This window comes from Manihot esculenta, chromosome 12 (genome assembly GCF_001659605.2).
Source record: "Manihot esculenta cultivar AM560-2 chromosome 12, M.esculenta_v8, whole genome shotgun sequence".
Lineage (NCBI taxonomy): Eukaryota > Viridiplantae > Streptophyta > Magnoliopsida > Malpighiales > Euphorbiaceae > Manihot > Manihot esculenta.
Window position 1 is genome coordinate 12,477,420 of NC_035172.2, and position 72,089 is coordinate 12,549,508.

The 72,089-nt window shown below is 37.4% G+C and overlaps 2 protein-coding genes across 3 annotated transcripts; one reads left to right on the forward strand and one right to left on the reverse strand.

Moving 5' to 3' along the window:
* Positions 1 to 397: 397 nt before the first annotated feature.
* On the reverse strand, positions 398 to 4,231 carry LOC110628662. The gene is made up of 6 exons (XM_021775450.2): positions 3,081 to 4,231; positions 2,754 to 2,974; positions 2,220 to 2,442; positions 1,623 to 1,708; positions 1,234 to 1,325; positions 398 to 1,087 (listed from the first exon to the last, which is right to left on the reverse strand). Exons 1-6 carry the CDS (start codon positions 3,168 to 3,170, stop codon positions 846 to 848), a joined length of 954 nt encoding a protein of 317 aa, XP_021631142.1. The 5' UTR covers positions 3,171 to 4,231; the 3' UTR covers positions 398 to 845.
* An 18,664-nt stretch (positions 4,232 to 22,895) lies between these two features.
* LOC110628921 (pentatricopeptide repeat-containing protein At2g20710, mitochondrial) lies at positions 22,896 to 25,286 on the forward strand. 2 transcript variants are annotated; one of them, XM_021775756.2, is made up of 3 exons: positions 22,896 to 23,345; positions 23,867 to 25,097; positions 25,189 to 25,286. In XM_021775756.2, exons 1-2 carry the CDS (start codon positions 23,064 to 23,066, stop codon positions 25,076 to 25,078), a joined length of 1,494 nt encoding a protein of 497 aa, XP_021631448.1. In that variant the 5' UTR covers positions 22,896 to 23,063; the 3' UTR covers positions 25,079 to 25,097; positions 25,189 to 25,286. The 2 variants fall into 2 exon arrangements, with proteins under 2 accessions (XP_021631448.1, XP_021631447.1); XM_021775755.2 differs by having other exon boundaries at positions 23,867 to 25,286.
* Positions 25,287 to 72,089: the final 46,803 nt, after the last annotated feature.

Below are 72,089 nucleotides of genomic sequence, written 5' to 3' on the forward strand. Positions count from 1 at the left end.
TTATTTATTTAAAAAATAAAATTTATTAAAAAATTTATATATAAAAGTGCCATAAAAATTTTAAAATACAGAAAAAAGAAATTTATTTTCTTTTACATTAACTTGAATTTTTTTTTCAATTGAGCAAATATTTTATATTAACTAAAAAAATAATTCAAATAATTAAAAAATATGAAATATTTTTATACAAATAGAGCCTAAATTTAAGATTTTCAAAACTCAGCTCTAACTCGATTTATTTACAGCCCTATTGGAAGATGCAATTAGCAAAGTCAAAAACTGGAGTACGATTTTAATTGTATGATGATCCCAGTCTTCAAAAAGAGAAACCAGAAATAGAGGCCATAGTTAATGCAAGCAAACCCAGTGGCATTACGAGCAACATCAAGGACCCACATTAGGCAACTACAGAAAGGGAATCACATTAAAAACATAAGACAACATGCAACAGTTTCCCCATTTCCTATGGTTCCATTATAGTCAAAAGAGAATGTTACACAACCCTGAAAAGGTTAAAACTTGAAGAGCTACCATTTTCTCTAATGTCTATTATCTCTTCCATAACTCTACACAAAGGAAAGCTCCATCAACCACTTCAAAGATCAGCAGGAAAAAAAAAAAAAAAGAAAAAAAAAGACAAACAGATGGTCAGCTCTATCTCACAGGCCCTCTTTGATGATCAAACCTCATACAAGGATTAGCTGTATGGGCAATGCTTGATAGCATGCTACAATCCTCACAGATAAGGCCCTTAAGCACCATGTTAAAATTCCAATAAAATGGAGATTTTTAGTGATTAGTTCTTCTCATGGGTTTTAGAATTTGCAATGTTGAAACTAGCGATTTTAGCCACGCCTAATCCCCGTGAAGTAGTTGAAATCATGGTGCTGGACCCTTAGTTGCTTTAACCAAGAGTCTGCCACGCTCAAAAGTGACACCAGTCTTTCTTGGTCCTGCCCACAATTGCCTGAGATCCACACATTTCCCTGCATCTTGTAAGTGGCCAAACCAAATGGGGGCAGGGAGATGCTTTCCCCTTCCTTTTGCTTCTTTTCTGGACTCTCAATGTCATCATCTAGGTCCATATCTGCATAGCCAGAAGTATCAAGCAAAAATATTCTATACAAGTAAATAACGTTCATAGATGAAGCTGTCTGAGTATATAAATTAGCAAAAGGTGAAAAAGAAAGCGAATATAAAATAAAGTTACGCAATTTGGATAAATAAGTGCACCTTGAAAAGATGAAGAAAGGGTGTGGTACGTGAGAAAGCATGTGGATAAATCCTTTATGGTTCTCCCCATGGGAATGTGATAAATAGGGTACCTGAATACAACAATAAATATCTTTTGTTAGTATGCTTCGTTTCTAAATTAATATGAAGATGAACATGTCGGTGAAAGCGGGCAATTGTTTGTTGTTAGTATAAACGGTAAGAGCTTGCATCCAAGATAGAAATCATCTGCCACGGAATTGAATAGACAAATCAACATACACCAAATATTATGGAAAGCATGCTTTTTTTTAAAAAACAATACTATGATCCCAATTGATTTCTTGCCATGTGTGTGCATTTGTATGCATATATGAGTGAGAAAGAAAGAAAGAAAGAGAATGCGATACCAAGCAACAGCCATCCAACTCGCTGGTGAAAGATCCACACTTCGCAATGACATCAAACCTGGGTATCTTTGAGCCAATCCATTAATCTGAAAGCAAAATGCCCAGAAGGTGTCAACGGAATCATATTACTTTAATACTGTGAAAGGAACATGAAGAATTTGCTGTACAAATGGTCCAAATCAAACCAAAATTTTAAAAAGCCTCATATTGTTGAATGGTATCAAGGATTCTTCTTGCAAACAACAGATAAAGTTAAAAGACAATATCAGATTAAAGGCATGAAAATATGCTGGCTTTATAATGAATTCCAAAATTGAAAAAAAAAAATTGATCTAATGTGTTTTATATAAAGTAAAATATGCACTTTCTTTTTGGGAAGTCAAAATTTTCATTCATCTCTTTATCAGATGCCTATAATTACAAGGATGTCTAAGATGTTATCTTCAATATCATCGGTCCATTACTTTTTCTAATTGGCCGTAGACTTGGGAAAGCAAGGCAGATTAAAAGCTGATTAAAGAAAAGAATATCAAATCAAAAAGCTCCCAGTAAAGTTTGAACAGGAGAAAATTACTAAATGAACAAGCCAAAAAGTACCTTATCCATCAAAGGTACTCTTCCATAAGGAGTTGATCTCTCAAAATACTGAAAGTATAGGTAACCCAATCTATCATTGAGACGCCAAAGATTGTCTTGCTCGAATCCTCCTTCCTCTGAAGAGCATCCATCCCACCTCCATAACTTGTCACTCCCACTCTCATCACTACATGAATCGCTAAATGAATCCCTCGTCTCACCGTCACCTGACTCGATCTCTTCCCTAATAAAACCAACCCAAAGCGTTCCAAAAAGGTTACTTTCTTGGATATGTCATCTAGAAATGAACCATCAAAATAATATATACAAACAATCATTCAGATTTGCATTTTGCAGAGTTTGAATGATTCATAGCCTAAACTGCAAAAGAATACCAGTGGAATGCAATTCATAGCAAAGGTCAAAAGATTAAAGAACTATTTTTTCTGGGTTTTCAAAACAATTCAATCGTCCAATACTATCAACAACAATTATAAATAAAAAAAAAATAAAGCTAAAAGGAATATTACAAAGAAAAACTGAAAAAAGTGGCACCTGAAACCGCTCAAAGAGGCATTGCTAGTGAAAATTTGGATTGCAGAGAGATAAGGCACATAGTACTGGACCAATGTTTCACCACTGTTCAAGATAATAGGAACTCCAGCCCCATATGCACTCCATTCATCAAAACAATTCCACAGGTCACCCAAGGTAAAATAGTCAACTGTGTCTCTCTCCCATGGGTGCCATAGACGGTTTAAGTTTCTAATCTCTGTCTGCAAACAAGAAACAGAATATGATACAACAAATCAACACAAAAGTTAGGATAAATAACAGAAAGCATATAAGAAATGAGAAAGAAAGAGAGATAAAGGAAGAAACCTTGGGGAGGAATTGGGATGGAACTACAGGTGTTGTGCAATGAAGGAAACAGTCGAGGTTTGATTGTGTTGACCCCTTTTCAAAAATCATGGTTTCGAGGACAGAGAAGGAGAGAGAGATATGGAGAAAAAGAAAGAAAGGAGAGAAATTCAGTTTCCCTCCCAACCCAGAAAAGAAAAAACAGAGGAAGCGCAAGAAAAAGAGGCGAAACGAAACGAAAAGGGGCAGAGAGAGGGAGAGAGAGGGAGAGGGAGAGAGAGAGAGAGAGATTGACGGGATTTGATTTCCTCTTTAGATAGAAATAGTGACGAGGAGAAACAGAAATGCAAGAGAATTATATTTTTTGACGTTTGGACAGCTAAATAAAAACAAAAAACAAAAAAAAAAAACAAAAAATATGTCTCTCTCTCTTCCTCTGTTACAAGAAGAAGTCCTGGCTGATAAATGGCAACGTTGTCAAAAAGCAAAGCCACCGGAAAAACAAATTTCCGGCATCATTTTCGACTGGGAAAGTCAAAAAAGAAACCTTTAAGAGAAAGTGATTGTTTAAATTTGGGATGTTTTGTTTCTGTGTTTGCTTTGCTCTAAACTTAACGAAAACTCAATACCCTCCTCCTTCTGCTATGACTACGTTGTTCAAAATCAAAGAAACCACTTCCCTTAAGACACCACAAAATACAACGTTAATTTCAAGTTAAATCAAAAAACCCACAACGAAAAACGCGTTCAATCAAGGGCAAAAGAAAAATACCCCAGAGAGAACCTTCCTAGTTTAACGCAAATTTTCAAAGGAAAGAAAAAGCTGAGAGAGAAAATGAGGAAATGATGAGAGAAAGTCTGAGAAAAATCAGATTCTTGGTTTTCAACAGAAATCCATATTTGCAGATTAATGGAATTGATAGCGTGTGAATCTAGATCATAAATTTTCTTTTCTAACGGAAAATGATAAACGGAATCGAGTTTCCGGGGAAAGAAAAGTAGTGCTAAATCCAAGAAAGAAACAACAGAACACCACAAAGAAGCAGAGCAAGGAGAAAAATATTATGAGATTATCCGATTGTAACAGAAACAGAGCTTTTGGCATCTAGAAAGAAACTGAGACACAGAGAGAGAAACTGAGTGGGAAAAAATATTGATAAGCCACGCTAATTAATTAAAGCTTGGCTGTACATAATTTATGGGGCTGCCTCATCAGAGGTGCAATTAATATAAATTCCACTCCTATAAATACGATATAAATTAAATATTTATATTAAAATTTATTATAATATAAACACTTAATTTCTTCTAAAAAACACTTAATTTTTTTTTATTATAAGGTCTTACTAATGTAAGATCCCACCCTTTACAGTCTTACTTAAATAACCCTTTTTATTATTATTATTTTTGCAAATATTTGAAATTGGAATCAGAATTTGGTCCATGGAGGGTATCACCAAAAATGCTCTTATAAATTTTTTTAGAAAAAAAATTTAATTTTTAGTCTCCTTTGTTACTTTTATTGTATACCAACCTTAACATAGAATTGATATTTATATAATGAATTTAAAATATAACAACAGCATATGAAGAGAGAGAAAAGGAAATGGAGAGGGAAGAGTTTTAGTTTCTGGATTTGTTGTGTCTATTCATTCTTATTGGCTTGTGATTTTGAGGATTTTTTTTAGGAGGGATCTAGTCATCGTATTTTATGATGGGATCGTTAGTAGGAATCTAGTCATCTACATGAACATTTCAGATTAAAAGCATAAATTTGGAAAATTTTCTGAAAATTTTGGTAGTGATCGTCAAGATGATTTACGTCCCTTTTGATAGGCATGGATGGGATGTCGTTTATCAGCCGAGTGCCAACATCTGGATTTGTTGTGTCTATTCATTTTTATTGGCTTGTGATTTTAAGGATTTCTTTAGCAGGGATTTGGTCCTTGAATATTATGATGGCATCATTAATAGGGATTTGATCATCTATATGAACATTTCATATTAGAAGCACAGATTTGGAAAGGTTTTTGGAAAATTTGGTAGTGGTCATGAAGATGGTTTACGTCCCTTTCAATAAGCATAGCTCGTTTATTGGCTCAGTATCATTATCATGGACTGCCCTTAATGAGATTATGAGAGTCGGAGCATGGATGGAACTACTAAGGAAGAGATGGAATTTGAGCTACCACTAGAAGAAGACAAAGATGACCTATTCATCTTTTAAGGCAGAGAAGATTAGAAGAAGGAATTACCTTTGGAAATGTGAAAGAGATAATCGAGTTACCGATTTTAGAGAAGAAGAGAGTAATTGAGAGCAAAAATGGTAATAGTAGGAGAAAGGAAGATTTTATACTGTAGTTTTGATGGCTGGTTTAAATGCGGCTCGAGAATCAAAACGAACATCATTTATTACCAGAGCAGGAGAAGAAGAGACATGAGTTTGGAGAACCAATTCAGGCATGTCACGTGTCCAAATCATGAAAAATAGTTATAAATGTGAAAGAGATAATCGAGTTATCGATTTCAGAGAAGAAGAGAGTAATTGAGAGCAAAAATAGTAATTATAGGAGAAAGGAAGATTTTGTACTGTAGTTTTGATGGCTGGTTTAAATGCAGCTCGAGAATCAAAACGAACATCATTTATCAGCAGAGTAAGAGAAGAGACGTGAGTTTGGAGAACCAATTCGGCATGCCATGTGTCCAAATCATGAAAAACAGTTATAAACTTCGAATCTAGCTGGTTTAAATGCGGCTCGAGAATCAAAACGAACATCATTTATCACTAGAGCAGGAGAAGAGACATGAGTTTGGAGAACCAATTCGGGCATGCCACGTGTCCAAATCATGAAAAACAGTTATAAACTTTGAATCTAAAGAATCAAATACCAAGAGGGAACTTTTGATATAACCACAATATTCGCCCAAAGTATGTCATGAGTTGTCACCATATGACAGAGTCACATGGCGAGATCCTAATGAGTCGTAACTCTCAGTCACACAAATCTCATACATAAAAAAGAAGACCCGGTCAACATGATGATCAATACTCAGGACAATAGAAGACTCACCCTCTTATGTCTGGTCGAGCCTTTTATATCGTTTAAGTTACCGTTAAATGATATTATATAGTAGATCTCCATTACATCTACAAACACAGAATTCCTTATCCACTAGCCGTTACTAGTCGAACTTCCTGAAAAATCACTAACTTACCTTATCTTCATACAATATAAAAGCAAAGCATAGGCATTCTTACACACTCTTCTTAAACTCAAGAAATATATTCACACTCACCTCTCTAATAAATTACTAACTTAAGCATCGGAGTAGCTGTCCATAAGCGCCAACTACTTTACTTTCTCTCTTATGCAGAATGAAATATTATTTTCAGTTTCTTTTTTGCCACATTAATTTCATTGCATTTATTTATTGGTATATAGATACAAAATTTATTTATTATGTTTAATTTATTTAATTGTCTTTTTAGTAATAGAATTCTCATAGAATTTCTACTAAATATTCATTTTGCGATAAATTTTATCAGTAAAGTTGTTAGGCTATTATACACTTTTTTATCTCATTATTATTCTAATCTTGTATAGCACTTATCAGCTTGATTTTAGCAGAATTCAATGATATATAAACTCAATCAGTTGATGCTCACCTATAATTCTGAATTATTAATCTTATTTCATTTCCAAAATTTCGGAGTTTGAAGATGAAAATTGTGGAGTTGAGTAGCACTTATTATGGTCATATTCTTGCTACTTGTGATGATATTATTTTCTCAATCTCACTTCCAAGCACATTGAGATCATGTACCCTTATTTCATTTTCTAAAACTTCAAAGTTCCAAGATGAAGATTGTGGAGTTTTTTTTTTTTAATAAGAAAAGATCGCGGACTTGAGCGGTACTTAATCTGGTTATGTTTTTGCTACATGTGATGATATTATTATTTTTTTAAATCTTACTTTCAAGCACATAAAGAAAGAGGTGATACACTTGTCTCAACTATTTGTGATTGGCATATAGATATGAAAAGGCTTGCTTGAAGATTATGTAACTGATGATTTAATTATAAATGTGAAAAATCTATTGTATATATGGGAAAAGATCAAATATAAATTATAATTTTCTTAAAATATATAAAAATAATTTTATGCATATATATATATAATTAATATTAAACAAAAAAAATTATAAAAGTTCACATTAATTTCAGTTTTGAAACTCATTAATATTGCACAATAATCGCTTAAAATAGGCTATGTGCCGGCACTCGGAGACAAGGCCACGTGATAAGAGTCTGATCAGATGATATTCGATCCCACCGAGGGAAAAGAAGACTCGGATACTTCAGGTCTCAACAAGACTCGCCCCTCAACTACGGAGCAAGGCTCCATAGAAAGTTATCGTTAGAGAGCGCTAATCCAGTAGATTCTCATTATGCCTATGATCATAGGATCCCCTATTAATTAGCCGGGATCAACCAGATTTTCAGGAGTTGCAATAATTAACTTCATCTTCTTACAGTATAAAAGTTAATAATCGTAGAGACCAAGGTATGTAATTGTTACATAACTACTCTTAAGTTCTAAGCAATTACATTACATTCGCCCTTCTCTTTAGTTTACTAACTTAAGCGTCGTAGTGGCTGTCATAGGTGCCAATCACCTCACATTCTTGACCAATCACAACACAACTTTATTTCAGCAATATCATTTGGTTTCGTTCCTGGGAATTTCATTGAATTCTCTATGTTCATTTGGATTAAAACCGGTCTCTTATCCCTTTTCTCTTAAAAAGAAATCTTTCTTTTCTCTCTCTCAAAATGAGCGAAAATTCACGAGTTACTACTAAGGCTGCTATTAATGAAGGCGCTATCATTTCTTTCGCTCCTAGGAGTGGATAAAACACACCCTCTATGGTCAATGAAGCAAATCTCAATAATATGAAAAATGAGCAAATGCTCTAATACATCAAAAGGTTGCAGGCTACTCTCAAGCAATATAAAGCTCAGGAGGAGGCATCTTCATGGCTCCCAGAGGAAGGGAGGAAGCCTCCGTTAATACCCTAAGGATTCAGACAGAGGCGATCCAGGCATAGTCCAAAAGGAAGGCCAAACTGGAGGATGAATAATCATTAGATGAGGCTCCGAAGAACATGGATTGGAAGCTGGTTTGGGGCCTGTAAAGGTACTAGAAAGAGCAGGAGGAGGGCTATGGCCTAGACGATGTCTCACTCCTACCAAAAGAGATCTTAGCAGAAGCTTTCCTACCCAAGTTCAAGCTGCCAAGCTTGGACAAATATGATGGAACAGGAGATCCCAGAAGTCACCTAGCGATCTTTAGGACAACCGTGTAACTTTAGGATGTCAATGAATTCGTGTTGTGCTGAGTGTTTCTATCAACACTTACAGGTTTGGCTCAGAAATGGTACCAATACCTGAGCCCATACTTAATTTAGAATTTTACACAATTCGCTATATTATTTAAATCCAGGTTTATTACTTGTATACCTCCTAAAAAGCTCTCCTCCAAATGGCAGAAGATCCACTAAGAAGAGAGCGAGTTTTTAAGGAGTTTTATCTCACGGTTTAATGCAGAAGCAATACAGGTGGAGGAATTAAATCATGAGATAGCATGTGAAATATTGAAGAAAGGAACACACAACGTCAAGTTCATGGATTCCCTAATCAAGAACCCAACCACTACGTTCCAATATCTAATAGACAAAGCCCAAAAGTACATCAGACTGGATGAAAAAGTCCAAGCGTTGAGAGGACAAAAGGATGGGTTAAAAGTAAAATCAAAAGCCAGAAAGGCAAGGATATAAAAGAGACCATAGAATTTACCCAGTCTCTTGAAGAGGGGATGACCAAAGTATAAGAATTATACACCATTGAATGACTCACAAACACATATTCTATATGTGGATTAGAAAAAATGACAAGGAGATCAGGTGGCCTCCTAGGCTTAACCTTAGGAGAGTCAAAAGGCGAGACAGGACCAAGTATTACCACTTTCACGAAGACCACAGTCATGCAACAGAGGAATGCGGCAACTAAAAGACGAGATTGAGAGGTTAATAAGGGATGACATACTTTGAAAGTTCGCTAGAAAGAGTAGGAAAGAGAGAAGACTTGAACTTGAGGCAACAACTCACAAACCAACCTTGACAGTGAACCTTTAGGGGTTATTCATGTAATTGCAGAAGGACCCAGCGATGGTAAGGGAAAAGTAAATGAGTTGCAGAAGATGTCCTGAATATTCAACAGAAGAGTCAGGTCACGTGTCTTTAATGTAGGAGACTTAGTCCTTAAAAGAACAGAGGCAACGGGCGGTAATGTCAGGTCTAGTAAGTTTAGCGAAAACTAGAAAGGACCATTTAGGGTCTCGAAGGTTATTCGTCTAAGGTCTTATAAGCTAGCCAAATTAGATGGCCGATTCATTCTCCACTCCTGGAATATTTGTAATATGAGAAAATTTTATCAATAATAGTTAGCGATACATTTTTATGTAATGTGTTATTCAGTAATAAGGAACGATAGGTTGCCTTTTTCAAAAAGATTAAAAGAGCATTCATTAAAGGCCAAAAGGCGAGTTTCACTAGGTTATCTAATTCAGGTGTTAGTCCTGCTAAGTAAGGCATCTGATACTAGACCACAAGGCAGTTTTTGCCAGACCACCTAATCCGGATATTAGTCCTGCAAAACAAAGCATCTAATTCCAGGCCATAAGGCGATTTTCGCCAGGCCACCTAATCCGAGTGTTAGTCTTGCTAAACAAGATATCTAATACCAGGCCATAAGGCGGTTTCTACCAGGCCACCTAATATAGGTGTTAATCCCGCTAAACAAGGCATCTGATATCAGGCCACAAGGCGATTTCCACCAGGCCACCTAATCTAGGGGTTAGTCCCGTTAAATAAGGCATCTGATGCTAGGCCACAACGCAGTTTCTATCAGGCCACCTAATCCAGGTGTTAGTCCTGCTAAATAAGGTATTTGATGTCAAGGCCACAAGGCACGTTCCACTAGGTTATAATTTATGTGTTAGTCCCACTAAACAAGGCATTTGATACCAAGCTGCAAGGCGGGTTCCACCATACTATAATCCGAGTGTTAGTCCTACTAAACAAGGCAATTGATGCCAAGGCTATAAGGCAGGTATTAGCCAAACCACGTGATCGGGTATTAGTCCCATTTCACAAAATGTTTTCAAGGCATTTTATGCCAAGGCCATAAGCTGGGTGTTAGCAATACCACGTGAACAGGTGTTAGTCCCGTTTCACAAAAAGTTTCCAAGACATTTTATGCTAAGGCCATAAGGCAGGTGTTAGCCAGGCCATATGAGTAGGTGTTAGTTTTACTTCACAAAAAGTTTTTAAGGCATTTTACGCTATGCCACAATGCGGGTAACCGCCAGGCGAGTCTTCGGGTGATAGTCCCAAAAAACAAATGTAAGTTTCTACCGAAAATCACTACAAGGCGGGTAACTGTTAGGCGATCTTCTGGTGTTAGTCACAAAAGACTAAGATAAATTTTTGCCGAAAAATTCCACAAGGCGAATAAACGCTAGGTGAGTCTTTGGGTGATAGTCCTAAAAGACAAAAATAAGTTTCTGCCGAAAATCTCCACAAGGCGGATAACCACTAGACGAGTCTTTAGATGTTAGTTCCAAAAGACTAAGATAAATTTTTGTCAAAAAGTGACACAAGGTAGATAACCGCTAAGCGAGTCTTTGGGTGTTAGTCCCAAAATACATAGGCAAGTTTCTATTAAAAAATGCTACAAAGCGGGTAACCGTCAGTAGAATCTTCCAGTGTTTGTCTCAAAACACAAAGTATCTGCCAAAAAGCGCCACAAGACTGGTGACTGCCAAGCGAGTATTCAGGATATTAGTCTCAAAAGACAAAGGCAAGTTTCTACTGAAAAGGGCCACAATGTGAGTACTCGTTAGACCACATGGCCGAGTGTTTTTCCCACTTATAATTTTCCAAGGCGTTTCATGCTGAGGTCACTAGGCAAGTATCTGTCAGGCCACATGTCCGGGTGTTGGACTCGTTTTGTAAATTTTTCACGTTATTTATTAAGCTAGTAACCGAGTGTTATGGTCAGGTATTAACCCCTTAACCATCTTTTAAGGAGACTATTTAAGTCTTGTTAACGATAATTGAACGAGAGTTATGGTCGAGTACTGAGCGTATAAATACTTGGCAAAAATAATGACAAAGAATATAGAAGGAAAGATTTCTCATTAAAAATGAAAATTACAAAACAAGGCAATTGTCATTCATGGGCAGGAGCAGGTAAAGCAACACGAGCATGAAAGGCCAATCTATACAGGCTATGTGCCCCAGATCATAAAGACAATGTTCATATTCAAACTAGTAGGGGGACTTGTGATATTCCACAATAATTGTCCAAAATCGGCCATGTACTGGCACTCGGAGATAGGGCCACGTGTCAATAGTCTGATCAGATGATACATAGTTCCATTGAGGAAAAAGAAGACCTGGACACTTTAGGTCTCAGCAAGACTCACCCCCTCACCTACGGGGCAAGGCTCCACAAGAAATTTCTGTTAAAGAGTGCTAATTCAACATATTTCTATTACACTTATGATCATGTGATCTCCTATTAATTAGCCGAAACCAATCAGATTTTTAGAAATTACTATAATTAACTTTATTTTTTTACAATATAAATGTTAATGATCACAGAAATTAAAGTACATAATTATTGCATAATTACTCTTAAATTTTAAGTAATTACATTACACTTGCCCTCTCTTTAGTTTACTAACTTGAGCATTAGAGTGATTGTCGTAGTCGCCAACCACCTTATATTCTCTTTCTTGCAGATTGACCAATCGCAACACAATTTTGTTTCAGCAATATCACTTATTTAATTATTTTAATTTAATTTTATCATAAATAAAATAGCATGTATATATATTATATATTAAAATTTTGATAAATATATTTAGTACGAGAAATAAAAATAAACATATCACATAAATTAATTAGAAACTTTTTAATTCAAAGGGGATTTTTTTGTTGTTTGAATAATTTATCATATTTTTAAAAATTTATATCAATTTAATTCGTTTAAATCTAATTTAATAAGATAGCGTTAAATATTTATTTTATTTTTAATAAGTAATATTCAAAAATAAATGGTGGAGTTAAATATAAAGAAAATATTTTATGAAAGGAAAAAATTGATAAGAGTAGGAAAATATTTTTTTATTATTTAAGTTAATAATATGACCATTTGATTAAAATAATAAAAATATATAAATATTTTAAAATGGTATTATAAATATTAAAAAAGAAAAAATATAATAAAGAAAATTTTAATTATATTTAAACTAAGAATACATAGAACGAATATGATACGTGCAAAGTACATATTATAATTATTAATAATAATTTATTTTATATTAAATTATATGAAAATAATAAAATAATTTATTATATATAAACAAATTTATTATTATTTAAAATTTTACTATTACATTTTTATTAATTATTTTTTTAAGGGTTAAGATGAAAATATAATTTTTTTTCTCTATTTTAATTTATATTTTTTTTCTGAAATTCACTATTATAAATTAATATATATATATATAATTAATAAATTAAAGATTAATTAAATTAATTATATATTTAATTTTACTATATATAATTTTAATATCTTATCATAAAATTAAATTATAAGATATATATTATAATTTATAATGAAAATATAAACGTTAAAATGTTTTCCGTAATATAATTTTATATTATATTTGAAATATTTTTCTTTATTTTAAATTATTTTTTTCTAAATTTCATTATAAATTAATTTTTATATATGTGAATAATAAATTTTTCATAAGTAATTATAATATCATAATTTTTACAAAATATGTTATGATATTTATAGTAAAAATATAAATAATAATAATATAATTTTTATATTAAAAATAATATAAAAAATATAAAAATGTGCATATATTAATTTAATATTTATTTAACAGATGTCACATCAGTGGCAGTGCTATGCCATCAAAATGCCAATAATGAAAATGTTGAGTATTTTTTTTTAAATTAAATTTGAAATAATTTGATTTATTTTCTACATATGATATTATATTGTAAAAGATTACATTAGTGCTATCTTTTGTTGGGTTGTTTAGTGGATAAAAGGAGAAGTTGTCCGTCCCATGTGGCGAAACCGCGTAAATGCAACATGTTGGCGTAGAATTGACGATGTCTCAACAACTTATGACAGTAAATCCCAGACTTGATCACGGCAGCAGGTTCTGAGTTTCATGCTAAATTTACACTCCGCTGTTTTCATTTGGATTTAGTTTGCTTACGATTTTATCAAATTGAAAAAATTTAATTAGTTAGAGTAAATTTTTTAACCCATATCAAATTAAATTGTTAGATCGAATTGATTTTTTTTTATATTTTAGTTAAAATTTAAAAATTAATATTAATCTTAAAATGATTTGAGTTTCGAATGTTATATCCAATGTGGTATCATCAATAAATCTTTTTTTTTTTTTTTTTGAAAAGGAGGGATAGAGCCCTTTAATTTATTATACGATCATGAAAAATATTCATACAGTCAGCATCCAAAAGGAGCTTAATACTAGATGAAGGCAAATCAATAAGACTCATACCAAAAACTCCACCATGCGCACTATTCGAAACTCCACCATGCGCACTATTCGCAAGATAATCAGCTACCATACATCAATAATTCTTTGAGTTATTGATTTAGTGAATTATATATAAACAAAAAAATTAAAACAGAAAATAACTATTTCCACATTCAAATTAATGATTATAATTTTTTATTTTATAAAGTAAGAAGATGATATTTATTATATATTTTCTATAAAATTTTGTTAGTAATATGCTATTTATTGTTGTAATTGAATATTATTTTTTATATATTTTAAATATTTAAATATATTATATATAAAAATTTTAATTGATTTTCGAATAAAAATAAAGTTTACGAGATTATATTATTGTATAAAAAAATTATAATATAATTATAATTGTGAGATTTACAGTTAAATAATATTTCCAAATAATTTGGTCGGTGTTCTTATTATGATTAAATAATGATTAAAATTTTTAAAATTAATACATATTATATTATTTTATTTTAAAAGAAGCAACTTATTTCATAGATTTAGATATGTAAGATAATTAAAACTAATATACAGGTGTTTATAAAGGTGAATAATATTCGATTTGAAAAAAAAAACAGAATGAACTGAATTAATTAAAAAATTTAGTTTGATTTTTTATTTATTTTGATTTAGTTCAGTTTTAATTTCAAAAATTTCAGTTATTTCGGTTCGATTCGGTTTTAATAAAAAAAATTGAAAAAACTGAACTGATTAGTGATTATAATATATTATTTTTGATAGTATAGAGATTAGACCATAATTAAAATTGAAATATTTCAATTAAATTTCAGAATACTAAAAATATTTCAATTAAATTTCAGAATACTAAAAATAAGGTGAAAAAAGCCCAATCGATCAAACTGAATCGAATCAGATCGATTTGATTCAGTTTGATTTTTGCTCAAAATTGATTCAATTTTTATAAATACTAAAATTTTAATTTTCAGTTTATTCAGTTCAGTTCGATTTTGAATCAAACCGACTGAATACTCACCCCTAGGTGCTTATTTTATAAATAAGCACATTGAACTGATCCGCATGAGAAATTCATATGGAAAATAACCTGTGTCTATGAATTATTCAAGTGATAGTTGTATAAGTGATTTTTTTACTTGAAATCAATAAATAATCTTATATGGAAACTTTTATTTTTTTATTCATCTTACACGTTACTTAGTTCATGAGTAACGAGTGGTGATAAATTGGATACATTAGGAAGTGTATGAAGGTGTTTATGTCATTGAGATAGAATTTATTACTCTAGTTTAAATTAGAAAATATTTTATTTGTTCTTTGCTAGTATTGATCATGAAATCCTTGTGCAAGGTAGAATGGAATTAGAAAACAAGATTTGAAATTCTATTCAATAAATCAATGGCTAATACATGAGAACTAATATGATTTAACATAATAGAAAAAATATTAATTACACTGAGAAATCATGCACTGAAAATTTAAGTCAAACCACTCTTGACATTCCAAATATTTGGGTAGTCTTGACATATTGCTAAATAATGTTTTTAACCTTCAAATTAAAAAATTAGTTAATTATATTTATTACCAATATATTTAAAATCTAATGGATCACACACATAAGGAATAATATGAGAAAATAAAACGAGAAATTAAATCAAGCAGGATTTGATTACATATAAGTTTTACGACATTAGGATAAAATTGTAAGTTGAAAAATATTATGATTTTGACTTAATTAATTAAGTAGGGACTTAATTAAAATTGTCCAAGACTTATGTGACTGAGTATTAAAGTTAATTTATTTATTTAATTGATTAAATAAATAAATAAATATTATTATATTGAAACTCTAAGGTTTTAGTATAAAAGGGCATTTTATGAGAGTCTGTTGTCTCCCTGAGAGAAACTTTTAGTGAGCCTATTGATCTCTTGAGTGTATTATTTGTATTAGCTTATATGAATTAACATAGTTACTCATGAGATTGGATGGTCGAGATAGTATGAAAAAAAAAGAATCATAATTATTGATTGTATGAGATACATGTTTAGGTATGATAAGATTTTTGAACAATCGGTTATGGATTTGCATTCAACTGTAGGTTAATGTGTTGAGCTATGTTGTGATTGGGTTGAGACTTGATTTTTTTATGTTTAGATTATTAATATATTGATGGTTGCAACCCTTTCATGAGTTGTATTATCTCAAGTGTTGCACTTTTGGAATAGCCCTATTCAATCTTTTTCATTTTATTTTTGTTTGAGAATAAGTAAAAAGTTAGGTTTGGGGATATTTGATGTGATAAATCTTTATATTTATTTTTAGCATATTTAAATGTAACTTTATAGTTATTTTCTATGTTTTTATGTCAATTTCTATTTGATTGATATTAATTTCTAAATTTTCTAGCTTTTATTAATTTTCTTTTTTTCTAGATAAATTAGGGTCTATTTTGAAGATTTTGTAGATTTTAAAGTTAAAGAAACAGAATGTCTCATGGCTAGGCCATAAGAATTAACCAAAACTCACACTCAGGCCATGAAGAATAAAGAAGAGAGGAGAAAAAGGAGACTAGAATGTCTCACGGCCTGGCAATGAGAAATGGGCATCACGCTTGGTCGGGCCATGAGGTACGATTTAATCTGCTTTCTGGTAGTAGCTCTCATCGCCTGGCTGTGAGAAATGAGTCTCATGCATGGCCTGGCCGTGAGACACACTAAACACCCGATTTCCATTCGCTTGGCTCAGAAATCTAGATCAAAAGTGAAGAGAATTAACTCTTTAGCCCTTAAGAGTATATAAGCATCATTTTCCTCATTTTAGAGGAGAGCTAACCTTTGGAGAGACCCAAAATTCCCATATTCAGCCACCATTGTGATAACAAGGGAAGAAAAGTTGAAGATCTTAGATTAGAGCAATATTTCAAAGTCAAATATTATCTCCATCATCAAGAGTTTATCTCTATTACCTTAACTTACTTTGGTTGTATTGTTGTTATATTTTGTAATGGTGGTTGGGTTAGTTTTTAGGAATTTTATTGGAGTTTTTAAACTATGTGTAACTAAACTCTAATCTAGAGTGCTTGATGTAGCTTAAGCATTTAGATACTCCTCATTTATATTTTAATTTTTTTTATTAATGCAATTACCTACTATTTGAGCTTAATACTTTTGAGTGTTTTTATGTTCTTGAATTATGAAATTTATGATGATTCCCGAAAGGGAAAATTGTAATTTTTATGAAAAATAATAGGTAACATAGGAATAATAATCTGAGTGGGAGCAATATGATTTGCCCTATGAGGTTTTGTACTACAACTTAATTTGAATAAGTTAACTGAAATTTGTTCCACTATTGGAAGATAGGGTTCATGTCTTAATTAATATTTTCATTGAATCTGGAAGAGAACTTGAAAAGTTTTAGAGTTGTAAGCCCTTGCATTAGTAATTAAATTTGGATTATTAGACATAAGTGAAGGAGTTGATTTTTATTCAAGTGAAATCAAGTGCCCTAGAATTTCCTTTTTATCAAGTTAAATCTCTAATTGCTTGTGGTTTAGGACTCTCCTAGGTTTAGTGTAGTTAGATTATTTTTATTTTAATTGCTTTACACATTACATTTATCGATAGTCTAAATATTCATAGAATTAGTATAAGTTTTTGGTACTCAATCACAATCCTTATAGGAACGATATCTTATTCATCATTGTATTACTTGTGATTCCGTGCACTTGCAGATTTTGCACATCAAAGGAAAGGCAAGAAAGTATTACCTTGAAGCAAAGAAATGTGAATAAGAAAAATGGTCGAGACTTTTCTAAAGTAAAGATGTTAGTTATGAGCAAAAGTGATATTTGGAGGAGAAGAAGGATTCTTATATAGTAGCTTCACCAGCAAATTTCAAATGCAGCTCGAAAAATAAGACAATCATCATTTATGATCAGGGGTAGGCAGTGCAATACGAGGGTGGAAAGCCAATCTAGATATGTCATGTGCCCAAGATCGTGAAACTAACTATCACCTTCGAATTTGAAGAATTGAAGACTAGCGGAGGACTTCTGATGTAACACAATAATCGCCCAAAGTAAGCAACGAGTTGTCACCATAAGACAGGGTCACGTGGCAAGGGTTTGATAAGCCAATACGCGGGGTCCCACCCATGGAAAGGAAGATCCGGATACCATAGCACCTAGTTTTTCATTAAAATTCGTCATCTCCTGAATAAATCGAGTATACACATAAAGGTATCATTAGTAGGTACAATCCAGATCCCCATTACACCTATAATCATGGAATCCCCTATCAATTAGTTTGTATTAACCTGATTTTCAGGAGATACTATAATTAATTCCATTCTTTTATAGTATAAAAATTAATGATCACAGAGACCAAGATGCGCTTTCTTATAGAACTACTCTTGAGTTTTAAACAATTCCTTATATTCGCTATTTCTTTCAGTTTTCTGATTTGAGTGTAATTTTCATCAAGACTTGCCCTCTCATGGATAAGTCGAATATTCACATAAAAGTACCATTAGCAGGTACAATCCAGATCTCTATTACACCTATAATCACGAAATCTTTTATCAATTAGCCGGTATTAACCTGATTTTCAGGAGATAGCTATAATTAATTCATTTGCTTACAATATAAAAGTTAATGATCGTAGAGATCAAGGTGCACTTTCTTATAGAACTATTATTGAATTTTAAACAATTCATTATATTCGGTAATTTTTTTCAATTTTTTAATTTGAATATAAAAATAGTTGCCACAGACTCCAACCACCTCGTGTTTTCTTTTTTTGCAAAGTGAATAATCGTGGTATAATTTTATTTCAGCCACACTAAATAAAAAAAATTAAATTAAATTAAATTATTATGAAATTTTTTATTACAAATAAGAAAAATATATTATTACATCCTTAGTAAGAGAACAATAAAATTTTATTTCTTTTCACATCATATCAATATACATAAATATTGAGTTGATGACAACCCATCTTATATTCATGAACAACTGTTGACCAAATCAATGGATAAGTTTAGAATCTTTGAAGCAAATAAAAAAATATTTTTATTCTCAATAAGTCTTTAAAATTTAATATCTAAATAAAACAATTCATAGAAATGACAGTTGGTAAAAAGTGAATTTATATTCATTCTATCAAAATTAGCCGAGCATAAGTAGGGCTGAGCATAAATCGGTTTAAATTGAAAAATCGAACCGAACCAATCGATTTCGGTTTAATGGTTCGGTTAATCGAAAAGTTCGGTTCGATTCGGTTAATATTTTTCAACGTATTCGATTTTCAGTTTGGTTCGGTTTAAACATGTTAAATAACTGAAAAACCGAAAAACTGATTTTTAATATATTTTTATTATTTAAAACACTGGTTTGATTTATATTTTTAAATTTTATATGGATTTATATGAATTTTTTAAATATTATCCTTATATATTCAGATAATTTTTATTGATAAATTTATGTGAAACATTTATTGAATTATTTTACTGAACTTAGAAGAAAAAAATTTAAAAAAATACAGATTTTGGTTTGAATCGAATCGAATCGAACCGAACCGATTTTATCGGTTCGATTCAGTTCGGTTATATTTTTATAATCAATTTTTTCGATTTTTAATATTTTTACAATTCGATTTTTGGTTTTTTCAGTTCAATTCGATTCGAAACCGAACCTACCGATTGCACAGTCCTAAGCATAAGAGAAATTTTAAGTCACAAAAACCTGTCCTTTCATGATAATATCATAAGAAATCTAAATAAATTTTTACTAATAAATATAAAAGTTTAGCTATAAAAGTTAAAGACAAACAAAAATTACCAAACACTCCCTTTTTCTCTCTCATCCTTTCATGTCCCTTTTCGATTTCTTCATTTTCTTCTGTTCTTTTTGTTTTTCTCTCTCTCCTGTGAGGAAGATGAAAGCCACGTGGGTAGCAGTTGGCACCTTCCTTTTCTTTTCTTTTTTCTTTTTGAAGTAAAATACCTTTTGATCCTGTAATCTTTTTCATATTTCCATTTTAACCCTTTCAAATAATTCAAACTTTTATTTTTCACTCAAAACTCTAAGATATTAACTTTTAAATCCAAATTTAATTTAAATTTCATCCTAAATTTTATAATTTTATTTTATCTCTAATTATAATAATAAATATTATTTATCTAAAAATTAATGTTATATTTTAACTTATTTTATCGCCAACAAAATCATAACTAAATAGCAATGTGTTAGAAATTTTATAAAATTATAACTAATTATTTAATTTACATATTAAAAAAATCTTTGAAATTGAAAAGGGAAAATAAATTTTTAAAAAATATTTTTTTATTGATGACTTAAGTTCTAAATAAATTAAAATTCAATACCAAAGCAACTATAAAATAGTTTAATATTTTTTTTTAAATTATTAAATTCCAAAATATATCACAATTAAACTATATTCACAAGTTTGGTCTAATAGTAAGTGTATTTGAATAAATTTGAGAGATCTTAATCTACTCCCTAATTTATATTTTAAAGAAAAAAAATTGCAATTATTGTTAACTGAATCCACTTAACTAATTTATTACCTAACATATGAAAATTATTTTAATATGATTATATTAATATTTTCTTTTTAATAAGTTTTTCATTATTAAGATTTATATACATCGTAACATATACAATTTAATATTTTTGTAAAAAAAGTAATTTTATTATTTTAAATTGATTTAACTAATAATAATGAAACTTTAAAGTAGTAATGATGACAATAATAAAAATTAAATAAAAATTAATTTTTTAATAATAATAATTTATATTATTTAAAGTTAAAATTATTTGAAAATGAAATTTAATTTATAACAAAGAGTTATATGCAAAATAAATACAAATTATACTTACATGAACATTGCCCTATAATTAATAGATTTGTTAAAATTTTAACTACTTTTTAATGTATTTTTAAAATTAAAGAGTTAATAATAAATTTTTTTAAAATATAAGATGTAAATAGTAATATTTTATAATAATAAAATAAAAATATATTTTATAAATTAACGATGAATATATATTTAAAAAATGAAATTTAATTGATAAAGTTAAAATTTTAAAATTATTAATAATAATCCATAAAAATTATAAGGAAATATAAATATTTGATAAAATTTGTAATAAGAAAATCAATATTTATGATTTTAGATTTTTAATTTCAAAAATATTTTCTACTAGTAATAAAAATGAAACGCCAAAACGGTAATAACTGAACAATTTTTAAATTTTATATCAAATAAAAAAATATAAAATTACAACAAAAATGACAACACTCTTAAATTTTTAATGAAAATTGAAAACCGCACTGTCATAATTATTTTAAAAACTGATTGTATTAATAAAATTTTATTAAATAAAGAGAATTTCATCACAAATAGAGAGACGATTATGTCTGATAGATTCTCTAGCCAAAATATGAGCAGTTCGAGTAGCATTACGACGAATCCATCTAACAGAAATATCACTTCTAGAGTCTTACAAAAATTTACAATCATTCAAAATCAAACCCCTTCATAAGATAATTTGGCAAAAATACTTCTTAAGTGCCTATCTAAATTCCTACATAAAATAATTTGGCAAAGATACTCCTTCCTTTTTCTCAACTCTCGAGCATAAATAATTAAAGTCTCCCGAACAAAACCACGGAAGAGAGTTTCTACGAGATAAAACTCGAATAAGGTTTCAAGGCTGACGTCGTCTTTGCGATTTCGGAAACCTATAATAACCAGTAAACCTCCATTGAACATTACCATCCGTAACAACCGAATCAATCAAATTTGAAGAAAAGCCAACTAGAGAAACAAACCCATGACTCTTCCATATTAACGAAAGGTCTCCTCCTAATTCTTGTTTATTAACCATCAAAATGTAAAAAACTACGAAAAAATTTCATACGAGAACTAATAGCTTTTGTTTTCATCAAAAATAAAATGTCCAGCTTGTAATTAGAAACTAAATCCTTCAACGCAATAACTGTCCGATAATTGCTGTCATAAATCTGCTAAAGGGGTCTGCATATTCTGAAAATTGATTGAATTGTATGTGAGAAATATTCCCACCATACAGAAATCATAAGTGACGATCGGAATATCTCTAGAGCTCTTAATAGGAACAACAACATCTTATTTCTCATTATAGTCAATTGACGCAGATCGTCTTCTATGAGGAAGGGGAAAGAAGAAGTTAGATTTAAGAAAGAGAAAAAGACGAGAGTATCGAGTCACAGAGGGGCTATAGAGGGAAACTTGCGTCGAAAGTGGCACACTCATAATTATAAATAGAGTAAATAAAATTTTAATTTTTAAATTTTAGTGTAATTAATGAATTAATCTCTCTATTTTTAAAATTTAATATTTAAATTTTATATATTTACTCCGTCTAACAAGTGGTTCTTTCATCTATTTTTTTTTAAATTGTTAAGTGATATAAAAATATTTATTTTATCTTTATATAATTGTGAGATTATAAAATTAAACATGAAATTACAATATAATATTCAATAAATTTTAAACACCTTAATCCTTTAATATTAAAGAAATTGTTAAGTGATATAAAAATATCTATTTTACCCTTATATAATTATGAGATTATTAAAATTAAATATGAAATTACAATTTAACATTTAACAAATTTTAAACATTTTAATTCAGTAATTATTAATTATTAATACATTTTAGTTCCTAAAAATTAAAACCACATAATAAAACTAGAACCAAAACCCACCATCTTCCTCACTAGAGCCAATCAAAAGCACTTTTAAATAGGAACCAACAGAGACAACTTAAAACCATAGAATTTGCAACTCAGCAAGTAGAAGACCAAACAATTGCTCAATTTCAATCCCAACTGTGTAAGCCTAACTAGGTTCCATTCACCCTCAACATACTAGCCCACGGTGGTGAGGTCCCAAATCAAGCCCACGGCCATGTCTCTTGGGTCCTGCTTATTCAATCCTAATTGAGCCAAGTGTCGGGCTTTGCGCTCTCATTGCAAGCCAAGCAAGTGAGAGGTCCACAGATAACGAGTTGAGGAGTTCTTTTTTTTTTTTTTAATCAATCTGCGGGGAGTTGAAGGAATAAAACTTGAAGGGTTGAAGGAATAAATACTATTTGAACTGAATGCACTCTAGCTGAGAGTCTCCCTTATTAAACCCTTTCCTTGCCCATCCAAACAGGGTGTAAACTTACGGGCAGGGTTTAATGTCGCTGTTTTTTTGAACCTCTAATCCACCTTTCCCTCTGTTGCTGCTTCAAGTTTTTATTCTCTCTTAGCCTCCATGAAGTTTCTTCTGCGATCAAATCCTAACTTATGGCGTCGTGGTCATCTAGTTTTACGGGCTCAGTTGTTTTCTACTGATGCTCTAACTTCTTCATCATACTCATCTTCGGCGCCAATTGGCACTCTGTATGGTAGGATCTCGAGGTCGGGAAATGCAGAGCTCTCCATTATTCCGGTTCTCGAGAAATGGTTTGAAGAAGGCAAAGACGTCAAACAATCTGAGCTGCTAAGAATAATCAAGCAACTTCGCAAGTACCGCCGCTTCAAACACGCCCTTCAGGTGTCTTGTTTTTCTATCTTTTGTGTGTCTATCAACTTACCCATATCTTTTAGTCGTTGTATCATTACATGTGTGCTTAATATTTGACATTTTGGGTTTGATTGGGCATTTATTCGTATGTAAAATTGTTATAATTTGTGCCAAAAGATTTGTACTTTTGTGTGGACACTCGATTAAGTATGATGTGGGTTGAAGTGGTGAAAATTTATTTAATTTGTGTAAGTTCCTGGGAAATTTGTCCTGAACCAGAGAAATGGAGACAAAGGATTCGTGTTGCTGACTCAACATTCGGCACTAAGGTTTTAGTGGGGTTGTATGAGGAAGCTTTGTAATTGATTGGCTACTATGTTATGAGGCATTTTCCCCCTCTTTTTATAATAAACTGCTTGATTAATGCTTTTGAATTTTTGTTTATCATTATAAAAAGTTGTCTGAATTCTATTTGTGAAGCGAAGGGGAAGTTTTTTTACTTCATGATACTATGTGTCAAACCCCTGAACTGTGTCTCATTTTTATAATAGATTTCACAATGGATGAGTGACCAAAGGAGCTATAATATATCACCCGGAGATGTTGCAATTCGGCTGGATTTGATCTCCAAAGTTCATGGATTAGATGATGCAGAGAAATATTTTAACAGCATCCCTGATGCTTCAAGAGGCTACGAGATTTATGGTTCTCTTTTAAATTGCTATGCGCATAACAAATGTTTGGAAAAGGCAGAGGGCATCATGCAAAAGATGAAGGAATTGCAGTTTGTAAAAAGTGCACTGTCATACAATGTAATGTTGAATCTTTATTCTCAGATGGGTAAATATGAGAAACTAGACATTCTAATGCAAGAGATGGAAGAAAATGGTATTGATTGCGACTTGTTCACATTTAACATCAGGTTGAATGCTTATGCAGTCTCTTCTGACATTGAGGGAATGGAGAAACTTCTAATGAAGATGGAAGCTGATCCTTGCATCAAGGTGGACTACCACGCTTATGTTGTTGCAGCAAAAGCTTATTTGAAAGCTGGCCTAATTGAAAAAGCATTAACGATGTTGAAAAGGTCAGAAAAATTAATTCAAGGTTTCTCAAAATGGTTGGCCTTGGAAATGCTCATCACTTTATATGCTGCTGCTGGGAATAAAGCTGAAGTCTATCGTGTTTGGAATTGGTATAAGGATATTGGGAGGTTTTTAAATTCAGGCTATATGTGTATGATAAGTTCACTGGTGAAGTTTGATGATATGGATGGTGCTGAGAAGATCTGGGAGGAGTGGGATTCTGGGAAGAAGATGTTTGATATTCGCATTCCAAATTTGATGATTGGTGCCTATTCCAGAAGAGGTCTTTGGGAAAAGGCAGAAGCATGCATTAACAGGATTATAGATAGTGGGATGGAGCCTGATGCAACCTCATGGGATCATTTGGCAGCTGGATATCGTGTAGGTAAGCAGATGGAGAAAGCAGTAGAAGCAATAAAGAAAGCAATCTCAACAAGTAAACACGGATGGAAACCCAGCCTCAATACTTTGAACACATGTCTTAAGTATTTGGAAAGTCAGGGAGATATGGAAGCAGTAGAAGAGCTTTTGAAGATGGTCAAGGAGCAATGTCATTTCTCACCAGGTGCTACTGATAAATTATCAAAATTTAGCAGCCAAAAAAACCCAACAACCAGCCTTGATCAGATGGAAGATGATAAAATTTCTGGAGGAGAAGACGAGTTCAAAGACAAGTGAAGCCCCTGAATTTTTCCAGGTTAATTATGGCTGTTTGATGGTGAATTAATGTTATTATTATTATTAGTTTAATTATTAGCTTATTGCAATGTTTGTTTTCTATAGAACAGCCTATTGGCATTGAAACCACTGTTAGCTGATATGAGGTAGTGCTTCCATCTGACATTGTGGTGATCCCTTTCCATTGAATATTTTTTATTTGGCTTCATTGTGCATTCTTTTCTCTTGAAGTAAGTTTGCAAGATAATGATAAAATGGTAGAACTGCTGATCTATTAAGGTGAGCTGATTGGTAATTTAACGTAAATTTTTTATAATCATTGATGCATTTTGTGTAGGAAGACATGCATGCAAAAGAGGACAGGTTGTAAATGTGGAAATTCATATTTATATTGCCAAGTGGATGATTTAGTCCCTCTCCTAGAGAAGCAAAAGTAAAATGAACGATTCATTTATGAGTTTTCTCCAAGACTTTGTTTTTATAACTTGGGTTGCGCTTGTGATGAGGATAGTGCCTTTACCTTTGGTGGGTAAATTATTTAAAAAAAATTATCATAAATAAAGCCTCTGAGATTGATGGTTTCAATAATTTATTTTTCAAGACGACTTGGAATATAGTGACAAGAGATGCTATAGTCAAGACAATGCACAATTTTTTAAGATTTTGAATCAAATTGATTATGCCGAATCACATTAGAATTTAAAAAAAAAAATATTTTAAGAATTCAACTATACTGAATTTAACTCATTTAGTTATTTAATATATATATATTTTTTATTTTTAATAAGAATCATGCCATAATCAAATTAAAAATATATTAATTATAAATAAACTAAGCTGAGATATTTAAAGTTCAACCTGGTAAAAATTTCATATATATATATATATGCATATATATTATTTTTATATTTAATATTATTTACCTATTTTTAAATTAAATTATTCATATAATTTAGTTAGGGACAAGTTCTCAATTAATTATTAAATAGTTATTAATAATATAAAATAACCATATATTTTAGTTATTAAAAATTTTTTATTATAAAATTTTGAAATTTTAATTAGTTAGTTATAATTTGTTGTATTCAAATGGATGGTATATATAATACTTCCATATTAGTAGAATATATATTAATAGAATATAAATTATATTTATATATATTATTTTATCCATATAAATATATTAAATTACTTTATAATTTTTAATCGTATGATTAATAACATACTAGTTATATAATATACTTTTATATATTAATTATAAATACATCTTTTAATTAAAAATTAAATTATATATATATATATATATATATATTAATATTAATATTTTTATTATTTAAATGTTGGTATTATTATTTTGTTGTTGTTTTAATTTTAAGTAACCGATTAGGATATTATCTTTTCATAACGCTATCACAAGATCAAGATATTTTAGTGTTAAGTGAAAAGCGAAGAAAAAGAGTCGCTACTCTGATGCAAGTAGGAAACAAATAAAAGGATGTGATTGTGCGACCTACCCTTAATATGGATTCAATATCCTTTTAATCTATAAGCCAATGCTCTAGTTTCAAGATAAAGGGTACGAGAGAAGGAAGGTGTTAGATACCCTTTTTGTTTGGACTTTACTTGAGAACTAATGTCAGCCCTCTATATTAATTCTTATATACTGTTTTTAAGTATTTATTGAAAAATCTATTTCAGGCAATATGCAATCTATATATTCGATGCCCATTTCATACGCATCCATTTGTCTAAACATCGCCAAGTTTCTACTTTAAATTAATGCAAAAGAGTGTACTAAGTTGCCCTAATTAATTATGTTCATATGCTCATTTCATGCTATTTGATCAATTTGCACCAAAGAGGGGAACCTAATATTGCATAATTTTATATTAATATTTAGCACATAGTAAAAAGGTCTCAATAAGTTTCTAGCATGCATCCTTGAACTCCAATTTATGGTCATCTTACCTTATAGTCATTAACACTTAGTCATTTTCATGCTAAAAGTATAAATCACTCCCTAAGTATGCATAACCATGTCTCTATCACTTTTAATGATGTCTAAGATTCAAGAATGGATATAGGCTCAGGTGTATTTATGTAAACTTGGTCTTCTATTTTTTCCTTTGTTCCCTTTTATTTCTATTCTATTTTGTCTTTTCTTGGGCGTGTAACTGCCATTCTGTGCCCGTACCCCTCTGCCACATTTACGCTGGCGATATGTACGGATGTATTGTGTCATTTTCTCTTGTCAGATGACCATTTAATTTCATCCAGTGCCACTTGGACACAATCTGAGACATCACAGGGTCTATTTTTCTATGGGGTTAACGAGTATCTGGGGCCAAAATGCCTCGAGCGGGTTCAGGTCCAGTTCGACTTGCGTGGACAGGCTCTAAACTGGTATGAGGCTTTAAGCCGCGTACGAGGCCTTCATTAGGCTATGGCTTGGTTCTTTTTGCTTGGACTGTCTCAGGCACAGGCATCCGGAGCTCGATGGTTATCAAGTGCCCCTTTACCCGCTCATTAATTATTCCATGATATATAAGGGGGTAGATTTTGAGATCCCAATAATTATCCCACTACTCTAGGAGGGTTCTGTCAAAACGTCCTCTTTCTTCCTTTCCCAATTTCAAATTTTTACTTTCGCTTGTTGCTCTGTCTCTTGCGCTGCTTTTGCTATTTCACCTCCTCTTTTCCCTGTTATCTCGATTCTCTGATCCGAGGTATATTTTGCTCCTCTCATGGCTTCTACTAGGATTCTTGAAGTGGGCGGTGTGGCCTCTTCTATTACCCCTTCTTCCTTTTTTCATTATTTCTATCACGACCTTGCCGATACCTCAATCTTTAGGATTAGGGCTCCCCTGCCTAATGAGAGCATCGTTCTCCCTAACCCACCACTGATGGGCCTAATAGATGCTCAGCAAGGTGCAATTTGGTCTTTTTTGTCAAACAACACAAATTTGAGCTAACATTTCCTTTTACTCCTTTTTTCATCAAGGTCTTTCGACATTTTAGGGTGACTTCTTAAATGTTTTCCCCTAAATCCATCTTGTTCATGTGTTGTTTTGAGTCCATCTACTTATGTTGGGGTTTTGCCCCTTCTGTTGATTTATTTTCCATATTCTTCTGTTTAGTTAGGTCTAACTATGGGTTTTATTACTTTGATCCCTTAGCCAGGTTATCTATATTTGCGAGGTATAAGGACTCAATCAAGGGTTGAGTAGAGAATTTTATTTTTATTGAGCTAAAGGAGAGCTCAAGAATTAGCTGGGTGCCTCAGAACTGTAATGAATTCTCTAGGTTAAGCCTCATAGATCAGAACTGCCTTCTTCGACTGATCTCTGTAAAGAAAAAATATGATGTCGAGAAGTGCATATTCATATCCCACTTAAGGGATTGTTAGCAAGCTGGTATCTTTAATTTTTCCTCTTGTGTTTTTTTTTTTGCCATTTTGAGTTTTGATTGGATTGGTTCTTCTTTTTTAGCCTCCGACATGCCAATGAGCAACATCAAGCTCCCCAAGAACTTTACCCTGTCCAGGGAGAGCATGAAAGACACATTGGCCACTTTCAAGGCTAACAAGTTCGTCGCTAATGTGGCTAAGGAGGTTTTACAGGCTGTGACTCCAACGTCATCAACTTGCCCTTCTGCTCATGCTGCCACATCTTCATTAGCTTTGGTGCCCATGTTAGGGGGTTCTCGTATTGCGGCTTTCAGATCCCTCCTAAGACTCTGACCTCCTCTAAAGCTCCATTTGCCCCAAAAAAAGTTCCTAAGGAGCTTATCGTTGTTATTGAGTCACTAGAGAGCAGTTTGGAGGAGGGCACTAGGTCTCCCACCTTAAGCATTTCTCCCATTAGGAGTGTGGATGATATCGTCATTGGGGGCAGGGCTGCTAAGCGCGCTAGAACTTTAGAATTCGTGGAGACAGTACCTTCCCCTCCTATTGATAAATGGAAAAAGGTGGTGGAGAACCTATCTTTTGCCCCTGACAATGAATTGTTGAATTCTGTAGATGTAATACCCGGCTAGACTCCGGTATCGGAATTCCTACCGTCCGGTGGAATTTCGGATGTCGGGAACTTCTAGAAGGGTAAAGACATGTTTTATAAAATGTTTTCATGAATTTTAATGGTTTTAAAGTATGAAACTAAATGAGTTTTTGCATGAAAATAGCATGAAAGGAAAACCCAGGTTCGGCCGCCGAAAGTCAAGTTCGGCCGCCGAAAGTCAAGTTCGGCCGCCGAACATTTGCATGGATGCGGAGGCACATTCGGCCCCCGAACGTGGCCTGGCCAGCCACCTATAAAAGGGTCCCTTAGCCGAAAATGGGCGAGCTTTTTCTCCCCATTTCGGCCAAGGTGAGCATTCCGCCATCCTTCCCCAATCTTGAGTCTTTCCTTCCTTTTTCCATGATCTTTACAAGTTTATAACTTCGGTTTTGAAGATCTTTGAGCTTAGAACGAGTTTTGGAGCTTGAAGACCAAAAGTTGGAACTTCTTCCATCTCCAAGTGTAGATCTCCTCAACCCTCGATCTTCAAGAGGTAAGAGCCGATCTTAAGCTCAATGTATGATTTAAACAAGTTTTATGAAGTTTTAAGAGGGTAGAATGGCATGTATAGGGTTGTGTGAGTTTTTAAGCAAATGTTAGGTTTTATGTGATTTATGAACAATGTGGCATGTTTGAGTATGTTTGAAGTGTTGTAGTTGGGGTATTTGATGTTTTGAGGCCCCTAGGAGCTTGTATGCATGTTTTGGTTGAGTGGTATGCATGGTTTGTGAGTTTGGAGGCGAGAATGCACAAAGGAGCCAAGTTTCTGCCCTTTGGCAGAAACCAGGTTCGGCAGCCGAAGGCACTTTCGGCCGCCGAACATGGCTGGGGAGGCAGGCCTTTCAGCTGCCGAAGTTGCCCCCGAAAAGAGACTTTCGTCTCTGTCTGGGACTTTCGGCCGCCGAAGGTGCCGCCGAACCTACCTGAGTTTCGTCTCTGTCCAGGACTTTCGGCCGCCGAAGGTGCCGCCGAAAGTGCCCTGTTCAGCCACTTCATGCATATCTCTATGTGATATTTTCAGGATATTTTAGGGGGTTTTTGGGGAATATATTAGAGTTATGTTTATGTATGTTTGGTCCCTCATTGGAGTCCACCTGTGTAGGTTCGGACCCGAGGAACCAAGGACCCCAGCAGTGAGCCAGCTGCTACAGAGTTTGTCAGAGTCAGCCAGAGGTGAGTGGAACTAAACTTAACCTTTTAAATTAAGAAATGAAATGCTTTTATCATGCTTCATGCATCATGATCATATTATAGGTTGTTTGCATTAGAATTCACGACTATGCCGCATTGTATTGCTGTGATAGATGATAGTGGATGGACATTAGGATGATTCATTAGCCTTCTATATACGAAGTCCTGTGGTGCCCATAATAGGGCCGGGCAATACGAAGACCTGTGGTGCCCATAATAGGGCCGGGCAATAACTCCGAGTACGAAGTCCTGTGGTGCCCATAATAGGGCCGGGCAATACGAAGTCCTGTGGTGCCCATAATAGGGCCGGGCATGGAGTTGAGGGATTTTTGAATCAGTCCATCCGTGGTGTGATTTGTTTGTGCAGTGACGCATTTCATGATGGCATGTTTTAAATATTCCTTTTTACAGTTCTACTCACTGGGCATCTAGCTCACCCCTCTCCCCTAACCCCAGGTTTGCAGGTTCGGGATAGATAGAGAAGGCAAGAAGAAAAAGTCCTATGTATGTAATAGTTAGATTGTGGACATGACAAATGTATTATGATGTAATGTAAAAATGTTCAGGATGTTATGTAATGAGGTTATTGAGGATAGAGTTGTGCTTGACCATAATATATTGTTAATCCCTTTTGTATATACATGATCTTATGTTATAATGTTTATGTAAACTAACTCAACACAGGTTGTTTTGCCTTTAAGGCTTGATGAGATCCCACAGAGGGACTATGTTATGTATATGTTCAGAGTATGCACAGGTTGAGTTAGTTGATGACAGTATGTATGAAGAAAAGTTTTAACTTTTATGCATGTTGTTGATCATGTATGGGATTATACAGGTTTACAGGTTATATGTCAGGCTTGCTACGGGTCCCGGCGGCCTTAAGTCGACCCGGATCCTAGCGCCGGTAGCGGTCCGGATTTCCGGGGCGTTACAGTAGAGGTCGGTACTGACTCAACACGGGCCTTTGTAATTGAGATGCTATGCAGCAGGATGTTTGGGGAAGTTTCACATGCCTCTGACCCTCGTTTTCTAGCCCTTGTTAGCCATTTGACTTGCGTCACTATGCAGCAGGCAACTTTTAGCTCTCGCTCCATAGAAGCTCTTGGAGATGGTTTGAGAGAGATGCTCCTTATAGTAAGTTGCTTGTATTTCTCATCAATACTTCTGAATTTAAGGTTTTCATAACGTTATTTCCTTTTCGTAGTAGTCTTTGGGCATGTACATAGAGATTGATGCTTAGAATTGATCTCTTCAGGCTCAATGGACCGCCGTGTTAAGGAGGCATGCTGGGATCAGAATCTACTTGCTACGGCTGTGGCCTGTGAACATATTATTGTTCTCAAAGGGCAAGTCGCAGACCTCACTAGGTAGCTGGGAGAGTTAGGAGAGGAGGTTGCCAAGTCGTCTCAGCAGGCCTTGGTGGGTCTTATAATTTAAAAGTTCTAAAAGTTATGTCTGCTGATTTATACAGATATTCTAAAAATGAATAAAGCAGGTTAAAAAAACTTTGCAAAATAAGATCAATATGATGCGTCACTGACTAGATCATTATCACCTTTAATATTTTCCATTTAGATGTGTATTTATAAGTCAACAAACAAATCAATGAATGGAAGAAGTTGAAGTTGAAAATATATATCATAGCTTTAATGATAGTGAAGAAAGTGATTTTATAAAATATCTTCCTCGATGGCTACCAAAATATTATTAACGATAATAGTAAAATTTAATTTTTATGTGTGAATTATTCTGTATTGTGGTAATTAAATATATTTATATATTTTTTTTGCATATTTATGTTTTAATTATCGATTATAAGAAAATGTCAGTAACATATACATCAAAGGACATATTTCGTATGACGGGTTGATATTAAGTATTTGTTATGATTTCATTTATCCTTTAAATCTAAGCATGCATGAAAATAATGAAATTTATAATATTATATTGTGTGAGTGGAACTACAGATTAGATCAAGTTATCTCCTTATATGAAGAGATTGTCTAATATAATATAAAAGTATCAAAAGCAAAAACATTTGATATGCAATATTAAATGTAAATGCACTACCTACAACATTATATCATATAAAAGAAGAAAATAATTAAATTAAAATATATTTAGATTATTTTTATTTCATTTCAGGGCTCAACAGTTTTGTGATGATAGAGATATTAATCAATATAATTTTTTTTAATTTAGGAAATGCGTTTGAATATCAGCTAGATGTTGAAATGTTAAACGAGAATACTAATATATTAAAATATGTATAACGTATTATGTATTTATGTTATAATTTATTTGAAGATAATATTATATACAAAAGATTTTATTATTTCATTGAACACTACAAATAACCCTTCAATAACTATGGCAAGGACTCAATAATTATCACTTACAATAGTGGAAAGTAGGGAAAAAATACCATAGATTCTCATTGATACTAAATTGTGTTTATCCAAATCTTGAATCCAACTGCCTTATCTGTGGAACCTAAAATTAATACATATTTACAATATTAAATTAGTATCTATTTATAATTTAACTATGATATTCAAAAGATGAATTATACCAACTATTCAACAATAGGAGTTTGCATTAGTAACATTCAAAATCCACTATTAAAATTATCTTGAAATAATTAAATCTACTGAAATTTCTCTGAATGAAATTTTAATAAGTTATAGTTGAGCATCAAAATTACCTCAAATGATAAGATGAATTAATTCAACTATATTAATTCCAAACTTAATAGGTTCCAAAATTTCAATAGCAATCGGCAAAAGTGACTGTCTTCCAAATTTATTAATTAAGAATACAATGCAAATATTCATCACTATCTTCAATGATAATATGAAGTGAAAATGAAATGTACACTGTAATAATCCCAAATTATAACTGCTATTAGCGTTAGGGTTTGATGTGAGCATGAGAATGATAAGATTTTTCAACAAGTTGTTCATAAAAGTCTTCACACTCTTCAAAAATTCAATATGAGAAGCTTTTCGAATCATGAGAAATAAAGTTATCTTCGATTAGTTCGAGGTGTTCGGGATAAGAATTATGTTTACAAAATATAGGAGCAATCATGGAATGATATTTACAGTATGATTTCACAAAATGCATCAAAATCACTTATAGTAGCAAACGGCCTGAACTCATGTTTCTTTATGTTGGCCCATATAGTTTATTCTGGTGATTTTGGATTTTGAATTATTTTGGGCTTTAATGTTGCATAGGACTTATTTAGGTCTATTAGTATTATTTTGATTAAGCTTATATTTATTTTAGTTAGTTTTTTCAAGTTAAATTAGGATTTTCCAATTTAAATTCTTTCTAATTCAAGTATTATTTCCTTTTATTAGAAAGATTAGATTAAGTTTTTTTTTATTCAAATAGGATTAACTTATATTTTTCTATTTCAACTAAAATTTATTTTATTTTCCTATTTCAATTAGAATTTGTTTTATTTTTCTATTCCAATTAGGGTTAGAAGAGCTTTAACTATAAATAGCTTTCATTATGTATATAAGTAGAAAAAGTTAAAGTTGATATTTTTTTGATATTTTTTCTCCATTATGAGATTCTTTTTTTCATGGATAAACATATGTTCTTCTTTGATTCTTTGCAAAAATGTTTCTTATTTGTATTTCTCAATACTTAGTTAACTTATTAAAAATTCCTTATGGCGTTTTCTAGCTTGATTATTTTTATTTTTAGTCAGATTATTTTTATTTTTAGTCACATTATTTTGAGAGTGTAGTAGAGCAACTCCTAGAAATTATTTTTGTCTCATTCATTATCAAGTTGTGTAACGAGATTTTTTATTATAGGTTGGTCCTAGATTCCGCATCAAGGTTCATGTCGACTTAATGTCGTCAAAACTTATGACAATTGTAATACCCAGCTAGAGTCCGGCACCGGAATTCTTGTCGTCCGGTGGACTCCGGGATGTCGGAATCCTCTAGAGGGTTGTTGTGTGGTTTACTGTGTTACAGGTAAATGGAACCAAGTTTTGAGTTGAAATGAACCAAGGCAGAGGAGCCAAGTTCGACCGCCGAAGGTAAGTTCGACCGCCGAAAGTGCCCAATGTTCGGCTTCCACAGTTCAGGTTCGGCCCCCGAAGGTTGCATGGTTTTGCATGCGATTCGGCAGCCGAAGCTGAGTTGGCTAGCCAACAATTGAGCATTCCTTAGTCAGCATTTTTGGACAGGTGTTGGCTCCAAACCCTGTCCAGAAGCTTGGCCACATCTCCTTTTGTTGGTTTTCACAAGGTGGTGAAGGTTTTGAAGCAAAAAGCTTAGGTTTGAGAGTTTATGAGTTTGAAGAGAGTTGATCCATTTTCTTTGTTCAGATCGTTCATCTTCTTGACTACAGGAGGTAAGTGAAGATCTTGAACATGTTTTACTGTTTTACAGATGTTTTATGAAAGTTTGGGTAGAGATGCATGCTTAGGTGACAAAGGGTGTTTTTGATGGTTTAGCTTGTAAGCATGATTATGTGTTTTGTTTGATGTGTTTGTTGGGGTTTTTAGGTAGTTTTGGACCCCTTTGTACATATACATGAGTATATGTGTGTTGAGGAGTTGCAGTTTGCATGTTTGGCGAGATTGAAGGGATGGAGGAGCTTGTTTGCCGTCGGGGCTGAGTTCTGGATGAACTCAGGTTCGGCAGCCGAAGGTTCATTCGGCCGCCGAACCTCTTGCATGGTGGCTTAGGCTGCCACAGCTTGCCCCCGCGAGTTTTGCATGTTCGGCTCTGTTTGGGGGATTCGGCCGCCGAAGGTGCCGCCGAAGGTTAGAGACTTTCGTCTCTGGAGTGCCTTTTGGCCCCCGAAACTTGCCCCCGAAAGGGTTCGGCCGCCGAAGCTTGAGATTCGGCCGCTGAAGGTGCTTGAGTTTCGTCTCTGGAGAGGACTTTCGGCCGCCGAACCTGCCGCCGAAAGTGTCATGTCCAGCTTTCTTTTGCATGCTTTGCATGGATAGTTGAGTGAGTTTAAGGGGATTCTTGGGGAGTTTAAGAGAGTTATTCATACGCTTGTTTGGTCCCTCATTTGAGTCCATCTGTATAGGTACAGACCAGAGGAACCAGAGAGAGCAGCAGTGAGTACTGCTCCAGAGGTTCAGAGCCTGCAGAGTCAGTCAGTCCAGATAGCCAGAGGTGAGTGGAACTAAACTTAACTCTTTTACTTGCACACAATGGAATGTTTTAGCATATCTCATGCATCATGATTATGCCTTAGGTTGAGTGCATTAGTAACCACGAATATGGTGCATTGCATAGTTCTTTGTTGATGTGGGTAAATGCTGCATGATCCAATAGTCTCAGACAGGAAGTCCAGGAGTCTTTGACTACGCCCTGGCAGGTATAGAGAAGTCCAGGAGCCTTTGACTACGCCCTGGCAGGTATATAGTAAAGTCCAGGAGCCTTTGACTACGCCCTGGCAATGGTAAGTACAGAGGTGTTATATACACATATACATATATGACAGGAAGACCAGGTGCTCGATTCTACGCCCTGGCACAGAGTTACTGGGACTATGTGGTGACAGGTTTACTCTTGATGTGGCTTGTCTGTGCTATGGTGCATTCCATGAGATCATATTTTACTGAGATGTTTTACTGTTCTACTCACTGGGCTATAAAGCTCATCCCACTCCCTTAACCCCAGTTTTGCAGGTTCAGTGTACTGTGTACAGGGACAGTCCAGCAGAGTACAGAAAGAGTAAAGAGATTTGTAATAGCTTAGAGTGGACATGTAATATTAAAGAGATGTAATAGTTGTGTGTAAAGTTAAAAATGTGCTTGACCTAGTGATGTATGTTTTGTACATGATCTGTATATGTATATATGTTTTCTTGTATGTGAAAACTAGGCTTAACAGGTATGAGTTAACCCATCTAGAGCAAGCTCTAGCCAGGGGTACAGAGTACAGAGTACAGAGTACAGTGATAGTGCATGCACAGGTTAAGCCTTGGTTCAGAAAAGAGTTGTTATTTTCACAGAAAATGTATGATCATGTATGAGACGTACAGGTACACAGAGAGTATAGCAGGCTTGCTACGGGTTCTGGCGGCCTTAAGCCGACCTGAATCCTAGCGCCGATGACGGTCCATTTTTGGGGTCGTTACAGATTGGTATCAGAGCCCTAGGTTCACATGATCGGACCTATAGAGACAGTGTCGGGCTCATACAGGGTAGAAGTGGTCAAGCACAATAGGAAATCATGTCCACTAGGATAGGGTCTTGAGTCCTATCTGCTATGATATGCCATGAGTGTTGCATGTGTATTATTGATATGTGATGTTTATGTGCTAAAGTGGTATGTTATATGTTGTGTTTCCAGAGTAAAGATGAGAGGAACTCGTCGATCAGCTCGATTGACTGGAGTCCCACCAGAGAATGAGAGACCAGCTGCTCATCCTCCTGCATTGCCAAGGGTAAGGTCTCAGAGATCTAGCAGGGAAGGTATGTCAATAGACCCTCGAAGGTCTGTTGACGAGAGCAGAAGAGGAACAGCTAGGGGAGGAGGATCAGAGGAAAGGAGGGAAGCTATGGAGATTGATCAGTCTAGAGATGACAGCATGGGTATTGGCAGCTTTGAGGAAGGTATGGGAGAGTCGCAGGGAGGTGCTCAGACCTTAGGTTTTGGCTATCCAGAGTATCCGATGGGAGGTATGTCGGAGTACTCGAGTTTTGTGCCATATCCTCCTTACATGCCTTATATGCCTTATCCTTACTATCCACCATATCCTATGTATCCCTCTTCCCCTACCCATCCAAGTGCAGCACACCTAGAGCCAAATGAACCAGTACTACCACCAGAACCAGTAGCCCCTGTTGTTGACAGACATGAACCTAGCTCATCTGGAGGTAAAGTCCAAATGACGGAGTACTTGAAATTGGATGCTCCGAAATACAACACGGGAGATGATCCATTTGATTACCTCAGAGCAGTTAGGATGATAACCAGTGAATTGGGAGCAGATGATAGGAGAGCCATTGAGATGGCAGGTTTCACATTAAAATGCAAGAAAGCCAGAGAATGGTTTAAGAATTATGTGGAGCCTAGAATGGACAGTATGTCATGGGGAGAGTTCGCCAATGAGTTTGCAGAGTGGGCTTTTCCTGATAGTTCCAGAGAGATGAAAGTCATTGAATTTGAACAGTTGAGACAGACAGATGAGATGAGTGTTGATGAATTCACAGATAAGTTCCTGGATCTGCTTCAGTACGTGGGTCAAGCCTATGATACTGATCAGAAGAAAGCAAGGAGATATACTATGAGACTGCATCCCAGGTATGCTTCCTTGATTCTTCCAGCAGAAAAGGAGAGTTTCCATACCATAGTAGACGCAGCCAGGAAAATGGAAGCTAGTGCCAATATTCAGAAACAGTCAAAGGCACAGGCTTCGGGTTCTAAAGCCCCCACTCCAAGCAGTAAAAGATGGGATAGAGCAAAAGGAACAAAGAGTAAGTTCTGGAGTCAAGTCAAGTCAGGTCTGGGAATAGGTAGTGGCTCAAGCTCTGGCACAGCTCCAGTATGCAGACGATGCAGAAAACCACATGGAGGAGTTTGTCAGTTGGGATCTACAGCTTGTTTTCGCTGTGGACAGGAAGGGCATATCGTTCGAAATTGTCCGCAGGTGACATTTGCACCATCCCAGCAGATGAGTTCAGGCAGTGTGGTACAGCCAGTTGTACGGCCAGCAGCTCCAGTCATGCCTCAGAGTAGTGGCAGAGGTAGAGGGAGAGGGGCAGCCTCTACGTCAGCAGCAGGTTCCCGAGGTGGAAATCCGGTAGCCCCAGCACGGATTTTCACAGTGACACAGGAGGAGGCGAACACATCTAACATAGTGGTGTCAGGTAATCTCATCATTGGGTGTTCCGATGTGTATTCTTTGATGGACCCCGGTGCTTCTCATTCCTTTATTGCTTCGAGAGCCATCGAGAGATTGGGTTTGATCAGTTCTGAGTTAGAGTATCCTCTCTGGGTCAGTGGACCTAAGTGTGACCCATCAGTGGCAGTGTCAGTCTGTCGGTTCAGTCCAGTGTTTATAGAAGGTAGATACCTTCCAGCTGACCTGGTGGTTCTAGATTTGACAGATTTTGATGTCATTCTAGGGATGGATTGGTTATCTACATATAGTGCTACTTTGGACTGTAGAGAGAAGATAGTGAGTCTCAGAGACCAGGATGGGTCAGAGTGTGTCTTCAGAGGAGACAGGAGAGGTACACCCAGAGGTCTGATTTCAGCCCTTCAGGCTCGTCGTTTGCTTAAGAGGGGTTGTCAGGGGTTTCTAGCTCATGTGAGAGAGCTAGACAGTCAGGTTAGGGAACCAGCCACAGTACCAGTTGTCCGAGAGTTTATCGATGTGTTCCCAGACGATTTACCAGGACTCCCAGCTGATAGGGAGATAGGGTTTGAAATTGAATTGCTGCCAGGGACCAGATCTATCTCTATTCCTCCCTACAGGATGGCACCAGCAGAGTTAAAAGAGTTAAAAGAGCAGTTGCAGGACTTGGTAGATAAGGGTTTCATCCGCCCTAGTACCTCACCTTGGGGTGCTCCAGTGCTCTTTATTAGAAAGAAAGATGGATCCCTCAGACTTTGTATCGACTACAGACAGTTGAACAAGGTCACTATCAAGAATAGGTATCCTCTACCTAGGATTGATGATCTATTTGACCAGCTAGCTGGAGCAGGTTGTTTCTCGAAAATAGATCTGAGATCCGGGTATCATCAGTTGAGAGTCAGAGAGGCAGATGTGCCTAAGACAGCTTTCAGGACCAGATATGGGCATTATGAGTTCTTAGTGATGCCGTTCGGGTTGACTAATGCCCCTGCAGCATTTATGGATCTCATGAACAGGGTATTCAGTGAGTTTCTGGATCACTTTGTCATTGTGTTCATCGATGATATCTTAGTGTATTGCAGAGATGCAGAGGAGCATGCCCAGCATCTGAGGATCGTTCTGCAGACACTGAGAGAGCACGGTTTGTATGCCAAGTTCTCAAAGTGTGAGTTTTGGTTGAGGAGCATTGCTTTCTTGGGACATGTGGTATCAGCAGAGGGTATTGAGGTAGACCCCAAGAAGATAGAAGCTGTAGCTAACTGGCCCAGACCCACAACAATGACTGAGATTAAAAGCTTTCTGGGACTGGCAGGTTACTACAGGAGGTTCGTTCAGAACTTCTCAAAGATAGCAGCTCCTATGACCAAATTGACTCAGAAGAACCAGAAGTTTATCTGGTCAGATCAGTGTGAAGAGAGCTTTAAGGAGCTCAAGAGGAGATTGACAACAGCACCAGTGTTAGCTCTGCCTGTCAGTAATGAAGAGTTCACAGTGTTCTGTGATGCATCTCAAGTGGGATTGGGTTGTGTATTGATGCAGAGTGATAGAGTGATAGCTTATGCTTCTAGACAGTTGAAGAAGCACGAGTTGAATTACCCTACCCATGACCTAGAGATGGCAGCAGTTATCTTTGCACTTAAGATGTGGCGGCATTACCTCTACGGGGTTAAATGCGAAATCTTCACTGATCACAAGAGTTTACAGTACATCTTGAGTCAGAGAGAGCTGAATTTGAGGCAGCGGAGATGGGTGGAATTGCTCAGTGATTATGATTGTAAAATCCAGTATCATCCGGGTAAGGCGAATGTGGTCGCAGACGCCCTAAGCCGGAAGTCACTAGGCAGTTTATCCCATATAACAGCAGAGCGGAGACCAGTTGTGATGGAGCTTTATAAGCTCTTAGACGAGGGATTACAGCTAGAGTTGTCTGGTACAGGTGCGTTGATAGCACAGATGAGAGTGACACCTGTGTTTCTGGAGCAGATAGCTCAGAGACAGCATGAGGACCCTGCGTTAATGAAAATTGCCAGGACTGTTCAGTCAGGCAACAGTGCAGAATTCAGATTTGACAGTAAAGGGATCCTTCGCTATGGGAATCGACTTTGTGTACCAGATAGGGGCAGTGTGAAGGAAGACATTATGAGGGAAGCTCATAATGCGAGGTATAGTGTTCACCCAGGAGCCACCAAGATGTATCAGGATCTAAAAAGGGTCTATTGGTGGCCAGCCATGAAGAAAGAAGTGGCGCAGTTCGTGACAGCCTGTGAGGTTTGTCAGAGGGTGAAACTAGAGCATCAGAAACCAGCCGGAATGCTTAACCCATTACCGATTCCAGAGTGGAAATGGGAGAACATAGCTATGGATTTTGTAGTGGGTTTACCAGCTACGTCCAACAGGATAGACTCTATATGGGTGATTGTGGACAGACTCACGAAATCTGCTCATTTTCTTCCAGTACGGAGTAACTATGCTGTGGATAAGTTGGCACAGGTCTATCTGGATGAGATCGTGAGATTACATGGAGTTCCAGTGTCGATAGTTTCAGACAGAGGACCTCAGTTTACCTCCCGCTTTTGGCGGAGTCTGCAGAGTGCGATGGGCACGCGATTGGATTTTAGCACTGCTTTCCATCCACAGACTGATGGACAGTCAGAGAGGACCATCCAGACTATAGAGGATATGCTTCGACTCTGTGTGTTAGACTTTGGCGGTTCTTGGAGGCAGCATCTACCTCTGGTGGAGTTTGCCTACAACAACAGCCATCATGCTAGCATCGGGATGGCTCCTTATGAAGCGTTGTATGGGAGGAAGTGCAGATCCCCTGTTTGCTGGGAAGAGATAGGAGAGAAGGCTCTTGCAGGGCCAGAGTTAGTAGACATTACCAGTAGAATGGTGCCCATGATCAGAGAGAGAATCAGAACAGCGCAGAGCAGACAGAAAAGTTATGCAGACGTTCGCAGAAAGCAGTTAGAGTTCCAGGAGGGTAATTGGGTTTTGCTGAAAGTGTCTCCAATGAAAGGAGTGGTTCGTTTTGGGAAAAAGGGTAAATTAGCTCCACGGTACATTGGACCCTTTGAGGTGTTGCAAAGGATCGGAAATGTGTCATATAAGCTGGATTTACCTGCTTCTATGGAGAGAATTCACCCGGTATTTCATGTTTCTATGCTACGGCAGTTTGTGTCAGATCCGAATCAGGTTCTGAGTGAGCCTGAGGTGGAGATTCATACGGATCTCACCTATATCGAGCAGCCAGTGCGGATTCTGGACACGCAGATCAGACAGCTAAGGAACAAGGAGATTCCGATGGTGAAAGTTCTATGGAACCACCATAATCTAGAAGAGTGCACCTGGGAGACGCGGGAGTCTATGCTCCAGCAGTATCCATATTTGTTTTGAGGTTAGTTTTCTCCGTTTCATGTGTTAATTGTGTCTTTTAGGAACCTTCGAGGACGAATGTTCTTAAGGGGGGGAGAATGTAATACCCGGCTAGAGTCCGGCACCGGAATTCTTGTCGTCCGGTGGACTCCGGGATGTCGGAATCCTCTAGAGGGTTGTTGTGTGGTTTACTGTGTTACAGGTAAATGGAACCAGGTTTTGAGTTGAAATGAACCAAGGCAGAGGAGCCAAGTTCGGCCGCCGAAGGTAAGTTCGGCCGCCGAAAGTGCCCAATGTTCGGCTTCCACAGTTCAGGTTCGGCCCCCGAAGGTTGCATGATTTTGCATGCGATTCGGCAGCCGAAGCTGAGTTGGCTAGCCAACAATTGAGCATTCCTTAGTCAGCATTTTTGGACAGGTGTTGGCTCCAAACCCTGTCCAGAAGCTTGGCCACGTCTCCTTTTGTTGGTTTTCACAAGGTGGTGAAGGTTTTGAAGCAAAAAGCTTAGGTTTGAGAGTTTATGAGTTTGAAGAGAGTTGATCCATTTTCTTTGTTCAGATCGTTCATCTTCTTGACTACAGGAGATAAGTGAAGATCTTGAACATGTTTTACTGTTTTACAGACGTTTTATGAAAGTTTGGGTAGAGATGCATGCTTAGGTGACAAAGGGTGTTTTTGATGGTTTAGCTTGTAAGCATGATTATGTGTTTTGTTTGATGTGTTTGTTGGGGTTTTTAGGTAGTTTTGGACCCCTTTGTACATATACATGAGTATATGTGTGTTGAGGAGTTGCAGTTTGCATGTTTGGCGAGATTGAAGGGATGGAGGAGCTTGTTTGCCGTCGGGGCTGAGTTCTGGATGAACTCAGGTTCGGCAGCCGAAGGTTCATTCGGCCGCCGAACCTCTTGCATGGTGGCTTAGGCTGCCACAGCTTGCCCCCGCGAGTTTTGCATGTTCGGCTCTGTTTGGGGGATTCTGCCGCCGAAGGTGCCGCCGAAGGTTAGAGACTTTCGTCTCTGGAGTGCCTTTTGGCCCCCGAAACTTGCCCCCGAAAGGGTTCGGCCGCCGAAGCTTGAGATTCGGCCGCCGAAGCTTGAGATTCGGCCGCCGAAGGTGCTTGAGTTTCGTCTCTAGAGAGGACTTTCGGCCGCCGAACCTGCCGCCGAAAGTGTCATGTCCAGCTTTCTTTTGCATGCTTTGCATAGATAGTTGAGTGAGTTTAAGGGGATTCTTGGGGAGTTTAAGAGAGTTATTCATACGCTTGTTTGGTCCCTCATTTGAGTCCATCTGTATAGGTACAGACCAGAGGAACCAGAGAGAGCAGCAGTGAGTACTGCTCCAGAGGTTCAGAGCCTGCAGAGTCAGTCAGTCCAGATAGCCAGAGGTGAGTGAAACTAAACTTAACTCTTTTACTTGCACACAATGGAATGTTTTAGCATATCTCATGCATCATGATTATGCCTTAGGTTGAGTGCATTAGTAACCACGAATATGGTGCATTGCATAGTTCTTTATTGATGTGGGTAAATGCTGCATGATCCAATAGTCTCAGACAGGAAGTCCAGGAGCCTTTGACTATGCCCTGGCAGGTATAGAGAAGTCCAGGAGCCTTTGACTACGCCCTGGCAGGTATAGAGAAGTCCAGGAGCCTTTGACTACGCCCTGGCAGGTATATAGTAAAGTCCAGGAGCCTTTGACTACGCCCTGGCAATGGTAAGTACAGAGGTGTTATATACACATATACATATATGACAGGAAGACCAGGTGCTCGATTCTACGCCCTGGCACAGAGTTACTGGGACTATGTGGTGACAGGTTTACTCTTGATGTGGCTTGTCTATGCTATGGTGCATTCCATGAGATCATATTTTACTGAGATGTTTTACTGTTCTACTCACTGGGCTATAAAGCTCATCCCACTCCCTTAACCCCAGTTTTGCAGGTTCAGTGTACTGTGTACAGGGACAGTCCAGCAGAGTACAGAAAGAGTAAAGAGATTTGTAATAGCTTAGAGTGGACATGTAATATTAAAGAGATGTAATAGTTGTGTGTAAAGTTAAAAATGTGCTTGACCTAGTGATGTATGTTTTGTATATGATCTGTATATGTATATATGTTTTCTTGTATGTGAAAACTAGGCTTAACAGGTATGAGTTAACCCATCTAGAGCAAGCTCTAGCCAGGGGTACAGAGTACAGAGTACAGAGTACAGTGATAGTGCATGCACAGGTTAAGCCTTGGTTCAGAAAAGAGTTGTTATTTTCACAGAAAATGTATGATCATGTATGAGACGTACAGGTACACAGAGAGTATAGCAGGCTTGCTACGGGTTCTGGCGGCCTTAAGCCGACCTGAATCCTAGCGCCGATGACGGTCCATTTTTGGGGTCGTTACAGATCCTAACATGCATCTTGAATACTAGATAAAATTGGATATAATATCAACAACATATAAGAAAGTGTTAATATAAATCAAACTTAGAGTGTAAAAACTTTGATATAATATGTAGTTTGATATAATATGTAGTCATACACTAGGAACTCTCTTTAATTGCTTCTATATAAACATTAATTACGTGACACAAAATTCGATAAGATATAGACATATAAGATAAAATTTTATATACATAGAAGATCATATAGAGACTAGGACCAGAACCAAAACAAAGAACATTGCACAACTCTAAACCAAAAAATAGTTTGCATGTCCATTACTGAAACTATTACATGAACAAAACACTCTATTTCCTATGATCTTTAACTCTATATTTGAAACTATAAAATTGGGATTTAGGGGAAATAGATAAGCTATATGGATAACTTAGTGAGCAAAAACATACAAAGTAATTAATTTAAGAAAATATATGCTCATATGAATGCAACACATAACAAACATTTCACATCATAACATACTTATCACTAGTAGCGTTTCATATAATCAAATTATGTCTCGCTCACAATTGATGCTTCTCAGGACGTCCCTTTAAAACATAAATATAATCCATAATACTAGGAGTTTAGGGCTAACTTGGTCTCTTTTTTTTTTTTTTTTAAATAGTGCCATAGGGGTATAATGGGCATTAACTTGGACTTCCATATCCATCATATGATAAATATATCATAAGCATATCATAAGGGCTAGTGGGTCATCTAATATTCATCTAACAACCACATACAAAGAAAAATGCAATGTAACAACCACATACAAAGAAAAATGCAATGTAACAACCACATACAAAGAAAAATGCAATGTAACATATTCATGCTTCTAATATATATAACTTATTATATATATCATGGAATTTATAATGCATGAGCATGCTGAATTTAATTTGCTTAACTATAACTAAATTTTAGTTTAGTTCTACTTAGTTGTTGTAAATATGAAACTCTTGCCTGACTTGCAATTACCTCACTACGGGCCTCGGCGATCTCCCAAGTCCTGTCTTACACAGGTGAACTTCGAATAAGGGACCAAAACATAATATTAAAACTTAAAAACTACCCTATGAAATCCCCAAACACAAAGCTTAAAATACATAGAAGAAACACTTAAAAAGATTGGACATTTAACTTTCAATAGCACTTTCATCGACCTAAAGTCTCTTGTGTAGAGTCAAAATATTAGGTTAGGTGAAACCTTAGGTTGCCAAAGGAGGCAACTTGATAATACAAGTTCAATAGTCGAACTTGAGTTTCTTAAAAATCCCAAAGCTCGATTTTCTAAAACTTATAGCCACTAAAAATACTAATAAACATAGCATCCAACAACACAAACTTGCTCCAATTGCTTCCATAAGAATTCCAGCAACTAAAAAGGCGGGAAAAAGCAATATGAATCCAAGAACAACCCTTGAGAGAAAATAAAATTCAACTCTTTAGTATATAAGAATATGCATATTTGATGACTAAAGGAGCATGTTCATTTAGAATGTGTTTTTTTTAATACATGATAAACATTTAAAATTTATTTATAAAAAGACCAGTTTACCCTTGCTTATAACCTCAGGTTCAAAGATTTTAAATTCCAATGGAAATTTCATCAGAGATTCCAAATTCCAATATCAAACTTTAGGCAAGTATTACATGCACCTTCAAAATTGCCAGATTTAAGCATTTTCAGGAAAAAGATATCAATAAAGAGAGACAATTGTTACATGATTTTATTCAATTAATATATATGTGGTTGAGTGAAAAAAAAATCTAGATATATTCAAATATATGACTTTTACCAATGTATTTTTTAATATAGCAGTTGAGGATCACATTTCTCTTCCTTACCCAATTGAACAGTGATTCTAAAGCACCTAACTCAACGAATCTCCTTCTCTCACTACAAAAAAAAAAGACTTTTAGAGATGAAATTTGTGACATAATCTATTTTTGCCGAAAATAAGATTAATTACTGACGGAAATAGTGACAGATTTGCAACGAATTCAATGTCACCATAGTTTCTGACAAATTTTCAATGGATTGTAACGAAATAAGTTTCTTTTTAGCGACGGACTCGAGGTCCTAAAATCACAAAACCTCAAACTTTAACATTTTGTTTTCATCTCTGCAGCCAGCCACGTAATAGTACACCTCTCTTCCCCTTGGATCGACCAACAGCCATAGCTAGGGGTGAGCAGTATTCGGTTCAAACCGAAAAAACTGACCGAATCGAATTAATTCAAAAATTCGGTTCAATTTTTTTTATTTATTTCGGTTCATTTCGGTTTTTAATTTCAAAATTTTTTCTTATTTCAGTTCGGTTCGGTTTTGAACAGAAAAAATCAAAAAAAATAAACTAAACCGATTAGTGATAATAATATATCATTTTTAATAATATAGAGAGATTAGATCATATTAAGATTAAAAATATTCTAATTAAATTTTAAAATACTAAAAATAAAGTGTAAAAAATAAAAAAAATTATTAAAAATTCAAACTAATTAAACCGAACTGAATCGAATTCAGACCGATTCAGTTTGAATCGATTTCTGATCAAAATCGGTTCGATTTGATTTTTATAAATACTAAAATTTTGGTTTTTAATTTATTCGATTCGGTTTTGAACCCAACCGACCGAATGCTCACCCCTAGCCATAGCTATGTCCTTCGCTGTTGCCCATCAACGCCGATCGGTCTAAGACACAAGCCAACCACTAGCGATGACGCGAGTAGTAGCCATACAACCCGACGAAATGCAAGTACCAGACTCCCCTGGGTGCCGTGCGATAGCACTTCCTCCCAGCCGTAGGACCACACCTCCTCCTCTCCCAACTGTGCAACCGACATTAGCTCTTCCAATTGCCGACAGCCCAGCTGCCGATAGCTTAGCCACTTATGTCCTCTCCTTTCCTCTTCTTCACAACTCCAACATCAACACTAACCTCAATCTCAAGGTAGATTTCTACCCCAATCTTCTTTTTGCATGCTTACTGAAGCTTCATCCATTTCATCTTCCTTCTTAGTGTAGCTGGATCCTCTTAACTCTTTTTCTTGCTATAGTACATATTGGATTTTTATCTCAGTTTTGATGTATTTTAGAAGACAAATGAAAAAAAAAGTTTTTATATATATATATTTTACATATGTATTACCCATTACACCATTTGATGAAGGATACACCTAGCTTTTTGGGATGACAATCTGGTTATTTACAAAGATGGCAACAAAGTCTATTTATAACTAGATGAAAGAATAAGTCCTCTGATTTTTTTTTCTTAGTTGTATTATTTTATTTTGGGGTTATTTGTTTTTATTTCAAAGTGTTGTTTTTTATTTTAAGTTTTTGATTGAAAGTTATCTTTTAGATTTGTGAACAGGGTCTAGATTCATTTATGAGGATTTATATTTACATGGCTATTTTAGTGCTTCTTTCAAGTTGTCGGCAGATTATACTGCTGGAGTTGTGGTTACTTTTTATGTGAGTATTCTGATAGTAAACTTGTAGTATTCAATTTTCTTCAATAGTTTTTTGGTCGTATTTGGAAGTTTGATACTCTAACCGAATCAATCAGGCCTAAATTGATTTTCTTAATTTTTGACTCTTTTTATTTCTTTGCATATCAATAATCAAAGGAGTTCTATTATGATTTTATTAATCAAATACAGATGGATATATTTTTTTTAATTTTTCAATTTCAATGCTTTTTTTTTCCTTGCTAAGATGGAAAGTATGATCTAACCATGGAGAAATAATTTTTTTTTTCGCATGTTTGTTAGTTATTGAGCTCACTTGAGGATCGTGTGTCAAATTATTCATTTATTCATGTATTTTTAACAATCAGATAGGAACAATAGTAGCCCATAGATTTTTTATTGATATGTTTTGCCTTTGAATGGCATTTTTGAACCCATCCTAGAAAAAAAATGAGTTTCACTATTGCTAATCTCTTCTTCGATATTTCACCATAATACTTATTCTTGGATGAATTTCAATATTTAGATTTAGAAGCAATGAGTATTAAATGTGAATTTTCTTGTTGATGCAGCAAGTGCAGCTTGCTGTGCGGCAAGTGCACTGCTAAACTTGCTCAGCAACAATGCTCTTGCTGCAAGTGCAACAACAAGCTGCACTTGCTGTGCAGTAGTGCACTTGCATCACCTAGTCCGTGGCTAATTTGAATTTTGTTGCTAATTTACTCTAAGCTCTTTTGTACAGTTGAACAGTATATATGCAAATGCAAGAAAGGATTTTAACTTCTAGATATTGTAATAACTCATTAATTGATGTAAAATATGAAAGGGAAATAAAAACATTTGTTTAGGATATTATTTTGTATTTCAAGTATATGGTTTCTTTTACATTTTGTGTTTACTTCTAGTTAGATGCTTGTAATGTTGATATCTTTTTGTATTTTCATTTCATTATCTGCTCGCTGGGTTGCTTTCTTTGTTTGAGTGCCATCACATGAATTTAAGACTTATACTAGATGGGTTGCTGATTTATTGTTGGTGTTTACTTATTGTTTCACATATTGTGCATAGAGACATCAAAACTAGTAATATACTTCTCAACAAATGGTGTTTACATGGTATGGTAAAGTCCAATTGGTTTGATTTCTTGAGATTTTATTAAAGTGAATGATTCGTATTTGCTTAATAAAGCTATTATTTCAATTCAGAGGACTTGCCATTTGAATTTAGAGCTCTGGAATTGGCTTTGGAGTTAACTTCCATGTCTCTTGATGCTCAGGTATGCTATGATATTCACAATAGCTAATGATCCATGTCCAGTTTGGTGAAGTCCTCTGACATTCTATTTTATAAAATATTTCCCTCTAGAAAATCTTGTTAAGTTTAGAAAATGCAACTATTTATGTTGCATTACTAAATTATGTCAAGTGTAGAACCCTTTTTAAGATCATTGACTATTGTAACCTTTATCCAACCTTAACAAGTTTGAAACTAGTAGTTTGGGAATGAGATGAAATTAAGTTGAGTGGATTTCTTTACTTTACCATAATAAAAATGATTTTATACTAAAAAAATAAAATGAAATAAATAGTTCGGAAGGGTTGAATCGGTAAAGTTAGTTAGCAACTATTATATCGCATTGATGGTGGTCACTTCTGATGTATTATTAATTGGTGAATGTAATTAACCGTGAGTACATATGAATAATTACTTTAGCTATTTTGCATGCAATATGGATTAACAGGAGCTTTAATCATATGTGATGTTAATAATTTGTTATGAGTTTGAAATTTATTTTTATATGTTTTTAAAAACTTATTATTGGATTATGTTTTATTATTATTTATAATTATTGTTAATTGAAGCTTATGCATAATTATTTTTTCAGATACTTCGAAGTGTAATATCATTTAAAGGTGGAGGACATAGCGAACAGCTCCCTATAAATGAAACACATGAGGCAGCAAAGGTGTAAGAGGAAACACGGGAACATACTCCATAAGTAAATGCATTATCATCACACAACTGCAGATTCTACTTCTCCATAAGATATTTCAGCAAATTGATAAATTTATTCTAAACTTTATGAATATTATTAAGTATATGAATTTATTCTAAACTTTCAACTTTATAAATATTGTTAAATATTTGTGTGTATAAACATGAATCATAATGATTATGGATGATATTTAATTTATATTAAATTTATTTTTTAGTTCTAAATTATTTAGATTATACTTGGGAATATCTAATTAAAAATAGAAAATTATTTTGTTGATCATAATGAATATTATTGAAAATATAAATAATTTTGTGACGAATTAGCAATGGATTTGATAAAATAATTTTAATATTTTCGATGGATTTGCAATGAATTCTGATAAAATGGTCTTAATAGTTCCGCCGAATATTTTCTGTCACTAATTATTTCTGACAGATTAGTGATGGATTGGTTATTGGATGGATTTTGCTTTTTTAATGGATTTTGTAATACCCGGCTAGACTCCGGTATCGAAATTCCTACCGTCCGGTGGAATCTCGGATGTCGGAAACCTCTAGAAGGGGTAAAACTATGATTTTATGAAATGTTTTCATGTATTTCATGTTTTTAAGTAAGAAATTAAATGAGTTTTTGCATGAAAATAGCATTAGAGGAAAACCCAGGTTCGGCCGCCGAAAGTCAAGTTCGGCCGCCGAACATGCATGTGTTTTGGAGGCACATTAGGCCCCCGAAAGCATGAGTGAGGGGAAGTCCAGGTTCGGCCGCCGAAAGTCAAGTTCGGCCGCCGAACATTGCATGGGTGCGGAGGCACATTCGGCCCCCGAACGTGGCCTGGCCAGCCACCTATAAAAGGGTCCCTTAGCCGAAAATGGGCGAGTTTTTTTCTTCCCATTTCGGCCAAGGTGAGCATTCCGCCTTCCTTCCCCAATCTTGAGTTTTTCCTTCCTTTTTCCATGATCTTTACAAGTTTATAACTTTGGTTTTGAAGATCTTTGAGCTTAGAACGAGTTTTGGAGCTTGGAGACCAAAAGTTGGAACTTCTCCCATCTCCAAGTTTAGATCTCCTCAACCCTCGATCTTCAAGAGGTAAGAGCCGATCTTAAGCTCAATGTATGATTTAAACAAGTTTTATGAAGTTTTAAGGGATAGAATGCATGTTAGGGCATATGTTGAACCTATGGGTTTTTGATGACTTTTTGAACAATGTAGCTTGATTGTGTGTGATTGAAGTGTTGTAGATGGGGTATATGCATGTTTGAGGCCCCTAGGAACTTGTATGCATGCTTTGGTTGAAAAATATGCATGTTTGGAAGGTTTGGAGGCGAAATGTGCTAAGGGAGCCAAGTTTCTGCCCTTTGGCAGAAACCAGGTTCGGCAGCCGAAGGTACTTTCGGCCGCCGAACATGGCTGGGGAGGCAGGCCTTTCGGCTGCCAAAGTTGCCCCCGAAAAGAGACTTTCGTCTCTGTCTGGGACTTTCGGCCGCCGAAGGTGCCGCCGAACCTGCCTGAGTTTCGTCTCTGTCCAGGACTTTCGGCCGCCGAAGGTGCCGCCGAAAGTGCCCTGTTCAGCCATTTCATGCATATCTCTATGTGATATTTTCATGATGTTTTAGGGGATTTTTGGGGAGTATATTAGAGTTGTAATTACGTATGTTTGGTCCCTCATTTGAGTCCACCTGTGTAGGTTCGGACCCGAGGAACCGAGGACCCCAGCAGTGAGTTCAGCTGCTTCGGTATTGTCAGAGTCAGCCAGAGGTGAGTGGAACTATAACTTAATCTTTTAAATTAAATGCTTTATCATGTTTCATGCATCATGATTATGCAATAGGATGATTGCATTAGTTTTCACGAATATGCCGCATTGCATAAATTGTTGTTGTTGTGGGTGAATGTCGGATGACCCAGTTAGTCCAAGACAGGAAGACCAGGCCCCATGCTACAGGCCTGGCACAGAGTAAACAAGTCCAGGCCCCAGTCTACAGGCCTGGCACAGAGTAAGGCACGGTTATGGGACTTGAAGACCAGGAGCCAGAGGAGGCCCTGGGAAAATGGTAAGTAATGTATGTTCTGACAGGAAAGACCAGGACCCCATTCTACAGGCCTGGCACAGAGTTAACTTGGACTAATTGGTGACGAGTTCGCCCAACCCTTATGTGAATTGTTTGTGTTATGATGCATTTCATAGAGCATAGTGTTAATGTGTTTTAATAGCTCTACTCACTGGGCTTTTAGCTCACCCCTCTCCCTTTTCCCCCAGGCTTACAGGTACAGGATAGAGCAGGAGTCCGGATAGGATAATGAAGTCATGCCTATGTAATAGCTAGCAATGGACATGATCAAATTGTAATGTAAAAGTACAGTATAGTTATGTAATGAGTTTTATGGATGTTAGTGTGTGCTTGACCATAGAATGTTGTATCCCTTTTTATACATGATCTTAGAGGTTTTGATGATGTTTATGTAAACCAGCTCAACACAGGTTATGTTACCCTTTGAGGGCACAGATGAGATCCCACAGAGGGATCAAAGTTATGTTCATATTTATGCACAGGTTGAGTTTGGTTGATGTTTTTGGAAAGAAAAGTTTTAATTTTTATGCATGTTGTTGATCATGTATGGGATTATACAGGTTTACAGGTTTTATATCAGGCTTGCTACGGGTCCCGGCGGCCTTAAGTCGACCCGGATCCTAGCGCCGGTAGCGGTCCGATTTTCGGGTCGTTACAGAATGGTATCAGAGCCCTAGGTTCATATGGTCGGACCTAGAGTGTCGGGCTCATAGAGGTTATAGAAGGTCAAGCACAATAGGAGAAGATCATGTCCACTAGGATAAGATGTGGAGTCCTGTCTTGCATGATGATGTGAAATACCATGACTTTATGCATGTGCATTAATGATATGCTATGATATGTGATGTATGTGATGCGGGTTCATGTGTGCCCACATGAACCATATGATGCTAATGTTTATGTGATGTGTACTGTTTTTCAGAAAACAGGATGAGAGGAACTCGTCGATCAGCAAGATTGACTGGAGTACCACCTGAGGATGAGGGCATGAGCGCCCGTCCTCCTACATTGCCTAGGGCAATGTCAAGCAGGTCCAACAGGGACAGAGTAGCAAGAGACCCTAGAAGGTCTCTGGATCTGGGTAGAAGCAGATCAGTTAGAGGAACAGTTCAAGGTGGTATGTCAGAAGATGTGGGAGATGATATGGACGTGGAACAGAGGAGGGATGGCAGTTTGGGAGTCAGTATGCCAGAAGAAGGAATGGGAGAGTCCCAAGGAGGCACTCAGGCCTCGGGATTTGTACAGCCACCTCATTACCCACCTTTCTCACAACATCCCGGGTATTCGATGGGAGGTACATCGGGTTACCCTAGTTTTAGTCCTTACCCCACACAGATGCCATACCCACCATACTACCCACCATACTCTCAGTACCCAATGTATCCACCTCCACCCTACTATCCAAATCCAGCAAACCCTACCTCAGAAGATGTTGTACCACCTCCCCCACCTGCAGAACCAGCAGCCCCAGTTGCTCAACCACCTAGACCTAGCTCAGCCAGTGGGAGCAAGGTCAAGATGACAGACTATATGAAGCTGGGTGCTCCCCAGTTTGAAACCGGTAATGATCCGTTCGTGTACTTGGAGCGGGTCAAGGCAATTACAGATGAGATTGGGGCTGATGACAGTAGAGCCATTCAAATGGCCGGGTTCACGCTCAAGTGCAAGAAGGCACGAGAGTGGTTCAAAAATTATGTGAACCCGAGAGTGGACAACATGACTTGGGAAGAGTTTGCAAACGAGTTTGCAGGATGGGCTTTCCCTGATAGTTCAAGGGAATTGAAGATGATAGAATTCGAGCAGTTGAGGCAAACTGATGACACGAGTGTAGACGAATATACCGACAGGTTTATGGAGTTGCTGCCATTTGCAGGGCGAGACCTTAGCACAGACCAGAAGAAGTCGAGGAGGTATATCATGAAGCTCCATCCCAGGTATTCCTCCTTGGTACAATCAGCAGATAGAGAGAGTTTTCACGCCATAGTAGATATGGCTAGGAGAATGGAAGCTAGTGCCATCATTCAGGGGACAGTTAAGCAGACAGTGGCACAAGCTTCTGGTTCTAAAACTCCGGGTGGGGGAAAGTTAGATCCCTCTACCCTTAGTGCAGCAGCTTCAGGCAGTAAGAGATGGAGTAAACCCAAGGGTAAGAAGAATAAGTTCTGGAACAAGGTTAAGTCCAGTCTGGGATTTGGAAGTGGCTCAAGCTCTGGTGCGGATAATGCAGTTTGTGCAAGGTGTGGTAGACCACACAAGGGAGTATGTCGGTTTGGGACAAACACCTGCTTCAGATGCGGTCAGGAGGGGCATATAGCTCGAGACTGTCCAAGAGCGGCCCCGATGGCTCAGTCCCAGCAGACAGCTTCAGGCAGTGTAGCGCAGCCAGCAGCTCCAGCCATGACTCAGGCCAGTGGCAGAGGCAGAGGGAGAGGAGCAGCCTCTTCTTCAGCGGGTTTCAGAGGAGAAGGTCCGTCAGCCCCAGCACGGATCTTCACAATGACACAGCAGGAGGCAGACGCATCCAACACCGTGGTGGCAGGTAATCTCGTCATTGGATGTTCGGATGTATATGCATTGATGGACCCTGGTGCATCTCATTCTTTTATTGCCCCGAGGGCCGTAGAGAGGTTGGGATTGATGACTTCTGGGTTAGAGTGTCCTCTCTGGGTCAGTGGACCCAAGTGTGATCCATCAGTGGCAGAGTCAGTCTGTCAGTGTAGTCCAGTTTTTGTTGAGGGGAGATGCATGTCCGCCGACCTAGTGGTTCTAGATTTGACAGATTTTGACGTCATTCTAGGGATGGACTGGTTATCTACCCATGGTGCTACCTTGGACTGCAGGGACAAGGTAGTCAGGTTCAGAGGTCAGGATGGATCAGAGGTCGTCTTCAAAGGAGACAGGAGGGGTACACCTAGAGGTATGATCTCAGCTCTTCAGGCTCGTAGGTTGCTTAGGAGGGGATGTCAGGGGTATTTGGCTCATGTGAGAGAGCTTAATAGTCAGGTTAGAGAGCCCGCCTCAGTGCCAGTGGTTAGAGAGTTCTTAGATGTGTTCCCAGACGAACTGCCAGGTTTACCACCTGCTAGGGAGATAGAGTTCGAGATAGAACTGATGCCTGGAACCCGACCGATCTCTATCCCTCCCTACAGGATGGCGCCAGCAGAATTGAAAGAGTTGAAGGAGCAGTTGCAGGAGCTGGTAGACAAGGGCTTCATCCGACCGAGTACCTCACCTTGGGGTGCTCCGGTTTTGTTTGTGAGAAAGAAGGATGGATCCCTTAGAATTTGTATCGACTACAGGCAGTTGAACAAAGTCACTACCAAGAATAAGTACCCATTGCCAAGGATCGACGATCTATTCGACCAGCTAGCAGGAGCGGGTTGTTTCTCCAAAATAGATATGAGATCGGGGTACCACCAGTTGAGGATCAGGGAAGAGGACGTTCCAAAGACAGCTTTCAGGACCAGATATGGGCATTTTGAGTTCCTTGTAATGCCGTTCGGGTTAACTAACGCCCCTGCAGCATTCATGGACCTCATGAACAGAGTGTTTAGCCAGTACCTGGATCACTTTGTTATTGTCTTCATAGATGATATCTTAGTGTATTCCAGGAGTGCAGAGGAGCATGCCCATCATCTGAGGTTGGTTCTACAGACCTTGAGGGAGCATGGCTTGTATGCCAAGTTCTCCAAGTGTGAGTTCTGGCTAAGGAGCATTTCATTCTTGGGGCATGTAGTGTCAGAGAATGGTATAGAGGTAGACCCCAAGAAGACAGAGACTGTGGCTAACTGGCCTAGACCCACTTCAGTGACAGAGATCAGGAGTTTCTTGGGTTTGGCAGGTTACTACAGGAGGTTCGTTCAGGACTTCTCAAAGATAGCAGCTCCTCTGACCAGACTAACCAGGAAGAATCAGAAATTTGTGTGGACCGACCAGTGCGAGGAGAGTTTTGAAGAGCTTAAGAACAGGTTGACTTCAGCACCAGTTTTAGCTCTGCCATCTAGTGGAGAGGACTTTACAGTCTTTTGTGATGCGTCCCGTGTGGGACTGGGTTGTGTGCTTATGCAGAATCAGAGGGTGATTGCTTATGCTTCTAGGCAGCTGAAGAAGCATGAGTTGAATTACCCCACACATGACCTTGAGATGGCAGCAGTAATCTTTGCACTCAAGATGTGGAGGCATTACCTCTATGGGGTTAAATGTGAGATCTTTACAGATCATAAAAGCCTACAGTACATCCTGAGTCAAAGAGATTTGAATTTGAGACAAAGGAGATGGGTAGAGTTGCTGAGTGACTATGATTGCAAGATTCAGTATCATCCGGGTAAGGCGAATGTTGTGGCAGACGCCCTAAGCCGGAAGTCACTAGGCAGTCTATCCCACATCACGGCAAAGAGGAGACCAGTGGTGAAGGAGTTTTACAAGCTCATTGAGGAAGGTCTACAGTTGGAGTTATCTGGTACAAGTGCCTTGGTTGCTCAGATGAAAGTGACACCCGTGTTTCTGGAGCAGGTGGCTCAGAAACAGCATGAGGACCCAGAGTTAGTAAAGATTGCCAGGACTGTTCAGTCGGGCAAGGACAGCGAGTTCAGATTTGACAACAAGGGGATCCTCCGCTATGGGAGTCGATTGTGTGTACCAGATGACATTGGGCTAAAAGGGGACATTATGAGAGAGGCTCATAATGCAAGATACAGCATTCACCCCGGAGCCACCAAGATGTATCAAGATCTGAAGAAAGTTTATTGGTGGCCAGCTATGAAGAGAGAAGTGGCACAGTTTGTGTCCGCCTGCGAAGTATGTCAGAGGGTGAAGCTGGAACATCAGAAGCCGGCTGGAATGCTTAACCCGCTACCTATTCCAGAGTGGAAATGGGAGAATATAGCTATGGACTTCGTAGTGGGGTTACCGGCGACGTCCAACAGATTGGACTCCATATGGGTGATTGTGGACAGACTCACCAAATCTGCTCACTTTATCCCTGTCAGGAGTGGCTATTCTGTGGACAAGTTGGCGCAGGTGTACGTTGATGAGATAGTCAGACTGCATGGGGTTCCTGTTTCTATAGTGTCAGATAGAGGGCCCCAGTTCACCTCCAGGTTTTGGCGGAGTCTGCAGAATGCTATGGGTACTAGGTTGGATTTCAGCACTGCCTTCCATCCACAGACAGACGGACAGTCAGAGAGGACCATCCAGACCATAGAAGATATGCTCAGAATGTGTGTGCTGGACTTTGGCGGTTCTTGGAGGCAGCATCTACCTTTGGTGGAGTTTGCCTACAATAACAGCCATCATGCTAGCATCGGGATGGCTCCATATGAAGCTTTATATGGAAGGAAGTGCAGATCACCTGTTTGCTGGGAAGAGGTAGGAGAGAGGTCTTTAGCAGGACCCGAGCTAGTAGAGATCACCAGCAGGGTGGTGCCCATGATCAGAGAAAGAATCAAGACAGCTGCAAGCAGACAGAAGAGTTATGCAGACATCCGCAGAAGGCTAGTAGAGTTTCAGGAGGGGGATCTGGTATTGCTCAAGGTGTCTCCAATGAAAGGAGTGGTTCGGTTCGGGAAGAAGGGTAAACTGGCTCCGCGGTACATCGGACCCTTCGAAGTCTTGCAAAAGATTGGGAATGTATCGTACAAGCTGGATTTACCTGCTTCAATGGAGAGAATCCATCCGGTTTTCCATGTTTCTATGTTGAGAAAGTTCGTGTCAGATCCGGGCAAGGTTCTTAGTGAGCCTGATGTGGAGATCCAAGAGGATCTCACCTATGTTGAGCAGCCAGTGCGGATTCTTGACACTCAGATCAGAAAGTTAAGAAACAAGGAAATCCCAATGGTGAAAGTCCTTTGGAACCACCACAATATTGAAGAATGCACCTGGGAGACACGGGAGTCCATGCTCCAGCAATACCCCCATTTGTTTTGAGGTGAGTGTTAGTTGTTCTATGTGTTGCATGTATGATATATTGTATGCTATGCTTTGTATGTTAGTTGAGGAACATTCGGGGACGAATGTTCTTAAGGGGGGGAGAATGTAATACCCGGCTAGACTCCGGTATCGAAATTCCTACCGTCCGGTGGAATCTCGGATGTCGGAAACCTCTAGAAGGGGTAAAACTATGATTTTATGAAATGTTTTCATGTATTTCATGTTTTTAAGTAAGAAATTAAATGAGTTTTTGCATGAAAATAGCATTAGAGGAAAACCCAGGTTCGGCCGCCGAAAGTCAAGTTCGGCCGCCGAACATGCATGTGTTTTGGAGGCACATTAGGCCCCCGAAAGCATGAGTGAGGGGAAGTCCAGGTTCGGCCGCCGAAAGTCAAGTTCGGCCGCCGAACATTGCATGGGTGCGGAGGCACATTCGGCCCCCGAACGTGGCCTGGCCAGCCACCTATAAAAGGGTCCCTTAGCCGAAAATGGGCGAGTTTTTTTCTTCCCATTTCGGCCAAGGTGAGCATTCCGCCTTCCTTCCCCAATCTTGAGTTTTTCCTTCCTTTTTCCATGATCTTTACAAGTTTATAACTTTGGTTTTGAAGATCTTTGAGCTTAGAACGAGTTTTGGAGCTTGGAGACCAAAAGTTGGAACTTCTCCCATCTCCAAGTTTAGATCTCCTCAACCCTCGATCTTCAAGAGGTAAGAGCCGATCTTAAGCTCAATGTATGATTTAAACAAGTTTTATGAAGTTTTAAGGGATAGAATGCATGTTAGGGCATATGTTGAACCTATGGGTTTTTGATGACTTTTTGAACAATGTAGCTTGATTGTGTGTGATTGAAGTGTTGTAGATGGGGTATATGCATGTTTGAGGCCCCTAGAAACTTGTATGCATGCTTTGGTTGAAAAATATGCATGTTTGGAAGGTTTGGAGGCGAAATGTGCTAAGGGAGCCAAGTTTCTGCCCTTTGGCAGAAACCAGGTTCGGCAGCCGAAGGTACTTTCGGCCGCCGAACATGGCTGGGGAGGCAGGCCTTTCGGCTGCCAAAGTTGCCCCCGAAAAGAGACTTTCGTCTCTGTCTGGGACTTTCGGCCGCCGAAGGTGCCGCCGAACCTGCCTGAGTTTCGTCTCTGTCCAGGACTTTCGGCCGCCGAAGGTGCCGCCGAAAGTGCCCTGTTCAGCCATTTCATGCATATCTCTATGTGATATTTTCATGATGTTTTAGGGGATTTTTGGGGAGTATATTAGAGTTGTAATTACGTATGTTTGGTCCCTCATTTGAGTCCACCTGTGTAGGTTCGGACCCGAGGAACCGAGGACCCCAGCAGTGAGTTCAGCTGCTTCGGTATTGTCAGAGTCAGCCAGAGGTGAGTGGAACTATAACTTAATCTTTTAAATTAAATGCTTTATCATGTTTCATGCATCATGATTATGCAATAGGATGATTGCATTAGTTTTCACGAATATGCCGCATTGCATAAATTGTTGTTGTTGTGGGTGAATGTCGGATGACCCAGTTAGTCCAAGACAGGAAGACCAGGCCCCATGCTACAGGCCTGGCACAGAGTAAACAAGTCCAGGCCCCAGTCTACAGGCCTGGCACAGAGTAAGGCACGGTTATGGGACTTGAAGACCAGGAGCCAGAGGAGGCCCTGGGAAAATGGTAAGTAATGTATGTTCTGACAGGAAAGACCAGGACCCCATTCTACAGGCCTGGCACAGAGTTAACTTGGACTAATTGGTGACGAGTTCGCCCAACCCTTATGTGAATTGTTTGTGTTATGATGCATTTCATAGAGCATAGTGTTAATGTGTTTTAATAGCTCTACTCACTGGGCTTTTAGCTCACCCCTCTCCCTTTTCCCCCAGGCTTACAGGTACAGGATAGAGCAGGAGTCCGGATAGGATAATGAAGTCATGCCTATGTAATAGCTAGCAATGGACATGATCAAATTGTAATGTAAAAGTACAGTATAGTTATGTAATGAGTTTTATGGATGTTAGTGTGTGCTTGACCATAGAATGTTGTATCCCTTTTTATACATGATCTTAGAGGTTTTGATGATGTTTATGTAAACCAGCTCAACACAGGTTATGTTACCCTTTGAGGGCACAGATGAGATCCCACAGAGGGATCAAAGTTATGTTCATATTTATGCACAGGTTGAGTTTGGTTGATGTTTTTGGAAAGAAAAGTTTTAATTTTTATGCATGTTGTTGATCATGTATGGGATTATACAGGTTTACAGGTTTTATATCAGGCTTGCTACGGGTCCCGGCGGCCTTAAGTCGACCCGGATCCTAGCGCCGGTAGCGGTCCGATTTTCGGGTCGTTACAGAATGGTATCAGAGCCCTAGGTTCATATGGTCGGACCTAGAGTGTCGGGCTCATAGAGGTTATAGAAGGTCAAGCACAATAGGAGAAGATCATGTCCACTAGGATAAGATGTGGAGTCCTGTCTTGCATGATGATGTGAAATGCCATGACTTTATGCATGTGCATTAATGATATGCTATGATATGTGATGTATGTGATGCGGGTTCATGTGTGCCCACATGAACCATATGATGCTAATGTTTATGTGATGTGTACTGTTTTTCAGAAAACAGGATGAGAGGAACTCGTCGATCAGCAAGATTGACTGGAGTACCACCTGAGGATGAGGGCATGAGCGCCCGTCCTCCTACATTGCCTAGGGCAATGTCAAGCAGGTCCAACAGGGACAGAGTAGCAAGAGACCCTAGAAGGTCTCTGGATCTGGGTAGAAGCAGATCAGTTAGAGGAACAGTTCAAGGTGGTATGTCAGAAGATGTGGGAGATGATATGGACGTGGAACAGAGGAGGGATGGCAGTTTGGGAGTCAGTATGCCAGAAGAAGGAATGGGAGAGTCCCAAGGAGGCACTCAGGCCTCGGGATTTGTACAGCCACCTCATTACCCACCTTTCTCACAACATCCCGGGTATTCGATGGGAGGTACATCGGGTTACCCTAGTTTTAGTCCTTACCCCACACAGATGCCATACCCACCATACTACCCACCATACTCTCAGTACCCAATGTATCCACCTCCACCATACTCTCAGTACCTAATGTATCCACCTCCACCCTACTATCCAAATCCAGCAAACCCTACCTCAGAAGATGTTGTACCACCTCCCCCACCTGCAGAACCAGCAGCCCCAGTTGCTCAACCACCTAGACCTAGCTCAGCCAGTGGGAGCAAGGTCAAGATGACAGACTATATGAAGCTGGGTGCTCCCCAGTTTGAAACCGGTAATGATCCGTTCGTGTACTTGGAGCGGGTCAAGGCAATTACAGATGAGATTGGGGCTGATGACAGTAGAGCCATTCAAATGGCCGGGTTCACGCTCAAGTGCAAGAAGGCACGAGAGTGGTTCAAAAATTATGTGAACCCGAGAGTGGACAACATGACTTGGGAAGAGTTTGCAAACGAGTTTGCAGGATGGGCTTTCCCTGATAGTTCAAGGGAATTGAAGATGATAGAATTCGAGCAGTTGAGGCAAACTGATGACACGAGTGTAGACGAATATACCGACAGGTTTATGGAGTTGCTGCCATTTGCAGGGCGAGACCTTAGCACAGACCAGAAGAAGTCGAGGAGGTATATCATGAAGCTCCATCCCAGGTATTCCTCCTTGGTACAATCAGCAGATAGAGAGAGTTTTCACGCCATAGTAGATATGGCTAGGAGAATGGAAGCTAGTGCCATCATTCAGGGGACAGTTAAGCAGACAGTGGCACAAGCTTCTGGTTCTAAAACTCCGGGTGGGGGAAAGTTAGATCCCTCTACCCTTAGTGCAGCAGCTTCAGGCAGTAAGAGATGGAGTAAACCCAAGGGTAAGAAGAATAAGTTCTGAAACAAGGTTAAGTCCAGTCTGGGATTTGGAAGTGGCTCAAGCTCTGGTGCGGATAATGCAGTTTGTGCAAGGTGTGGTAGACCACACAAGGGAGTATGTCGGTTTGGGACAAACACCTGCTTCAGATGCGGTCAGGAGGGGCATATAGCTCGAGACTGTCCAAGAGCGGCCCCGATGGCTCAGTCCCAGTAGACAGCTTCAGGCAGTGTAGCGCAGCCAGCAGCTCCAGCCATGACTCAGGCCAGTGGCAGAGGCAGAGGGAGAGGAGCAGCCTCTTCTTCAGCGGGTTTCAGAGGAGAAGGTCCGTCAGCCCCAGCACGGATCTTCACAATGACACAGCAGGAGGCAGACGCATCCAACACCGTGGTGGCAGGTAATCTCGTCATTGGATGTTCGGATGTATATGCATTGATGGACCCTGGTGCATCTCATTCTTTTATTGCCCCGAGGGCCGTAGAGAGGTTGGGATTGATGACTTCTGGGTTAGAGTGTCCTCTCTGGGTCAGTGGACCCAAGTGTGATCCATCAGTGGCAGAGTCAGTCTGTCAGTGTAGTCCAGTTTTTGTTGAGGGGAGATGCATGTCCGCCGACCTAGTGGTTCTAGATTTGACAGATTTTGACGTCATTCTAGGGATGGACTGGTTATCTACCCATGGTGCTACCTTGGACTGCAGGGACAAGGTAGTCAGGTTCAGAGGTCAGGATGGATCAGAGGTCGTCTTCAGAGGAGACAGGAGGGGTACACCTAGAGGTATGATCTCAGCTCTTCAGGCTCGTAGGTTGCTTAGGAGGGGATGTCAGGGGTATTTGGCTCATGTGAGAGAGCTTAATAGTCAGGTTAGAGAGCCCGCCTCAGTGCCAGTGGTTAGAGAGTTCTTAGATGTGTTCCCAGACGAACTGCCAGGTTTACCACCTGCTAGGGAGATAGAGTTCGAGATAGAACTGATGCCTGGAACCCGACCGATCTCTATCCCTCCCTACAGGATGGCGCCAGCAGAATTGAAAGAGTTGAAGGAGCAGTTGCAGGAGCTGGTAGACAAGGGCTTCATCCGACCGAGTACCTCACCTTGGGGTGCTCCGGTTTTGTTTGTGAGAAAGAAGGATGGATCCCTTAGAATTTGTATCGACTACAGGCAGTTGAACAAAGTCACTACCAAGAATAAGTACCCATTGCCAAGGATCGACGATCTATTCGACCAGCTAGCAGGAGCGGGTTGTTTCTCCAAAATAGATATGAGATCGGGGTACCACCAGTTGAGGATCAGGGAAGAGGACGTTCCAAAGACAGCTTTCAGGACCAGATATGGGCATTTTGAGTTCCTTGTAATGCCGTTCGGGTTAACTAACGCCCCTGCAGCATTCATGGACCTCATGAACAGAGTGTTTAGCCAGTACCTGGATCACTTTGTTATTGTCTTCATAGATGATATCTTAGTGTATTCCAGGAGTGCAGAGGAGCATGCCCATCATCTGAGGTTGGTTCTACAGACCTTGAGGGAGCATGGCTTGTATGCCAAGTTCTCCAAGTGTGAGTTCTGGCTAAGGAGCATTTCATTCTTGGGGCATGTAGTGTCAGAGAATGGTATAGAGGTAGACCCCAAGAAGACAGAGACTGTGGCTAACTGGCCTAGACCCACTTCAGTGACAGAGATCAGGAGTTTCTTGGGTTTGGCAGGTTACTACAGGAGGTTCGTTCAGGACTTCTCAAAGATAGCAGCTCCTCTGACCAGACTAACCAGGAAGAATCAGAAATTTGTGTGGACCGACCAGTGCGAGGAGAGTTTTGAAGAGCTTAAGAACAGGTTGACTTCAGCACCAGTTTTAGCTCTGCCATCTAGTGGAGAGGACTTTACAGTCTTTTGTGATGCGTCCCGTGTGGGACTGGGTTGTGTGCTTATGCAGAATCAGAGGGTGATTGCTTATGCTTCTAGGCAGCTGAAGAAGCATGAGTTGAATTACCCCACACATGACCTTGAGATGGCAGCAGTAATCTTTGCACTCAAGATGTGGAGGCATTACCTCTATGGGGTTAAATGTGAGATCTTTACAGATCATAAAAGCCTACAGTACATCCTGAGTCAAAGAGATTTGAATTTGAGACAAAGGAGATGGGTAGAGTTGCTGAGTGACTATGATTGCAAGATTCAGTATCATCCGGGTAAGGCGAATGTTGTGGCAGACGCCCTAAGCCGGAAGTCACTAGGCAGTCTATCCCACATCACGGCAAAGAGGAGACCAGTGGTGAAGGAGTTTTACAAGCTCATTGAGGAAGGTCTACAGTTGGAGTTATCTGGTACAAGTGCCTTGGTTGCTCAGATGAAAGTGACACCCGTGTTTCTGGAGCAGGTGGCTCAGAAACAGCATGAGGACCCAGAGTTAGTAAAGATTGCCAGGACTGTTCAGTCGGGCAAGGACAGCGAGTTCAGATTTGACAACAAGGGGATCCTCCGCTATGGGAGTCGATTGTGTGTACCAGATGACATTGGGCTAAAAGGGGACATTATGAGAGAGGCTCATAATGCAAGATACAGCATTCACCCCGGAGCCACCAAGATGTATCAAGATCTGAAGAAAGTTTATTGGTGGCCAGCTATGAAGAGAGAAGTGGCACAGTTTGTGTCCGCCTGCGAAGTATGTCAGAGGGTGAAGCTGGAACATCAGAAGCCGGCTGGAATGCTTAACCCGCTACCTATTCCAGAGTGGAAATGGGAGAATATAGCTATGGACTTCGTAGTGGGGTTACCGGCGACGTCCAACAGATTGGACTCCATATGGGTGATTGTGGACAGACTCACCAAATCTGCTCACTTTATCCCTGTCAGGAGTGGCTATTCTGTGGACAAGTTGGCGCAGGTGTACGTTGATGAGATAGTCAGACTGCATGGGGTTCCTGTTTCTATAGTGTCAGATAGAGGGCCCCAGTTCACCTCCAGGTTTTGGCGGAGTCTGCAGAATGCTATGGGTACTAGGTTGGATTTCAGCACTGCCTTCCATCCACAGACAGACGGACAGTCAGAGAGGACCATCCAGACCATAGAAGATATGCTCAGAATGTGTGTGCTGGACTTTGGCGGTTCTTGGAGGCAGCATCTACCTTTGGTGGAGTTTGCCTACAATAACAGCCATCATGCTAGCATCGGGATGGCTCCATATGAAGCTTTATATGGAAGGAAGTGCAGATCACCTGTTTGCTGGGAAGAGGTAGGAGAGAGGTCTTTAGCAGGACCCGAGCTAGTAGAGATCACCAGCAGGGTGGTGCCCATGATCAGAGAAAGAATCAAGACAGCTGCAAGCAGACAGAAGAGTTATGCAGACATCCGCAGAAGGCTAGTAGAGTTTCAGGAGGGGGATCTGGTATTGCTCAAGGTGTCTCCAATGAAAGGAGTGGTTCGGTTCGGGAAGAAGGGTAAACTGGCTCCGCGGTACATCGGACCCTTCGAAGTCTTGCAAAAGATTGGGAATGTATCGTACAAGCTGGATTTACCTGCTTCAATGGAGAGAATCCATCCGGTTTTCCATGTTTCTATGTTGAGAAAGTTCGTGTCAGATCCGGGCAAGGTTCTTAGTGAGCCTGATGTGGAGATCCAAGAGGATCTCACCTATGTTGAGCAGCCAGTGCGGATTCTTGACACTCAGATCAGAAAGTTAAGAAACAAGGAAATCCCAATGGTGAAAGTCCTTTGGAACCACCACAATATTGAAGAATGCACCTGGGAGACACGGGAGTCCATGCTCCAGCAATACCCCCATTTGTTTTGAGGTGAGTGTTAGTTGTTCTATGTGTTGCATGTATGATATATTGTATGCTATGCTTTGTATGTTAGTTGAGGAACATTCGGGGACGAATGTTCTTAAGGGGGGGAGAATGTAATACCCGGCTAGACTCCGGTATCGAAATTCCTACCGTCCGGTGGAATCTCGGATGTCGGAAACCTCTAGAAGGGGTAAAACTATGATTTTATGAAATGTTTTCATGTATTTCATGTTTTTAAGTAAGAAATTAAATGAGTTTTTGCATGAAAATAGCATTAGAGGAAAACCCAGGTTCGGCCGCCGAAAGTCAAGTTCGGCCGCCGAACATGCATGTGTTTTGGAGGCACATTAGGCCCCCGAAAGCATGAGTGAGGGGAAGTCCAGGTTCGGCCGCCGAAAGTCAAGTTCGGCCGCCGAACATTGCATGGGTGCGGAGGCACATTCGGCCCCCGAACGTGGCCTGGCCAGCCACCTATAAAAGGGTCCCTTAGCCGAAAATGGGCGAGTTTTTTTCTTCCCATTTCGGCCAAGGTGAGCATTCCGCCTTCCTTCCCCAATCTTGAGTTTTTCCTTCCTTTTTCCATGATCTTTACAAGTTTATAACTTTGGTTTTGAAGATCTTTGAGCTTAGAACGAGTTTTGGAGCTTGGAGACCAAAAGTTGGAACTTCTCCCATCTCCAAGTTTAGATCTCCTCAACCCTCGATCTTCAAGAGGTAAGAGCCGATCTTAAGCTCAATGTATGATTTAAACAAGTTTTATGAAGTTTTAAGGGATAGAATGCATGTTAGGGCATATGTTGAACCTATGGGTTTTTGATGACTTTTTGAACAATGTAGCTTGATTGTGTGTGATTGAAGTGTTGTAGATGGGGTATATGCATGTTTGAGGCCCCTAGGAACTTGTATGCATGCTTTGGTTGAAAAATATGCATGTTTGGAAGGTTTGGAGGCGAAATGTGCTAAGGGAGCCAAGTTTCTACCCTTTGGCAGAAACCAGGTTCGGCAGCCGAAGGTACTTTCGGCCGCCGAACATGGCTGGGGAGGCAGGCCTTTCGGCTGCCGAAGTTGCCCCCGAAAAGAGACTTTCGTCTCTGTCTGGGACTTTCGGCCGCCGAAGGTGCCGCCGAACCTGCCCTGTTCAGCCATTTCATGCATATCTCTATGTGATATTTTCATGATGTTTTAGGGGATTTTTGGGGAGTATATTAGAGTTGTAATTACGTATGTTTGGTCCCTCATTTGAGTCCACCTGTGTAGGTTCGGACCCGAGGAACCGAGGACCCCAGCAGTGAGTTCAGCTGCTTCGGTATTGTCAGAGTCAGCCAGAGGTGAGTGGAACTATAACTTAATCTTTTAAATTAAATGCTTTATCATGTTTCATGCATCATGATTATGCAATAGGATGATTGCATTAGTTTTCACGAATATGCCGCATTGCATAAATTGTTGTTGTTGTGGGTGAATGTCGGATGACCCAGTTAGTCCAAGACAGGAAGACCAGGCCCCATGCTACAGGCCTGGCACAGAGTAAACAAGTCCAGGCCCCAGTCTACAGGCCTGGCACAGAGTAAGGCACGGTTATGGGACTTGAAGACCAGGAGCCAGAGGAGGCCCTGGGAAAATGGTAAGTAATGTATGTTCTGACAGGAAAGACCAGGACCCCATTCTACAGGCCTGGCACAGAGTTAACTTGGACTAATTGGTGACGAGTTCGCCCAACCCTTATGTGAATTGTTTGTGTTATGATGCATTTCATAGAGCATAGTGTTAATGTGTTTTAATAGCTCTACTCACTGGGCTTTTAGCTCACCCCTCTCCCTTTTCCCCCAGGCTTACAGGTACAGGATAGAGCAGGAGTCCGGATAGGATAATGAAGTCATGCCTATGTAATAGCTAGCAATGGACATGATCAAATTGTAATGTAAAAGTACAGTATAGTTATGTAATGAGTTTTATGGATGTTAGTGTGTGCTTGACCATAGAATGTTGTATCCCTTTTTATACATGATCTTAGAGGTTTTGATGATGTTTATGTAAACCAGCTCAACACAGGTTATGTTACCCTTTGAGGGCACAGATGAGATCCCACAGAGGGATCAAAGTTATGTTCATATTTATGCACAGGTTGAGTTTGGTTGATGTTTTTGGAAAGAAAAGTTTTAATTTTTATGCATGTTGTTGATCATGTATGGGATTATACAGGTTTACAGGTTTTATATCAGGCTTGCTACGGGTCCCGGCGGCCTTAAGTCGACCCGGATCCTAGCGCCGGTAGCGGTCCGATTTTCGGGTCGTTACAGATTTAGTGACGAATAAAGCTTGTCGCTAATGTTTTCAACGGAATAATCCATCGAAATCCATTGCAAATATTTTCGACGTCGAAAAAAAAATTAGCGACATGATTTTAAGCGATGAATCTTAGGTCGTCGAAAATATATCATTGAAAATATCAGCGACAGAATTTAGACTATCAGAGACGAAATTTTTCATCGCTGATAATCTATTTTTTGTAGTGTTTGTAGTAGAGACTGAAGTGGTATTTCTTGAATGTGAGGTTATGTCCTTGCTGTCTTTTGTATCATCATTGTCCTCCCTTTTAAAAGGCCCAAACTATTTAATTCTTGCTTAAAAAGTATAACGATGGCACAAAAATGATTTAAAAATTATTCAAATACATAATACACTAATGTATTTTTGAAGATATCAATTGGAGAATTGTATTTCCTTACCTTAAACAACTGAAAAGTTATTTCAATGAACTTAGTGTGACAAATCTTCTTCTCTATGCTAGAGGTTAAAGTGGTATACCTTAAACACAAGGTGATTATTATGCTCTTCTACTTTTTGTATCCTTGATGCCCCTATTAAGAGCATCCATATTTGCATTAATGATGGATGAAGCGGTGATGATGGAACCTAAACATGATATGGCTTGGCAAGGGTTTAAAATTATATCATTTAGGGTTTTGCTAGGACTGTCTTGGAAAAGAGAGGTGGCAGGGTGAGATTTTTTGAAACTAAAGGTAAGAAAAAGGATTTGGATTTTGATATGAAATCTCATTCCTATCATTTTTCCTCACTTTTTTTTTTCTCTCTCTTAGAAATACTCTATATCCATTCTACCAAGCAAAAACATGCCTAAATACTATCATATACACTATTCAAAAAGGGCAAAATCTAAACATGAACATTTAGGAGATCCAGAGCAAAGGCAACAAATTTAGAAGAGAAAAGCTTAAAATGGCATTAATTTTACGGAGAGATATGTGCAAAAGAAATAGTAAGAAGTTATAGTAAAGGGAAAAATATCGTCGTTTTGTACGAGGATCATGGGGTGAAAGTAAAATAGACACGATCATAAAATGAGAAAAGAATAATTGTAAAAGAGATAATAATAAGCTAACTTAAAAAAAAAAAAAAAAAAAAAAGAAAACAACCATGTGTGATGGCTGAGTAAAGATAAAATTGTAAAGCAAAATAACCAAATCAATTTCAAATTTATTATTCAAAGTGAACAAAGTTTTATTATATAATATATTAATAACTAAATAATAGTTTACTCATATATTTAATAATTATAAGATAACTAATGTATTTATAATAAAAAAATTTAAAAACTATTAATTAAAAAATAATGATACTAACATCTAAATAACAATATTTGCATAAATAATAAAATAAATTAAGATCGAAATGATTTGATTCTTATAATAACATCTCTTTTAATTTTAATTCAATTACGTATGATTTTTCTATTTGCTTTGAAACACTAATAATCATGTATACTCTAATAAAATATGAATAGAGATGGGTGATCTATGATAAGTACCATAAATTTTATAATCTAAAATATAAATATATCAGCTCGAATTTTATTTTGGGTAAATTATATTTTTAGCAAAATTTTTGTGCAGATTTTCAATTTAGCCAATTCTTTCTTTCTATTTATATAATTTTAGTCAAACTAAAAGTTATTTACAATTTTAGCTAATGGGTGAAAAGGATAATAAAATATGCTGTAACTGCTCAATCAACTACGAAAATAAAATTTTTAATGTGGATCCATCTATTATGATAGGGTAAATTATATATTTTAGTCAATATTTATACAAATTGGCAATTTTGTCCAATCATTCTTTTTTTTTTTTTTTTTTTTTTTTTTTTTTTTTTATCAATTTCAGCTAAAAGGTAAAAAGGGTGTAACAGAACGTAATATAGCTATTCGATTAGTATAAAAATTAATTTTTTTAATATGAGATCTACCTGAATCAATTGTCCTATTAATTAAAAATTATACTGTTTAATATTGGACCCATGATATGATTTAATGCAAGTAAATGCAATAATTACACTAATCTTATATTAAGAAATACGATACAGAGTATTTTATTACCATACTTAACGTAAGCTCCCTTTTCACCCATACTAAAATTGACACAATCTTATAAATTATTTTTGTAAATAAACTCTTTATTCTAAATTGATTATTTAAAAATATTATAAACAATTTTAGACAAAAGGGTAAATTTTATCCTATTTTTACCTCTTCTTAATTTGTAAATAAATACATATCAATTTTATCCTGGGTTGATGCCAATTTTTTACATTATAGTCCCATCTAGAAATAATTTGATTGAGCTATATTTTTAGTAAATTACTACATAAAAATAGTTTGATTAGTTTTAGTCGAAATTAAAAACCATTTAATTAAAAATTGTGAAATTGCGTAAAAAATAAAAAATTTAATTTAGCTTTAATATCGTGAACGTGGGCTTCATGTTAAAAATTATTTTCTTTACTGATTGAGTAATCAAATTAGCATATTTTATTTCTTTTTTCATCCTCTAAATAAAATTGTAATTAAATCTTTTGAGTTGGTTGAATTTTTTTTTTTTTTTTATAAAAAGAATGGATTAAAATTAAAAATTTACATAAATGTGTAGTTAAAATGTATAGTTTACTCTTTTATTTATATATATATATTTGTTTTGTGAAAAGTAAGAATTTTGTTGTTGAGCATAAACAGAGACTAAGAATATACAAAACAAGTCCTTTAAGGGCAAAGAATCAAGTCAGACTTAATCCATCAACCATGGTTCACCTATGCTTAAGTAAGTGTACTACTTCACAGGACTCTTATTATCCAACCATGGTTCATAATAAAAAAGAGAAATACCTTGTCTCCAATCCCTCAACTTGGTCAATGTCTCAAGGCCCAGCTAGTATCCAAAGGCATTGTAATATCCCAAAAGCTCAAATGCTTAAGCTTAGTTCTAAAATCCCACATTTCCCAAAGAGAAGCATTAGAACTTATTAGCTCCCAAATCTATTTGCCTATTGCAGCTCCATTCTAAGGATCAATTACCTTGATGCCTACCCTTTTTCACACTTTGGCCTGAACACTTTGTCTCAAACCATGACATATATCCCTTCTATCTCCATTTAAAGAAAATTCTCACGTCTTTTGTCAATTTTCTTGAGTAATTTTGAAAAAAATAAAGACGCAACACCAATGATGTGCACGTTCCTAAGGACAACAATTATCAATTGCACTTTGCTTGCATAAGAGAAGTGTTTTAAGGACCAAGAATTAATTCTAACAGTGATTTTATTTGCCAATTTTCGACAGTGTTCTTTTGAAACATAGGTAGAAACTAAGGGAAAGATGAGATACTTATAAGGAGGCTACCCTCCCTAAAATTTAGGAGCTACAAAATCTAGTTCTTAACAATATCTTCCACCCTAGCAAAATGCACAAAACTCTCATCTTTGTTAACCATCAACTCAGACACCCTTTCACAACGCTTCAAGGCGTCTCCAAAGCCCTTATAAGCCCTAAATCCCTATAGGTAAACAAAAATAAATATGCAAAACACAAATAATTCAATTTCACCCCTTATGAAATCTAAAAGAAATAGACATACACATAATAAGATACCTAGATAAGTACTCAATAACTAGTATAAATAACAGTGGGACATTGGTTGATATGGAGCAACTAACTTTGAACTTTATGGCAGATTTGGACCGAGCCTAAATTTTGCTGTCGACATCCGATGGAAACTCACGATAACTTTTGGAAAGAGAATTTTAAAACGCACGACTTTCAAAAGTGTGATAAAGGTCGCAGACCTGTCACAAAGTTCGATATGAAAATTTCATCGTTTAGGGGGTCAATTTTGCATTTTAATTATTTTTTTAGATTTTTTTATTTACATATTAGTGTTTTTTTTCTATTATAAATAGTCTCCCTTGGCTATTACAAACTCACTTTTCAATCTTTGAATAATTTTAATAAGACTTTTTGTCCTCTAACCTATCTTTTCTCTTATATCGTTTTAGCCAAACGATTGGTTAAAATTCTTGACGGAATCTAAATAGTTCTTTATCGTTGAGTCTCTTTATCTTAGGCCCTTTTGACTAGGAAAATGTCCCTTTAAACTACCATTGACCATCACAAAGAACTAAGCTGTCTAATACACCTCATTAACAAATTAATAAACTTGTTAGGAAACTCAAGTCCAGTAGCACTTCCTTAAGAAACTCCTACTGAATTGAATCATATATACCTTTCTTAAATCAACCTTCATAGCACAACAAGGAGCCATAGAGAATTTGTGATAATTCTTGACTGACTCATGTGTTAAAAAAATATTGTCAACGTTTCTTCCACAAACTACAAAAGCAGGCGTAATGATCTTGCTTAAACTACCTCCCATTCTATTGTTCAAGACCTTAATAATTGTTTCATAAATGATAGAAGAAGCAAATGGTCTATAATCAAACAACCTAGCTAGATTTTGTGATTTTGGAATGATGTTCAAGGTAGTAATATTGAATTGCTTTAATAGCTTTCCAATGTCCAAAAAACTCTTTGACGGGTGCAAGTGTGGGTATTCGGATACGATTCTAGCTAAGAATCGGAACCAAAACTATACCTTCGATTTCTTTGATTTTTAGGAGCTAAACTTAGATTTTGATTTTGATT

Coding starts and splice junctions, on each gene's coding strand:
- LOC110628662 (XM_021775450.2), bottom strand. CDS start 3,170: ATGATTTTTGAAAAGGGGTCAACACAATCAAACCTCGACTGTTTCCTT. Junction 1,709..2,219: donor GAGTACCTTTGATGGATAAG/GTACTTTTTGGC, acceptor TTTTGCTTTCAG/ATTAATGGATTGGCTCAAAG. Junction 1,088..1,233: donor CCTTTCTTCATCTTTTCAAG/GTGCACTTATTT, acceptor CTGGCTATGCAG/ATATGGACCTAGATGATGAC.
- LOC110628921 (XM_021775755.2), top strand. CDS start 23,064: ATGAAGTTTCTTCTGCGATCAAATCCTAACTTATGGCGTCGTGGTCAT. Junction 23,346..23,866: donor GCTTCAAACACGCCCTTCAG/GTGTCTTGTTTT, acceptor TTTTTATAATAG/ATTTCACAATGGATGAGTGA.